At 42.5% G+C, this 72089-nt stretch overlaps 1 long non-coding RNA gene and 1 pseudogene across 1 annotated transcript; both read right to left on the bottom strand.

Moving 5' to 3' along the window:
* Nucleotides 1-6875: 6875 nt before the first annotated feature.
* LOC133386616 (uncharacterized) lies at nucleotides 6876-45657 on the bottom strand. Its single transcript, XR_009763214.1, has 3 exons — nucleotides 45594-45657; nucleotides 7320-7374; nucleotides 6876-7023 (listed from the first exon to the last, which is right to left on the bottom strand). It is a non-coding gene; the product is annotated as an uncharacterized LOC133386616 (long non-coding RNA).
* On the bottom strand, nucleotides 40072-40190 carry LOC133388261 (5S ribosomal RNA; annotated as a pseudogene).
* Nucleotides 45658-72089: the final 26432 nt, after the last annotated feature.

The following is a 72089-nucleotide window of genomic DNA, read 5'->3' on the forward strand; positions in this document are numbered from 1 at the left end:
TTTATTTCATAGAAATCCACTCCACCATTCCCTCTTAGCTATTGAGACAAATTTCACTTGAGAGTAGGGACGGGAGTAGAAATTTGGTTTTGTTTAATACAAACCTACCTAATCCACACTTTCTGAAACAAGATGTGAACCACAACAGAGCTATCCAGTGCAATTCACACTTCTCCAAATTTTGTGATGCAGTTCTCCAACCGAACAATGAGCACAGAACATGTATACTAGGGCAGGGGTGGGAAACCTTTGCTAGTAAGTGGGCCAGATCTTTATCTCCCAACCCCTGCTGGGCCAAATTTGACAGGTGGACAGGGACCAGTGTGTATATCAGACATAAAAATGTGCCTATTAGGATAAATTTGCACTAAAATGCTGATGAAGTTTCATAACTATCTTTTTTAAAAAAATGCAAATTGATACAGACGTGGAGTGAACTGGAAAAATAAGACACAGAGAGAAACCAGAATTGAGAGATTAATTCATCCCTACTTCAGGGTAATTGAAACATAACCCAAATCAACCCCCAGCCAATCTGGTATAGTTACCGTCAGTTTAGGAAGAGTCTCTACAAGTGCCGCTATGGTTAAGATAAAATATAGCTACTAATTGTTTCACCATCTTTTTACACACAGTTTTGAAAAAAGCTCCTCAACTACTAGAACTAGAGTGAGTATTTTCTTTAATACTATTTCAGCCTAAGTGAACTAGCTCCCAACCCCACACCTTTTCACATCAGATCGGCTAAGAAATAAGTAGAGTTTTATTCTTTTTTAAATGGTAATCTTGGCTTATTTTCTGAGTCAATCGGATGTTTGGAAGTCACCCTGCCTTCTCCTTGTGAACCTCTCACCCAGAACATCAACTCTGGCAGCCTCCAGTCCCCAGCAACCCTTCCCCTTTCTCTTTAATGACATGCTAGCCAGTGCTATAAGCACCATCAGGCACAAGAAAGGTAGGGAAGATAGGACAGGCCTGCCTCTTTCTCTCTCTTTGGACATTGCCACTGATTCTGCCAAGTTTTTAAAGTTTAAAGGGAAGGAGTGAGGAGACATTGGGGATTAGGGTTGCCAGGCTCAGGGCCTGAGAATGATTCTGTATCTTTAAGAGAAGAGACAATTCAGCCAAGTGCAGGTTTTCTTGCAATACTATAATGGGAAAAACCACAAGGTGAAATTCTCCCTTCCCCCTGCACAACTTTTAAAGATGCAGAATACCTCTTGGAGGCTGGGCCTGACAACCAAGAGGTCTTCTGTATCTTTAAAAGTTTGCAGGGGAAAGAGAGAATTTCACCTTGTGGTTTTTCCTTTACAATGTTGCAGGAAAACCTGCACTTGGCTGAATTGTCTCTTCTCTTAAAGATACAACATCATTCTCAGGCCCTGAGCCTGGCAACCCTATTGAATATAAGAACATAAGAGCCTGCTGGATCAGGCCAGTGGCCCATCTAGTCCAGCATCCTGTTCTCACAGTGGCCAACCAGGTGCCTGGGGGAAGCCCGCAAGCAGGATCTGAGTGCAAGAACACTCTCCCCTCCTGAGGCTTCCGGCAACTGGTTTTCAGAAGCATGCTGCCTCTGACTAGGGTGGCACAGCACAGCCATCACGGCTAGTAGCCATTGATAGCCCTGTCCTCCATGAATTTGTCGAATCTTCTTTTAAAGCCATCCAAGCTGGTGGCCATTACTACATCTTGTGGGAGCAAATTCCATAGTTTAACTATGCGCTGAGTAAAGAAGTACTTCCTTTTGTCTGTCCTGAATCTTCCAACATTCAGCTTCTTTGAATGTCCACAAGTTCTTGTATTATGAGAGAGGGAGAAGAACTTTTCTCTATCCACTTTCTCAAGGCCATGCATAATTTTATACACTTCTATCATGTCTCCTCTGACCCACCTTTTCTCTAAACTAAAAAGCCCCAAATGCTGCAACCTTTCCTCGTAAGGGAGTCGCTCCATCCCCTTGATCATTCTGGTTGCCCTCCTCTGAACCTTTTCCAACTCTATAATATCCTTTTTGAGATGAGGCGACCAGAACTGTACACAGTATTCCAAATGCGGCCGCACCATAGATTTATACAATGGCATTATGATATCAGCTGTTTTATTTTCAATACCTTTCCTAATTATCGCTAGCATGGAATTTGCCTTTTTCACAGCTGCCGCACACTGGGTCGACATTTTCATCATGCTGTCCACTACAACCCCGAGGTCTCTCTCCTGGTCGGTCACCGCCAGTTCAGACCCCATGAGCGTATATGTGAAATTAAGATTTTTTGCTCCAATATGCATAATTTTACACTTGTTTATATTGAATTGCATTTGCCATTTTTCTGCCCATTCACTCAGTTTGGAGAGGTCTTTTTGAAGCTCTTCGCAATCCCTTTTTGTTTTAACAACCCTGAACAATTTAGTGTCATCAGCAAACTTGGCCACTTCACTGCTCACTCCTAATTCTAGGTCATTAATGAACAAGTTGAAAAGTACAGGTCCCAATACCGATCCTTGAGGGACTCCACTTTCTACAGCCCTCCATTGGGAGAACTGTCCATTTATTCCTACTCTCTGCTTTCTGCTTCTTAACCAATTCCTTATCCACAAGAGGACCTCTCCTCTTATTCCATGACTGCTAAGCTTCCTCAGAAGTCTTTGGTGAGGTACCTTGTCAAACGCTTTTTGAAAGTCTAAGTACACTATGTCCACTGGATCACCTCTATCTATATGCTTGTTGACACTCTCAAAGAATTCTAGTAGGTTACTGAGACAGGACTTTCCCTTGCAGAAGCCATGCTGGCTCTGCTTCAGCAAGGCTTGTTCTTCTATGTGCTTAGTTAATCTGGCTTTAATAATACTTTCTACCAGTTTCCCAGGGACAGAAGTTAAGCTAACTGGCCTGTAATTTCCGGGATCCCCTCTGGATCCCTTTTTGAAGATTGGCGTTACATTTGCCACTTTCCAGTCCTCAGGCACGGAGGAGGACCCGAGGGACAAGTTACATATTTTAGTTAGCAGATCAGCAATTTCACATTTGAGTTCTTTGAGAACTCTCGGGTGGATGCCATCCGGGCCCGGTGATTTGTCAGTTTTTATATTGCCCATTAAGCCTAGAACTTCCTCTCTCGTTACCACTATTTGTCTCAGTTCCTCAGAATCCCTTCCTGCAAATGTTAGTTCAGGTTCAGGGATCTGCCCTATATCTTCCACTGTGAAGACAGATGCAAAGAATTCATTTAGCTTCTCTGCAATCTCCTTCTTGTTCTTTAGTACACATTTGACTCCCTTATCATCCAAGGGTCCAATCGCCTCCCTATATGGTCTCCTGCTTTGAATGTATTTATAGAATTTTTTGGTGTTGGTTTTTATGTTCTTAGCAATGTGCTCCTCAAATTCTTTTTTAGCATCCCTTATTGTCTTCTTGCATTTCTTTTGCCAGAGTTTGTGTTCTTTTTTATTTTCTTCATTCGGACAAGACTTCCATTTTCTGAAGGAAGACTTTTTGCCTCTAAGAGCTCCCTTGACTTTGCTCGTTAACCACGCTGGCATTTTCTTGGCCCTGGCGGTACCTTTTCTGATCTGCGGTATGCACTCCAGTTGAGCTTCTAATATAGTGTTTTTAAACAACTTCCAAGCATTTTCGAGTGATGTGACCCTCTGGACTTTGTTTTTCAGCTTTCTTTTTACCACTCCCCTCATTTTTGTGAAGTTTTCTCTCTTGAAGTCAAAAGTGACCATGTTGGATTTTCTTGGCAATTGGCCATTTACATGCATATTTAATTTAATAGCACTGTGGTCACTGCTCCCAATCGGTTCAACAACACTTACATCTCGCACCAGGTCCCGGTCCCCACTGAGGATTAAGTCCAGGGTTGCCATCCCTCTGGTCGGTTCCATGACCAACTGGTCTAGGGAATAGTCATTTAGAATATCTAGAAATTTTGCTTCTTTGTCATGACTGGAACACATATGCGGCCAGTCTATGTCTGGGTAGTTGAAGTCACCCATTACTACCACATTTCCTAGTTTGGATGCTTCCTCAATTTCATATCTCATCTCAAGGTCTCCCTGAGCATTTTGATCAGGGGGACGATAGATCGTTCCCAGTATTAAATCCCTCCTGGGGCATGGTATCACCACCCACAACGATTCTGTGGAGGAGTCCTTCTCTTTTGGGGTTTCGAGCTTGCTGGATTCAATGCCTTCTTTCACATATAGAGCGACACCGCCACCAATACGTCCTTCCCTGTCCTTCCAATATAGTTTATATCCAGGGATAACCATATCCCACTGGTTTCCTCCATTCCACCAGGTTTCCATTATGCTCACTATATCAATGCTCTCCTCTAAGACCAAGCACTCCAGTTCTATTGGGGATCTAGGAGGGTTAAGAGGAAAAGTGGGAGAGAAGAATTTGAGGATGCTTTGAGATTTTAATTTGAGACGGAAGAATGTAGGAGCTCATAAATTTCACCTCGTGTTGAGGTTAGTATTGTGAGCTCCAGAAGCTAGTAACTGAACCTGGGTATGGTGAGTTTCACAAGCACTCCTAGTTCCTCAGACAGAAGGTTTATTTATTTATATTTCCATTTATGTACTGCTCCCTGAAACATCTCAAAGCATGTTTTATTACCAGGTCATGATCTATATCAAAATATTCAAAGTAGATACTGTAGTGAAAGTGGGGAACCCTTCCCCGTCTGCTCTCATTGTCCCGGGTGTCAATCCCCAGCCTTGGGCAATTGATCCCAGCAAATCCTGGTTTGCCAAGGTTGTGCACACTCACACCAACCCTGCAAGGTAGTAACTGCCACCACCCTTCAGAATGGTTAGCTACTCTGGGGCGAAGGGAACTCCAGAGCCCATTTGAACACCAGAGCTTCTCAGGGCAAGAGTCTAGGAATACTCCTTGCCCCTTCTAAAGCCTCAGGTAAAACGTTTCTCTGTTACACAGTAGTTGTAGTCAAATGGCAAGGACTGAATTTAGGAACTGACCCCTCTCTCTGGAATGAACACACGTTGGTTAAAGTAATTAAAGTTTATTAAAAAGAAAATAAGAAAAGCATAAAAATATTACAAAGAACAAAGAGGTGCACAAAAGTAAGTTTTAGCAGCAAATTGAATCCTGTTACCATTCGCCCAAATGGGTAAGGTTTGGTAAGAAAACAGTAAAGTAAGTTTCTTGGCACAAATCAAAATAACAAAGCTTTCTGGCCTAAGCTATACTTACAGACCATAGGATCTCTAGATGGATAGCCTTCTCCCCTCAGGGAATTGCGAGTTAGGATGGAAACTGGAGCCACAACAGACCATCACCAACGAGACAAGGTGGTGCTCCGAAGTGAGACACTTAACCCAGAGTTCTGAGCCTCTTCTTATGGATGAAATCTCCCTCCCAGCTGGAGACAATTAACCAATTAACATTTTCATCAAAGGGATGAAAAAACTATGTTCCCACAGCACCTGGCACCTCCTCTTGGTTTCCCATAACAAAGCAAGGAGTTTTACAGCCTTGACGGAACCAGGCCCCTTCTGCTGATAAGAAGGTGCGAAGCTAACTGTAAGCTGATACAGCTGTGTTCTAAAATCACCAAGTCACAGTGATGAAGGAAAATCAAATGTTTAACTGCTTTGCTAGCAAGTTAACCAAAAAAGATGTCAAGTGGAAAAATTCCCCACCAGGCTTTGGTGTTTAGCCATTTTAAATGCAGGCCAGGGCAAGGCTGGCAAGCTGGCATGACAGATACATTGCACATTTGTACAAATATCAAACCCAGTGTCATTCCCCACAAATGAGATCACTGGTGGTAGCTGTGCTTGACGTAAAGCCAACATGCTAACAAGCATCAATACTTTAATCACAATGCCCACTCCAAGCCAAAAATTTAATGGGAGGAAGCCTTTGGGGATCTGTCTGAAATACTGAAATGCATGCATAGAGGAGGACAGCAGCCTACAGACTTAGGGCGCAATCCAACTCACCTTTTTGCTGGCTGGGGTGAGTTGGATGCCACGGAGTGCCGGCTGCACCAGGCTGTGCTAGGCTGTACTTGCACCAGCCCTCCACTGTGGTAGAGATGTGGCTCTACCAGGAGCCTGCTTGTACCGCCAGGAATCCACCAGAGACAGCTAGGCCGGCGGATGAGAGGCCAGCAGAACCCCCGAAAATGGGGCACTCTGGAAGCCTGGCAAAGGCGGAGCCACAGGAGGGACTTACACAAGATCCCTCCCCCAGGTCCCGATCCCCCTTAAAACTCCACCAGCCAAAAGGCCAGTGCAGTAAAAAAAATATTTTAAATTCCCATTGAAGCCTGTGGGGAGTGCTTATTCCTCGGGAAGCCTGTTTGTCGGAGCCAGAGCTTTCTGGCCGGCTCGTACACGCAACTCCCAATGGAACCAGCGTTCAGCTGGGCCAGTTGTGCCTGAGCAGGAGGAGGATCCCACAGAGCTTTCCTCAGCCCCCCCTCCACTGGCTTCCTGGCACTTGGATTGTTCTGCCTGCCAGGAATATCTTCAATCTGCAATCTAACAGATCTAGATAATTTATCTAAGCAAGAAGAAGTCCATGCAAAGTCAAAGACTTTTAGTAAGGTCTTTGCTACTGCAAATTACCTGGGCAGTTGCTGTTGGGTAATTATTTCACCATTCCTCCTACTAGGAGAGATAGAGGTATACCAGTGACAGCAATAATGTCTAAACTGATAATAACCACAGTGTCAACAAAGGGTATAAGTCACTGCCATAAACACTGCCTAGAAGTAGATCTTTGGTTGCTCCTGACTGTCAGTCACTTACCTTTTAGAAGTCAGTCGCTTCCTTCAAAAAACAATTTAAAAAAAGAAACTTCATGTATGTATATTTTACAGGTTGTTTTGCTCCTTTTTTTATTTAAAGCAGAAAGAAAGTATTAATTACATCCTGTCAAGATCTGGAGGGAAGAATTCAATATTGTCTTTTACTGTGCCTGAGAAATGAATCCAGGCTTGGTTCCAAGATCCAGCAGCAGCAACCGCAGTCCCCGACTTTGACATGCTGAGGAAGATAATAACTTTCATCACATACTAATTGTCTTGTTAACATGGATTGTTCAGCCAGCCAAATAAATGTCATTCAGATTCATTTATTTATTTATTTACATGAAGAAGAGCATAAATCCTGAAATCAAAAGTGCATCAGGGTTTTCCCCCTCCTTTTGTTTTTTCAACATCTACATTTTTCAGCCTAAAATAAAATTTGCATTTTTAATCCAAACAAACAAAACAACATTCTGGAGCAGAATTTCATTTCTTCCATGAGATGCCAAATGGAAGGTGAATTTAAAAACCAACCTGTCTGATTCTCTGCAACTCTGCTTGTCATTTGGCTTGCATCAGTGCACAGGACCTGTGAAATATTTAATAAAATCAAAGTGTTAACACAGTCAAGCAGCACTTGAGCAATCAAAACAAATGTGCTAGACTCCAGTGCATCCAATTGATGCAACACATAGCTTTAGAACTGTACACCTGCTGCCCTTGGAATTCTTGTTTACATCATAAATGCACTATTGCCATGACTGGCCCTACTACTAGGCAGAGGAGGTATGGCCGCCTCAGGCAGCTGATTTGGGGAGGGATGAAAAGGCAGCAAACTGTTAGTTATTAAGACTGTGTACACACCATACATTTAAAGTACATGACTTCCCCCAAAGAATTGTGGGAATTGAGTTTATCCCTCAGAGCTACCATTTCCAGCACCCTTAAGAAACTACCATTCTCAGGATTCTTTAGAGATAGTCATGATTTAAATGCATAGTGTGGTCACAGCCTTAATTTGTTGTTATTATTGCATTCTTATGGCAATCAAGATAGAAAATCACTTGTGGGAATTTCTGCCTCACGTGTCAAAATAACTTGACTACCTTGGGGTACTAGGTACCATGACTTGGAGGGGTGCCATTTGCTGCTACATCTCAGGCAGCAAAATATATTAGGGAAGTCCTGCAAAAGTCCTAGACACATAACTTTTGCTAACGCTTTCTTTACAGCCATCCATTCTGACATTACTTAAGTGGCACAGTTGCAACTTCCTATGATCATGAATCTTTCGAGAGGGTGGAGGGTACACTGTCATGTGAAGTAACTGTGTCATTGTTTCAGTCATCATGATTTCCTCTAAACAGGTATTACCAGAGCAACATGTAATGAATGAAAAGGGAAGAGGCAACCAGGCTGCTCCAGTAATGTGATACCCATCCCCAAGTAAGCCACTTTGGAGTCTTTGGCAATGGAATCCAAAGAACAATAAAAACCAAGGAGAATTATTTATATTGGAGTCCTACCACTGCCTCCCGTTGGGGGCACATGGCAATGTACCCAACTATTATCATCATTGTGAGGCCTTTCTACGCTACTACAACACCCCAGCATGCAGGCTGCTCAAATTGTCTACAGGGTCCTGGAGCAACAGCAAGCCCCTAAACACCAGTTACTGGTGAAAAACAGTGGGAGAGGGCTTATGTCCTGCTTGTTGGCTTCTCTGCAGGGGATACTGGACTAGACAGGTCCTTGGTCTGATCCAGCAGGGCTGTCCTTATGACAAGGCTGCTGGATATGTCTGTGTGAAGCATGGAAGTGCCTCACAAGCATTGTAATGCATGTATTACAGTGGATTCAGTATAGGGTTGCCAGGTCTCTGGTTTTTGCCCGGAGACTCTGACTTTTGGAGGTCCTCTCCAGGTCTCCGGGTGAGTCACCTGAATCTCTGGACTCTTCGCTTTCATTTTTTTAAAAAATTAAGTTTCTAGGTGGTCCGGTTCAAGAAATATACAGCAAAATGTCACCCAACCCCTGCAACTTCTGTTAGAAGTCGACTGCTCTGAGCCCTGCCCTTTCAAATTTTTAGCCAATAAGTGAAGTCAGGGTTGTGATTGACAAGTGATTTGCTGACCTCCAAGCAATAGCTAGAACCAATTGCAAATCCTGACAACAGTTTCCTTTTCCTGCTTGTCTGCACATCAGAGGTTGCATGAGTGTATAACATTGGGCAGCAGCAATATTGCCTTTCTACAATAGGAAATCCAGGAAATCTAGAACTGAAGATCACAACAGGATCTTAGTAGGCATACACACTAAACAATTTCAGTTATTATGATTATAATAAAACTGTACATGCAGGTTTTTTAATTACTTGCAAAAGTAGCATACTATAATTTTATTTTTCAAATAATTTCTGAACAGAAATTTGAAAAAGTGTACATGATGCATCTCAGGATGCCATTACAATATGTTATACTTTTCTAATTATAAAGAGTCAAAGAAGTTTAAATTTTACTGGGCTGTTGAAGAGGCCAGTTTATTTGTCCAATTCATAGCCTGTTTTGAAAACCTGCCCAATATGAAGCTTTAATACTATACCCACTTTTCTGGGAGTAAAGCTGTAATGTTCATCCCACCTACCTGGGAGTAAACCCCATTGAATTCAGTAGGACACTTTTGGGTAGACATGATTAGGATTGTGCTGTAAATCAATGGGAGTTTTGAGTGAACATAGCAAAGAATTGTGTTGTAAATCTTTCTCTCCCACTCCAATCCTTTTTTAACAACAGCTAGGCAGGGCTTACTTAGAATTATTACTAAAATTAGAATTTATTACACGCCCTTCACCCAAAGGCCAATGCTTTCATTCAACTAATACTGAATTTTTAAAAAAATGTTCTTCAATGACCAACAAGTTTCAACAATAAACTATTATATAGTGTGTATGTACTTTTACATCCCCAGTAGATATGGAATCTTTCCAACAACCCTGTGAGGTAGGGTTGCAAAGCAAGGCAGCTCACAAGAAATAAATCCATTTAAAATCCAATAACCATAAAACAAGTATAAAACAGTTACAAAATAGCTTAAAGTGGCTTGATTCTGCATTTTGGGTTGGGTGAGTGAAGTGATAATCACTTGTGGTTGCAGTTCTGTGCACACTTCCCTGTTTGAGTAAACTCCATTAAATAAATTGGGACTTGCTTCTGAGTAAACATGTGTAGGATTGCACTATAAATATCTTTGTAGGTTGTGTAAATAATAAACATCTTTATATGCAGGCAAAGTTTATGAAGTAATGTAGATCCATCTAATGTAGATGTAGTTTCTCCCTCTTAGTTATAGTTCCCACCACCCTTAAACTACAGTTCCCATGATTCTGTGGTGTGATTCATGTGCTTCAAAGGTGTGTTGAATGTGCTTTAAATGCCTGGTGTGGATCTGCCCCAGATATGTTGTGCATTCATTAGTGAACTGAAAACCATTTTTAAAAAAATCTTTAAATAGGGGAAGGGCTGTAGCTCCGTGGTAGGGCACATGCTTTCCATGCAAAAGGTTCAAAAAGGCTATTGCCTGGAAGCCTGGAGAGCCAATGCTAGTCCATGTCATCAGTACTGAGCTACATGGTACCAAATGGCCTTTGTTCCTAAAAGAGGAAAGAGACCCAAGGACCACAGTGACTCTGAAATTTATTTATGTATTTTGCTTACAACACTTATATACCACCTTATTGTAAAAAAAAACCTCAAAGTGGTTTACAAAAGGAATTAAAACATTAAAATTATTGGCAAAACAGTTAAAAACAGGTATTCAAAAAATTCAAAATAATAAAACCAAAGGTGAGTTAAAAACATATGAAAAGCATAATAGCTTCTACATACTTGGGTAGACTTGCCACTTGCCTAAAAAAAAAATGTTTGTAGCAGGTGTTGAAAAGAGTACAATGAAGGCACCTGCCTAATGCCAAAGGAACAGGGAGTTCCAAAGTATAGGGGCTGCCACACTAAAGGATCGATTTCTTACAAGAGCAGAACAAGTACTATGTGGCACCCGTGACACGGAAAACACAACTTTAACTTGACCTGGTAGCAAATCAACAACCAGTGCAGATTTCAGAGCAGAGGTGTTATGTGCTGATAGGGTCTCCCTCATGTCAGCAATTGTGCCGCAGCATTCTGCACTAACTGCAGCTTCAGGTTGTGCTACATGGGGATTTCTGTGACCTTGGCTGACGGCCAGTTTTTTCTGTTTTGGTTTTTGGTTAGAAATCCTGACTGGTTGTGGGATGCTGAGTTTTCTGCCTTACTCATAGGAATCTTGCTGTGGTTGATATGGTATTGCATTTAGGAAATCATCACTGTCTTTCATTTCTCTTTGTCTATTTGCATTTCATTTACCTCTGGCCTCACTCCCTTACATCCATAAAAGCAATAACAGTGGTTCCATGCACTCAGATCAACTCCCTTAAACCCAGTGATGATGCACCTTGTTTGCATTATGGTTTGCATTATGCCCAATAGTGGTAAAATAGAATTCACATACTGGGAAGTATGGCTTCAGTTGCTGTTGTTCCCAAGCTACTGCCTGTGAAGGCAGATCAAAGCATGTGTTTGCTCTCTGTCAATTATTACTCACTGGAATTGGGTTGGCTGTCAAAGTGAGTTTATAGCAGCCCACAGATTAGGCAGGAAAAGGTAGAGAATCTTCTTAACTCTTGCTCATTTCTCAAACTTCTCTCTGCTATGAAGGGTCAAGTCTGTAAAGAGGTTTGGAGCAGCCACATCAAAAGGCAGAAAGGGCATTACAGGCAAAGGGTTGCTAACCCTGCTTTGATATGGATATCTTTGCCGATGATCCCTAGTTAACCCTTACCAACAGCACAATCCAAACTTTAGCTACTCACAAGTAAGTCCTGTTGTGTTCCATGGGGCTTAGTCCCTTAGTGTGTTTAGAATTGCAGCCTTTGGGGCATCCATCTTTACCCCTGAGTGCTCCCATCTAACATCTCCACAACACTAGGCTCCCTTCTTCCTACAGTGGTCTTCTGATGACTAGCCTGGCCTGAGGACACTTAAACCCTTCTTGTCAGAAGCAAGTAGGCTAAATTAAATGTTCCCTATCTAGGCTCCCTAAACTGGTGAGAAGGAATGGTCCTGTCACTTCATCTGGATGTGAGAACACCATCTTTCTATCTTAATTTCCAATCTGAGAATTTTTTTTGTTTGACTGGTATGCTCCAAGCAACTGTGGTTGATGCTTAACATATCATGCTTAATGTTATCACTAGGGCCTCACCTCTGTGACATCATTAGGGCCTCAACCCATGATGTCACTAGGGCCCACCCCTGAAATCTCAGGGTTTGGGATGCTTCTGAACTGGCAACCCTAATTCGGCATAATATATATCTGGCTGAATCGGGGGGGGGGGTGGAGATGGGAAAGGTTTTATAGAATCTCAATGGGGATCTCATCCTGCACCCACAGAGCTGGGCTTGCAGAAAGAATTGGACTGGGCCCAGTGTAAAGAGTATCTTCTATAAGAAGATTGCAAGATGCCCTTCTCGCTGTCAAGAGAGTATGTCACTATTTACAAAGCCCCAAACAATGAGAGCATTTGTCCAAACAAAATCAATGTAAATGTTTTGCCCCTTCTGGAGCATGCCCTAGAAGAAAAGAGCTTCCTGGTATTATCTGGTGCTGCAAGGAGCTTTTGTTTCCTCATCAGTGTTTAGGAGGGTTTGGCCAAGTTCTATTTTTCATCTTTTGGCACCAGGCAATAGCTGACTACACAATCATGATTTTATTTATTTATTTGTTTCATTTGTTAGTCATCTTAATACCAAACAGTCTCTAGGTGACTTAAAACAGATTTAAAACACTAAGGGCTTGGCACCTGCTCACTTTGCTCGCCAACCATGTCTGCTGTTGCCAGTGCTACCCCTCCTCCCACGGGTTGCCAGCACTCCCATCCGTCCCCCCATGGGTCACCAGTGCTCCCTCCCTCCCCCCTCTTCCCCATGGGTCACCAGTCCTCCTTTCCCCCTCCTCCCATGGGCTGCCCTCTCACCCACCCAAGCACCAAGAGTCAAGCACAGCCAGCACAGCCACCTCCACCCCCTCACTCGCTCACCTGCACACCACCACTGGGCACCTCTTGCACTGCCACTGTCGGGTACCTCACGCTACTCACGAACACTTCTGCGCAGGCACACACCTGTGCAGAAGCGTTCAAGAGTAGTGTGATGCTTAGAAAAATATTATATGGTAAGATGCACAAATTTAAAATGAGAATCACAGATTAAAAGACAAACAATAAAAGTCATCAATATGTTAAAAGCCATACATAATAATCAATAAAAACTTTAAACCCATCAAATAACGAAAAGGAAAACTAGGACAGCACACATCAAGGCCCAAAGGCCTCAGTGAAGAGAAAGGTCTTTGCCTGGTGCCTAAAGACTGATAGAAAACATGCCAGGTGTGCCTTCCTGGGGTGAGCATTCCACAGCCCAGGGAGGAGGAACCACTAGAAAGGCCTGTTCTTGTGTTGCCACCCTCCAGGAGTGTTTGACTTCGTTTGGCTAAGTATAGAACTAGAAAGTGTGAACCTTTTGAAGATGCATTTCATTCATGCATTTGTGGAACATTCACTGGCAAAGACGACTGTGGATTAATGAAACCCCGTGCCATGTCACACTGCCTTTTTATGAAGATTGATTTCCACACTTAAAGCCTTGACCCAGGAGCATGGAAGGGTCCTTCCCACACAGACATACCCTTACAATTAATACAAAGATTGCGTCCCAGTGTTAGGAGACACAGTCTACATGTGCAGTTGCATTAGGTGATAGGTTGCTGAGATGGTAGAATGGGCTATACAATCTGTAGGTGAGGCATCATATTTTATAAAGATCCCATAAATATATAATGGTCATATATATTATATATTTAAGTAGAACATTGGAACGGAATGACATAGACTTGACTAGAATTGCAATTTACTTGCATTTATTTTTTTACGTGGGGAGCATTCAAAATGTCATCTCCACTTGCTGTCCAGAGTGGTACACAGTCTATTCTACCATCTTAGAATTTGACTATCCCATTCTCCTGCATGTATAGATAAGGTACCAGATTCTAGATGTACTGTTACATTCAAAGTATAAAGTCAGCTTTTCCCCTTGTCGTGGATTTGCTCTGCTCAGCACTAATGTTTCCTGCACTTTTGTTCTGTGCCAGCTGGTTGCTCTTTATTGATACCACATAACAAAATACCATAGCATACAGTCACTTGGCTCTCTATTGGAACTATTGGACTGTAAGGCAGTTCAAGAACAACTTTATGGAAAGACCCAATTAATACAAGCCCTGTAGTTTCAATTAACTCTTATCTGCAGCAGCATAGACTTGGAAAATACTCTTAATAGATCTCTTCCACTACAGTGCACAAATTCTATTGCAATCGCTTCACCAATTATTGAAAGTTAGTAGGGTGAGGCAGCTCTCTCACAACACTTACAGCCGTGATTTGAGGATCTGCCTGTTATTATCCAGGTGGTTCGTGTGCCGAGAGTCTAAACATGTGCAGCCATTTCTCCCCATCATCTCTCTATTTTAAGCCACTGCCTGCACTGCAGGTATTTTGGTGGATGTAGTTATGTTCCCACCCACCAGAACAACAATGTATTGTACAAAATTCTATATACATGTCTGTTCTCAGGAAGGATAGCAGAGCCATGCTGATCCTTCCAACATTACCAGAGTTTGAAGCTCTGGCTTCAAGGCAGATGTTAAATATGGTATAATAGAGCCATTGCTTTCCATGGTGTAGATTTTAGCTTCTTTTGCACAGCTGTTGTCCTTGGTCAAAAAGATTTTACAAGTTTTTGAAGCACCACAAAAACAGAGCTGGGTGAGTGTGAAAATCATGGCAACACTATGGAAACAAAGGCTCCATCATACCTTGGAATGCAACATTTAGTCAATTATAAGGTTAAAATGTTTTAGATAAATTTTAATCAACTAAAAAGGTGCCTTCAATTTTTTTAAAAAACCTGAAAATTATTTTAAATATAAGCATTTATGAAAACTTCAGGTAGAATACACCATCTTAAAAGAGGCACTCCCTCATACAATGGAGGCTGGTGGCTCCGATGTCAGTGGGGCAGTGAATCCGGTCTGGATTTTAGTCCCAACTTTCAAGGAGCTGTCCAATGTGCTGGGCAAGTTTGGACTAAAACCTGGAGCAGACTTACTGCCCCGCTGATATCATAGCCACTGTCCTTAGGTGTGAATGAAAGGAAATATGCCTTTTTTAAGGATGATGCATGCTGTGTGACACATGCAAGTATTATCTAGGGTATGTTTTCATGGCTAGAACTATTGTTTTTCTCATATGCAAATATATGCACATTTAAACAATTGATTAACTGACTAAAATAGGTACACAGGAAGCTGCCTTATTACATCAGGTCAAACTAGTTATTCGTCTATTATTGCCTACTCTTAAGTGGCAACGCCTCAATGGAAGGACTGTAGTTGAGTGAACAGTCACATGCTTTGCATGCAGAAGGTCCCAGTTCAATTCCCGGCATCTTCAGGTGAGGCCTGAAATCCTGGAAAGTTGCTGTCAGCCAGTATTAAAAATACTGGGCTAGATACACCAATTGTCTGTTGGTATAAGGCAGCTTCCCATGTTCTCCATCACCTGCAAGCTGGTCATTTTAACTACAGGTGCCAGAGATTGCATCCTAGAATTTCTGCATGCAATATATGTGCTCTACCACTGTCCTGTGATTCCTTCCCATTTAAAAGGTTAAATTAAGCAACATTTCTTCATTCAAGTTCTGGCCTTAATCATATAACTTGCAATTATTTTTTTAAAATATACTGTAATTCATCTCCAGCCTGTGTTGTTTTAATGGAGAACAAAGATCTAGCCTAATGCTTGCTGAACACTGTCCTGGGAAGCCATGTTCCTTTGAGATAATTTCTCATTTACCTAAATATGAATTCCTGGTCTGGCCATGGGTCTTGTTTGATGATTTATGAAGGAAGATATCTGGAAAAGACACCTGCCTGATTTATGTGTTTAAATTACAGTGAGTTCAATTTTGACACTTTTTCATACAAAGGTTTCATATGAGCAAAATTAGGGCATTGAAAAGGAAAGCAGACTATGTCTTCAGTAATAATATTCAGTTCTCCCTTCTCTGATCAATGTAAAATTCAAAGCAGCTTCTTGTAGGCTCAATTTTCTTGAAGGAGACAACTTTTTCTTTGCAACTTCCTCTAATAATCTGCTTATTTAAGAACTTAGAGGGAGACAAAGAATTTGAGGACCAAATAAACCAGCACAGACAGTTTTTGTTCTTGAGGCTAGCCCCCAATCCCAAAATATCTGAATATGTAATAAAGTAATTAAACCAATTCACAGATTTTGAAGCTTTCCAAATTCAATTGAATAAACTAAAACCAAAAATACTCAAAATTCTCATTTTATTAACTTACCAGCCAGGGATCTTCCTTACTAGGTGGGAAAGAGGGCCCACACCCCTCTCCTAACCCACACTTATCTCTTATTTCAATTTTTATTTCACCCTTCATTTTTTTAAATGATGCAAGATGATTTACCATCAGATGAGCAAAGACTGGTATATAAATCTAATTAGCAAATATATAACACCTCCCCATACAAACACCAAAGCCTTTTTCTTTTAGAAAAGGACAGGGAGGGGCCCTCCGTCCCATGTCACTTTTCTGCTCCCTTGGTGTTCCCTTTCCCCACCCCCAGCCATCACTGAGGGATCCACAAGTTTGGAACACTTATGGGAAACGTAGCTTAGAATAAGTTTTAGCAGGAAAATACCAGGTGCAGAAGCATCAAGTAAACCCTTCACTTTTCTGCTGAAAATCATCCTTTTTTATGGCTCCTCCCTAGAAGAAGTACAAATTTAAAATATGTGTTTAAATACACATTTTTGAATGTAATGTGCAGTTTGACCAGAAATTATTACTTGAATGGAAACTCATGTTTCTAAAGATGCAATTTCAAATCAAAGTACTAAATTACAAATTGTGGATACAATTCTATGCATGCTTACTCAAAAATCCCACTCTGATTAATGGGACTTACTCTCAGGTGTTGGAGGAGAACTTTGCGCATACCATGAATTGCGAAAAAGACAAATAATTGGTTGCTAGAACAAATTAAACCAGAACTGTCACTAGAAGCTAAAAAGATGAAACTGAGGTTATCATACTTTGGACACATAATGAGAAGACATGATTCACAAGAAAAGACAATAATGCTGGGGAAAACAGAAGGGAGTAGAAAAAGAGGAAGGCCAAACAAGAGATGGATTGATTCCATAAAGGAAGCCACAGACCTGAACTTAAAAGATCTGAACAGGGTGGTTCATGACAGATGCTCTTGGAGGTCACTGATTCATTGGGTCGCCATAAGTCATAATCGACTTGAAGGCACATAACAACAAACTCTCAGATAAATGGACACAGGATTGAAGCAAACAGTAGTCTGCTCTTGACCATGCCTACCTTTTTCAGAATGGAGCTTACAGACAGACTGTCCATCTTTTTTTAGGATGGGTCTGTTGTGGGGCAAGAGGGGCTCTCTAAAGCCGAGAGCTTTTCCACATGGTCTGGCCAGTGGCTGAGCATTTGGGTTTTACTGGAGGACAATTTTCTTTTACATGAATCCAATTCTACCCAAGGAATAACACCAGCCCAAGCTACTGGCAGAGGAGTCTCTGTTCACCAAGGCCATAATTATCCACTTTGCAAACAGGACTGAAGAGATCATTGTGCAGATAATACCAATCTCAAGCATATTCTTTATTCCTAGGTGCAGAGGACAAATGTGAGGGAATTCAGGCAGTTAAGGCTTTTGGTTCCTTATGGTTGGAAAAAGTGAGGTTTAGGATGTGACATGTCCCTGCATTGCATTCTGCTGGTGGAGAAGAGGGTGCTCTGCTGCCAGGACTTTGTTAATTTTGGTTCTCTCAGTTTTTCATTTTCCAATCTTAAATTCAGTTCTCCAAATTTCTGCAGCAATTTGCATTTTTTTAAAAAAAATCCTCATGAAAATTCTCCAGCATTTTAGTGTGAATTTCTGCTAACATACATATTTTGGTAGGGAGTTTTGACTAATGTAGACATTTTGCAAGCAATTTCTTGTCATATAATGCATCTTTGTATGTTATTTTTGCTTATATTCATTTTATGCACATTTTATTTTTTATTATTATTTTATTTATTTATTTATTTTTATTATTTTCCTCTAACATATGCATTCTTGTAAATACTGTTTGGTTGACAAACTGCATTGCACAATTGGAATAAGTGCACATTTTGAAGTATGGCTATGTTTCGGTTCTCATGTCATTTTGGAAAGTGCAAATTTGATAGATTTGGCTTGAAATGCAAACTGAATCAAATTTCTCACCCATTCCTATTCAGAAGAATACTGCCTCCAACTGTGGAGGCAGAGCACAGCTATCATGGCTAATAGCCTTTGATCGCCTTATCCTCCATGAATCTGGCTAATCCTCTTTTACATCCATCCAAGTTGGTGGCCATCACTGGCTCCTGTGGGAGTGAATGCCATAGTTTAACTATATGCTGTTAAACTTCACCCACTGAAAGTGTGACAGAGTGCATGTTACCACCTGCAATAGCCATCATAAGGCCCTGAAATGGAGAATTTGTAGGGGGAAGAACAGGATTGGTGATGGATCTACTGGACCCAAACCTGGCCAGTTTCCTGGTAAGGTGCCCCTCCTCTGTATCAGCCTGGAGCTGACACAGCAAAAACTTGAGATTTACTGCCCGCCCCCAACCTTCTATTCTGGGCGGAGTGAGTGGCAGTGCTGCAGATGCAGTGGTGGCTTCATTGCTGTATTCCACCCCACTGTTCCCCAGGCACAATTAGAACTGTTCTTAAAGCTTCTTTCTTTCTGTATACACATTAAAGCTGAAACAGAACCCGGCAAAACTTCAGAATTAATTAGCCACCTTCAGGGTTCCTTTGTAACTGAAAACAGGGTAAGAAGTGTAAGGTTTTTTTTAATGTTTTTAATGCTGTTTTGTTTTAATGTATTTTAAGACCTGTTGTTATTATGTTTTAAAGTGTTTTTAGCGCTTTGTTTGCCGCCCTGGGCTCCTGTTGGGAGGAAAGGCGGGATACAAATTAAATAATGAATAAATAAAATAAATCAATAAATGCCTACATAAAATTTGGATTTGGATGTTAAAATGAGGAAATTCACCAGTGTTTCTTAATTAAGTGAATGAAATAAAAGTAACATTTACCAAATTCTACTGCATGTCACCTATCGGTCTTTCAAATGGTGACTCTGCTGCATGGCAGATACTGCCAAATACTGACTGCTACTGCATGTAAGTTCTGAAATCTTGACAGATATTTGCTGCTATCTGTGACATGCAGCCAGAAACCGGATGCTGCTTTGTAGCTGCCAGACAATGCCAAATGTTACAAAAATATCTGCATGGCACATGTGGATAGTACACAGTTAATATTAAAGGGATGTTCCCTCAACCAGATAATATTCAGAGTATATACATCATTCATCAGTGTATCTGTATATGCACATATGTTCCTCTTGACTCTATCATTTCAAAACAGCGTTCAGTAATGGCTGTTCTCTAATTCCCATTCCAGACCAAGTATCTTCTTTCCTCCAAGTGAGTTAAATTACTGAACAGTAGAAAGATAAAATTCTGAGTGTTGTTGTTGTTCCTTTCTAGTTTGATGGAACTAAATTTGCCTAAATGACTGCAATGAATACTCTGCAATAACAAAAAGCTTTTCTAGAAGGGTAAATTACTTAGCTATAGTGCCAATGGGAGAGATGCTGGTTTATCACATCAGATGTAATCATCTGGCAATGGGGGGGGGAATGCTTTCATTTTTTTTTCTTTTGTTGTCATCCACTGCTATGGTGGCATGTCCAATTACACTACTTTCATTTCTTATCTTATGGATGAAACTAGGAGCAGAGAACAGCAGCTGTGGTGGATTGTATGGGGTCTCTTGAGCTCTGGAGACAATAGCAACAGAACTATGCCCTCTTTGACAACAAACTGTCTCACCACCTCCATCTGCCATTAGGTGCTTCCCAGCATGTCCAAAGGGGTCCTCCCAAACCCCAGGAATTTTTGTTTATGAACAATTGCCATCACCTGTTTAGTTTGACATTGTGCAGCTGTTTCATGTGGGATTTGCACAATACAAATAATAAAGAGAGAAAATAAATATTTAACAAGCTCCAACAGCTAACTAACTGCTGCATACACAAAAACAAACAACTAGACATGGCCCCTTTCTGTAAACATCCAGCCAAAAAGTAGGTTAGAAAAAGGATGTGTGAAAGTGTTGCTGTAGTATCTGATATAGCCATCCATATGTTTGTAGACTACAACTCTCATCATCTCTGAACATTGGCCATGGTGGCTGGGGCTGATGGGAGTTGGAGTACAGTAAACATCTGAAGATCACCACATTGCTATGACTATGTCAGGATTGTTGTTTTTATTTAACAGCAGGTACAAGAAGCACTTTTTGTCACAACCCTACAGGCTGCTATTGGCCTTAGGGGAAAAAAGCTCCTAAGTGCATCAACTAGACTAGAGCTTTTGAGGAGGGGATACCTTTGCACCTGTTAGTATACTTTTTAAAAACCTGACATGTTTTCCATTTACATCTACATTGGCCCATAAGGTTAGCTGACCAAACTTTAAAAATCCAGCTAGGAAGAACAGACGAGAATAATGCTGTGCTGAGCTTCACAATTTCAACCATTTGATGGGATGGGGGCAAAGCAAAAGTGCCTCCAAAAAGAGGGTTAAGGCTTCATTAGAAATGTCATAGGACAGGGTGGGGTGGGTCAGGTTTATTTTATGTACTTAACAGGGTAGCCAAGGGGTCATTTTTCAACTCAGAAATTTTAGGAAAGCCCCACAATTGCTCACAGAAGCAACTCTTTACAGATAGACTTTCAGGCCAACAGCACTTCCTGGAATGACCATGATACTGTGATACTAGAAACCACCTGTAAAGAGTCCTGTACATCGGCGAGTACAAAGAGTTTTAAAATCTTAAAATCTAGACTTTAAAGCAAAAAATGTTTAAGAACTACTATTGGTTATCCTAGGATATGCTTTATATGTTTATATTTATGTGCTATTTGAAGTAATATGTTTATTAATAAAAGAAAGATCAAAGGGGAGATATCTTAGCATTCTTGTGATCCTTGCAAGTATGCATTCAATTTTAGGAATGCAATTGCCATACTACTAGCAGAAACCAGCAATGATTTGAAATGAATGCTGATGAAAGTTAAAGAGGAAAGCACAAAAGCAGGACTACAGCTCAACGTCAAAAAAACTAAAGTAATGACAACAGAAGATTTATGTAACCTTACAGTTGACAATGAGGACATTGAACTTGTCAAGGATTATCAATACCTCGGCACAGTCATTAACCAAAATGGAGACAATAGTCAAGAAATCAGAAGGCGGCTAGGACTAGGGAGGGCAGCTGTGAGAGAACTAGAAAAGGTCCTCAAATGCAAAGATGTATCACTGAACACTAAAGTCAGGATCATTCAGAGCATGGTATTTCCGATCTCTATGTACAGATGTGAAAGTTGGACAGTGAAAAAAGCGGATAAGAGAAAAATCAACTCATTTGAAATGTGGTGTTGGAGGAGAGCTTTGCGCATACCATGGACTGTGAAAAAGACAAATAATTGGGTGTTAGAACAAATTAAACAACTGTCACTAGAAGCTAAAATGAAGAAACAGAGGTTATCATACTTGGACACATCATGAGAAGACATGATTCATTAGAAAAGACAATAATGCTGGGAAAAACAGAAGGGAGTAGAAAAAGAGGAAGCCCAAACAAGAGATGGATTGATTCCATAAAGGAAGCCACAGACCTGAACTTAAAAGATCTGAACAGGGTGGTTCTCGACAGATGCTGTTGGAGGTCGCTGATTCATTGGGTCGCCGTAAGTCGTAGTCGACTGGAAGGCACATAACGGCAACAACAATTATTTCCAAAGGTGGGTCTATACATATAAATTAGTGTATGCAATTTGTATGCCAGTCTGTGTCCTCTTTTGTTCTCTACTTTTTTGGTGATGCATAAATAGCCTATCCCCCCTCTCCTTCCCTCTGCCCATTTATCCAAATGTTTGCAGTTTAAAAGTTTCATCCCAGCACTAATTCTATGTTAGTATTTTTACATTCTATGTTAGTATTTTATGTTAGTATTTACAGTTAGTATACGTTAGTATAAATCTATGTTATTAGATTTATATCCCGCCCTTTCTTCCAGTAGGAGCCCAGGACGGCATTGTTAAAATGTTTTAACAATAAATACATGCATAGGAAGAATCCACCAAGTCATATGAGTCTGATTTAGAAAACTAGTAGACCTCCACTCCCATCCATCACAGCCACAAGCACTCATTTAGAGGCATTATGAGTGTGAATTAATGTCTTTGTGTGGAAGCTGAGTATACTATGGTTGTGATTTGCACAATCACAGCAGCCACCACCTTTCTACCAGAACACCCATGTTGGTTTACAATTTAAAATTCTAAAAAAAAAAAATAAACCGCATTCAAAAAAAGGTTTCTTTTTTAAAGCAGAGTCACAATGTTGGCAGTCTCTTCAAGAGCTGATGTTTTTGGCTTCTTGGTCTGGATGTTATTTCTTCTGCAATTCCTCTAAACACATAGGCCTTAGTCATGGAGGAGGTAGGGGGAAGGTTGCCCTAGTGCTCCTCTCAGGCTGTTGATAGCTCCTTCAGGAGTGATCACTACAGTTCCCAGGCTGAGCTGCTTCTCTTCTGTTTTAATTAGGAACATAGGGACCTGCCTTATCCTGACTCAGACCACTGGTTCATTGGACGCTACGGGCTGAACATAGAACCTTTTGCATTCAAAGTCGATGCTCTGTCACTGAGCTATGACCCTTCTCCTGAATTAGACCCAGGGATGGTGGGGGAGAGGGCACCCCAACAGCTCTTGTGGGTCGTTTGTAATTTTAAAGATATTGTTAGGGTTGGGAAAAGTTCCGAAAAGGGCAATGAAAATGATCAAGGGGGTGAAGCAAATCCCCTATGAGGAAAGGTTGCAGTATTTGGGGCTTTTCTGTTGTTTAGAGAAAATGCAAGTAAAAGGTAACATGATAGAGATATATAAAATTATTCATGACCTGGAGAAAGTGGATAGACAAAAGTTTTTCTCCCTCTTCCATAACAAGAGGGTGAGTGACAGAAAATTCAGGACAGACAAAAGAAAGTACTTCTTCACACAGGGTAGAGTTAAACTGTGGAATTCATTTCCTCAAGAGGCAATGATGGCCACCAACTTGGATGGCTTTAAAAGAAGATTAGATAAATTCATGGAAGATAAAGATAGCGATGGCTACTAACCCTAATGGCTGTGTTCTACCTATAGTGTTTGAAGGCAGGATGCTTCTGAATACCAGTTGCTGGAAAATACAAGACGGGAGAGTGTTCTTGTGCTCAGGTTCTGCTTGCAGGCCTCCCGTGGGCATGTAGTCAGCTACTGTGAGAACAGGATGCTGAACTAGATAGGGCATTGGCTTGATCCAGCAGGTTCTTCTTATGTTCTACCACTTATGGCACTTCAGAAGGTGATGATGACAGTTCTTTATCTGTAGCAAACCTCTGTGTGTCCAGTGTGCTCAGTTATCATTATCAGCTTAGAACACTAGTAATAATAATAATCAGTTTTATATTTCTGAGTTACAAAAGATTGGAAAACTTGTCCCTCACATTGCCAGAGTATCGCCTCCTAGTACCTCTGTCTCTTAGCCCCTCTATGCTATGATTATAAATGGAAAATTCTTTCCTTTAGCATTTAACTTACTAGGAGAATTTGTGTGACAGCTATACCTACACTAGAGAGCTTCTCCTGGAGATAAATTTGTATGACAAGTCATTTCTGGATTGGCGGGTTATTAATGAAGAGCCAGCATGGGTCAGATAACTGAAGACTGCTGTAATTTGCAATTATTTATTGCATTTGAGCGTGCCCATGAAAACTGTAGCATCATCAAGGTTTGGGAGGACGGACTGATGCATATCATCGGACTGGAATTGTATAGAAGACAATTACTGTAAAGACATAGGGTATTAAATGATAAAGTTTGCTGGTCAGGAACCTGGTGTAAATTATTTATCCCCTTGCTTTGCAGCTTTATGTATTTACTGATTTGCATCTAATGCTGCTGAATAAGGATCCAAGCTAGGCAGGAAGCAGACAGCATAAAATGGCACAAAGAAATAAATGTTCTGTAGCTATGACTTGAATAGAAAGCATTCTGCCAAACATGGCCCTCCAAGAAATTCCTGACTTGTGTTGGAGATAACTTTCACCTACAGAAAGTAGAGGAAGCAACTACATGATCAGCCATCCTTGACTTGATTCTAACCAACAGAGAGGACTTGGTAGATGAGTGGCAGTTATGGGAACTCGGGGGGGAAATGACCACGCTATACTTGAGTTCTTGATTTTAAAGGAAGCAAAAGCAATACATGCACCCTGGACTTCAGGAAAGCTGATTTTAATAAACTCAGAACCATGGTAAATAAGGTTCCATGGTAAGCAATCCTAATGAGAAAAGGAGTCCAAGATGGGTGGGAGTTTCTAAAAAAGGAAATTCTAAAGGCACAATGGCAAACAATTCCATCAAAGAAAAAAAGGGGGAAGACAGCTGAAGCAGCCAATGTGGCTTCACAGAAAGCTTAGAGATGACCTGAAAACAAAAAAGGACACATACAGGAAGTGGAAGGAAGGCCAGACCACAAGGGAAGAGTACAGAGAGGTAGCACAGAATTGCAGGGATGGCGTCAGGAAGGCTAAAGCTGAGAATAAGCTGAGGTTAGCGAGAGATGCCAAAAGCAACAAAAAAGCTTCCTTTTGGTACATCCATAGTAAAAGGCAGACAAAAGAAATGTTGGTACAGCTAAGTGAGGATGGCAAAATGATAACAGATGACAAAGAAAAGGCAGAAGTGCTCAATTCCAACTTTGTCTCAGTCTTCTCTCAAAAGAGGGTCTATGGCCCTCCTGCAAAATGTGAAGTTGACAGGGCAGGATTGCAGCTTGAAACTGATACACAAATGGTCAAAGAACATTTAAACACTTTGAATGAGTTCAAATCCACAGGGCATGGTGAACTGCGTCCTAGAGTATTGAAGGGACTGGCTGAAGAACTCTCAGAACCACTGTCTATTACCTTTGCAAAATCATGAAGGATGGGTGAAGTGCCGGACAATTTGAGGAGAGCTAATGTTGTCCCAGTCTTCAAAAAGGGCAAAAAGGAGGAACCTGGGAACTACAGACCAGGCAACAAGTCTTTTAAGTTGAGCCCTTATTCAAGTCAGCGTCTGTGTTGGATTTGATTTTAATATGTTTTTAAACCTTTAAAAAAACCAAAAAAAACAGTATGTTTTTAACCTTTTTTTTAAGGATGTCTTGAAACCTTTTAAAAATGTTTTTAAAGATGTTTTGTTTTAATGTATTTTAAAGTCTGTTTTTATGATGTTTTAAAGTGTTTTAGTGCTTTTGTTTGCCACCCTGGCCTCCTGCTGGAAGGGCGGGATATAATCAAATAATAAACAAATAAATAAAATCCCTAGCAAAATTCTGGAGCAGATTATAATGTCTGTAAGCACATTAAAAACAATGCAGTGATTACTAAAAGCAAACACGGCTTTATTAAGAACAAATCCTGCCAAATGAATCTTATCTCATTTTTTGATCGGGTAACCTCCCTGGATAGACTATGGGAATCCTGTGGACATAATATATGCATGGGCGGCTCTTCTAGGTCAGGGCCGGCAGTGGCATTACTGTTTTAAGGCTGGGATGCTATAGAAGGGTGAGAGGTCAAATGAGGCAGGAGAGTTGGAGGAAGGAGGGGAAGGGCAGACTGAGGGTATGGGAGGGGGAGGGGCTGCTGGATTTGGGGGCACCTTTCTTTTCCACCTGGTGTGGGGTGATGCAGGATCTCATCAGGTGAACAATGTTACAATCACCTGAAACTCAAGAGTATTATCCAAGGACGGTACTGCTTTTTAAGATGTTTTTAAGCTTTTTTAAAAATATGTTTTCTTTTAATATGTCTTTAAAGATATTTTGTTTTAATATATTTTAAAGTCTGTTTTTAAGATGCTTTGGAGTGTTTTTTAGCATGTTTTTTTGTCACCCCGGACTTGTATCATTACATCTATACAAAACCTTACAAGTACGAAACTTCTTAAAGAGGAAACTGCTGGTCTCCTTGTTAATCCAAATCCCACCCCTGGAAGGTTTTACATGCTGCCTAAAATCCACAAAGCCAACAATCCTGGTCGCTCAATTGTCTCAGGTAACAACACAGCTACTGAAAGGATTTCTCTGTACATTGACTTAAATTTACAAAACATGGTGCAAAACCTCCCATCATATATCAAAGACACCAAGGACTTCTTGCTTAAAATTGAGTCTTTAAACAAGCAGTATCAATTCCACAACAATACTATACTAGCTACTTTAGATGTCACATCTCTTTACACCAATATACCACATAATTATGGGATTCAGGCTTTAAATGAGTTCCTTAACACCAGAGATATGAACAATCCTCCAACAGGTTCTCACAACTGTAGCTACGCTAGTCCTGACTTGTAACAACTTTACATTCAATGGAGAACACTACCTGCAACTACAAGGCACAGCTATGGGGACTCGCATGGCTCCATCATATGTGAATCTCTTTATGGGTAAACTTGAACAGGAGATCCTCAAAAAGGCCATCAACAAACCACTTATATGGTGGCGATACACTGACAACATCTTTATGGTCTGGACGAATGGTAAAGAGAGTTTGGAACAATTTAAAAATTACATCAACTCTATCCATCCCTCTATTAAGTTTACATTTAATAGTACAAATGACAATACGCACATCCCTTTTCTGGATGTCCTTCTTACCATTGAAAACCACAAAATAGCCACTGATCTCTACAGCAAACCCACTGATGCCAACCTCCTAATTTGCGCAGACTGTTGGTGAGAGCTGTGCTTAAGCCACCTATCACCAATCCAGGGTCTCATCCTTGTCACTCCAAACGCTGTATCACCTGTGTGTACCTCAGGGAGACAGCCACTTTTACAAGCACTAGGACAGGCAGGACATATTACATCAAACAGAACATCACCTGCAGGTCCTGCAATATAGGTTACATCATCGAGTGCAAAAGACCAGGATGTCATATCCAATACGTAGGAAAGACCACAACTGACCTATGCACGTGCTTCAGGAACCACAAGTCGGCAATTTTGACAAAAAAAGTGGAGCAACCAGTTGCAAAGTATTTTAACATCGAGGGTCACAGCCTGTTGGACTTTTCCATTGCAGCGATAGAGATGCCAGCAGATCCAGCAGCATTGACCAAAAGGGAGAACTTTTGGATTTACTCTCTGGACACATTGGCACCACATGGCCTGAACCTGGAGGACAGTACCACCACTACTTAGCTTCTGCAAATGAAGCCCCTCTGAGCATTCCATCCTCAAAGCTCTATAACTGCCACCTTGGTAACAGCATTTGTATGTTGGCAGCTGATGAAGGCGGAAGCTGAAGCTTTTGACAAAGTGCCCCATGATATTCTGATTGGCAAGCTAGCTAAATGTGGGCTGGATGGAACAACTATCAGGTGGATCCACAGTTGGCTACAGAATCGTACTCAGAGAGTGCTTATCAATGGTTCCTTCTCAAACTGGGGGGAGTTAACGAGTGGGGTACTGCAGGGCTCAGTCCTGGGCCCAGTGCTCTTCAACATTTTTATGAATGACTTGTATGAAGAGGTGCAGGGAATGCTTATCAAATCTGCAGATGATACAAAATTGGGAGGGATAGCTAATACCCTGGAAGACAGAAACAAAATTCAAAGGGATCTTGATAGGCTGGAGCATTAGGATGAAGACAACAAAATGAAATTTAACAGGAATAAGTGCAAAATTCTACACCTAGGAAAAACACACCAAATGCACAGTTATAAGATGGGGACTACTTGGCTCAACGTTACTTACGAGAAGAATCTTGGGATTTATTTATTTATTTATTTATTTTAATTTATATACCGCCCTAAGCCCGAAGGCTCTCTGGGATTGTAGTTGACCACAAGATAAATATGAGCCAACAGTGCAATTTCAAAATTGTTGCTTATGGTTATTTTTCATACTCCTCATAATACCCCCCAAAAATGAAAAGAACCAGTATGTCCTGTTGTTAAAGTGTTGCCCAAGGCTGGGGAGGTCCAGGTTCCAATCCCCACTGAGTCATGAAGCTCACTGAGTAACCATGGGCCAGTTGCTCTCTTAACTTAACCCACCTCACAAGGTTGGTGTGAATATAAAATGGTGGGGAAGAACCATGTATATTGCCTTTAGCTTCTTGGGAGGACAGGGGGAATATGAACATCATAAATAAAATGCAAGCTGCCACCCTCTTTTCTCCACAGAAGTACAATTTCTACCTGTCACCATTTTGTCTTTAGATCAATTCAATTATTATGATTATTATCATTAAATTTATATCCCACCCTTCCTCCAAAAAGAGCCCATTTACTGTATAAGGGTGATCTAGTGCAGAGGAAAGATATGCAAAACCTCACATAGATACAAAGGAACTTTGGAAGCTGCTTTATATCAAGTCAGGGCATTGATCCATTTCGCTCAGTATTGTCTATACTGACTGGTAGTGGATTTTCAGGATTACAAAAAAGGGAGCATTCCAAGCCCTACCTGGTGATGTTGGGGACTGACGCTTCCACATGCCAAGAAGATACTCCACCACTGAATTATAGCCCTGCCCCAACTGGTCAATGTGCATTCAATGAACAGTCAGGGGAGGAGGGGGAAGCACCACTCCTGCCTCCACACAATCATTTGAACATCAGAACACATCCCCCCACATGCAAAGCTTAATGCACAAAGGTTCTATTTAGGCATCCAGTGAATGTGCATTTGCTACGGAGGCAGAGCCTGCTGCCATGATCCGACCCCATTTGATCCAACCCTACAACCAGGTTGTTGTGTGGAGCACCTGGATACACACATATTGGACACGTGCTCAGGGAATGGCACTGGTTGCTGATCAGCTACCAGGCCATGTTCAGGGTCTGGTTACTAGCATATGAAGAAGCCCTCAACAACTTGGGACCAGGTTACCTGAAAGACCATCTGCATCTGCATAGCTCTGTAAAATCACATCTGGGGGACTTTCTGCACTTACCTTTCATAGTGGTGCAGTTGTTGGGGGTGGGTTCTAGATTTTTTGGCATGCTTCCACATGATGTGATTAGTCAGCTACTGTTCTGCAATAATGTACTAAAAAAGGTTTTTTCTTCTAAACCGTCATTGAGAAAGATCTGGAAGGGATCCTCAATATTTTCATTTGTGTGCAAATTGTAAGAGCACCATCCCACTTTCTGTGTGGAGCAGATGGGTATTGGTGAATGTGGTTTGGCAGACATGTTTTCTGTCAGGCTCAACATCAGAATGAGAAACCACAGTCTCCTTCTCAGATGGGCATAAAGAAGAAGATAATGAGTCAACATATTGCCCTTGACAGCAATTAGTAGTTGCATACAACATTTCATCACAATAACCAGGTTCACCATAACTCAGAAAGACACACATAGTTCCTTTCACCTAGCCTCTTCCATACCCCCAGAAGGCTAGACTTCCAAAATACTACATGTTATATACCCCCCCCAAAAAAATCTGTGAAAGGGCTAACGGTGTGCACATGCTCATAATTCAGACATTTACTGGCTGGAGGAACACAGTTCGTGCACAACCCACCATTAGTGTGGAAAGGAAAAACCACACTCACTCTCTAATAACAGCAACATGTGAACAAAGATGGAGATAACCAGCTCCTAATTCATTCTTAAAAATGTCAGATCATATAGTAACTATACCACCATAAAAGATGTGTGGAAAGATCCTGGGAAATTTTTTACTCATGGCGCTATACCCTATAGAATATCACAGAGTGGCGACCCCAAAATGGGCATTTTCTGTCATTACCCCTGCACTGTGGGAACCCTTTCCTCTGCCATATGTGAAGTTGCTCCAGACATCTTGTGAAGACACAACCTTTTGCCCAGCTTTCCCTCACCAATAATATTGGATCCTGTTGTTCCTGAATTCCTTTTAAATCTGTTTCAATAATGCTCTTTTTCTTACTTTTTATGTATTTTTGCATCCTGCTTAGAGATTTTTAAATATTACAGAGTTTAGAACTTATATAATATATAGTAATATTGTATATATAATAAAATTCATTTAATGTTCCTTGAATGACTGAACAGGGCTAATATTGCCAGGGATTTTATCATATTTGCAAGCCTCTTTCCCCAAAACAGTAACAAATTTATTCTGTCATTTTGGTAAATGCAGCTACTTTATAGACTACAACCATCTTCCCCACAGCAAAAGCTTAATCTGAAAATGTTTGAACCAATTACACCCCATTTTAAGAAACCTGACAAAACAATTATTTCTAAATCAGACAATACAATAAATCTCTGAACAGACAATATAATAAATAATGGGCTAAATCTTCAATCTCTGCTAAGCCACAAAAGCACATTTTCTGGGCCTGCAGGATACCTATTGCTCTTCCCTCTGTTATTGTGGATTTTGTAGTCTGAAAATGTAATAAGGAAAAAAATCTCCAGGTTGCAGGATCTCCATGTTCCATCAGATAATGCTCGTGCCTTATATAAAAAGCTTTTCAGCACCAGGTGAAGACTTTCCTGTTTGCTCAGACATTTTAGATTGTAGCTCATTTTTGGAACCATGTTCTGTTCCATTTTTAGGATTTCATTTTTGACATTTCTCTGATTCAGGAAGGCTGAAGCATGGAATGGAGCTCTTGCTTCAGGAATGAAATAGCTTAAACAGGAGCTGAAGGCTCCACCCCTTTCTTATTCTCAGCCAAGCTCTGATTCAGGCAAGTGATTCCATGCAAGTTGTTTCACATGCATCTAGTCAGGCACTCCTGCCTGGCTTCTGGTTTCCTCTACTCCTGGGGCCCTGGGGGAAATGAGGGTAGGGGGTCAGAGTCAGCCAGGAACCCAGGCAACTGATGTGGGAATCTCTAGCACTGGGACAGACATGTCTGAATCTAACTGGGCACTGGTAGTGTGGCGATCTGCTGGAGAATCCTGCTCTTTTAATACTTCTGGGTCCAGGAAGGTCTTCTTAAGACGGGGATACACCACCATTTCCTTCAAGGCAGATGGTACCTCACCCTCCTCCACTTAAGTATTACTCACTCCCTGGACCCACCAACTCTAGTCATTACTCTAGGTTTATCTTTACTAATAACAAGTAGTTCATGCATGCAGAAAACACCTAACCGTTTAACCCATCTTGGGAGTTGGACATTCAAATCATACTGCCTGCATAGAGCATAAGGAGAATTTTATGTGGCATGACAGAAGGGGGAAAGAAACAGAACCCTTGTAAGTCAATTACTATACTATTACAGCAGGCTCGTGTTGAGTTTAATGGAATTTACTCCTAAGTAAGTGCATTTAGGATCGCATCCTAAATGTCTCACAATGAAATCAGTAAGATCTTAATGTTCTTAACTTTGGGTACATTGTGCTCCTAATATATTTGTTGCACTGTAGCCCCACCGGACAGCAATAATGTGGTAGCACTGGGGAAGCATCACATAAACGAACACAAAATAAATCCACCACTAATGCCCTATTACTGTGCCAAGAATATGTTGCAGAATATCTATAAGATGATTCTGCTGGATCAGGCCAATGGCCCATCCAGTCCAGCATCCCATTCTCACAGTGGCCAACAAGATGCCTATGGGAAGCCCGCAAGCAAGACCTAAGCACAAGAGCACTCTCCCCTCATGCAGTTTCCAGCAACTGGTATTCAGAAGCATACTGCCTCTGACCATGGAGAGCACAGCCGTCATGGCTAGTAGTACTTCTATGAATTTCTGTAATCCTTTTTAAAAGCCATTCATACAGTCATCACTGCCTCCCATGGGAGCAAGTTCCATAGTCGAACTATGTGTTGCATGAAGAAGTACTTTCTTCTGTCTGTCCTGAATCTTCCAACATTCAACTTCATTGGATATCCACAAGTTCTAGTGCCATGAGGGAGAAAAGCTTTTATCTCTCCATTTTCTCCATGTCATGCATAATTCCATACACTACTGTCATGTCATCTCTTACTTGTCTTTCTTAGTTTAGAGCAGTGATTCTCAAACGGTGAGCCCAGGCACACTGGTGCGCCCTAAGAGGTGGCTAGGTGTGCCTCAAATATTATGAAAGTATATTTTAAAAATGAGAAGAAACCCATTTGTATAGGGTAAGTAACAGTTTTCTATAGTTTATTTTTATTCATAGTTTAAAATACATTAATATATTTTTAATTTTGTACACAAAGTGCACCAGAAAATTTTTATGTTTTACAGTGCGCCACAAACCAAAAAAGTTTGAGAACCACTGGTTTAGAGAAAGGCCCCAAATGCTGCAACCTTTCCAGCAATAAAACAGCAGCCTGGAGGGGCCCTGAGATATAAAGTAACTTGGTTCCATATTTTAGGCTTGCCAGATTATTTTATGGCTAGGAACCCAAACGTTTGGACTATTCATTGATTGACTGGTTATTCACAATATTTGTTTCAATATAGACCTCTTCACAGGTTGAGTGAGAAAAAAATATGTGATGCAAAAGAAGCATTTGAGGAGTGGAGGCTGTGAGAGCGGTTCCCCATGATATAGCTAGGTACTACTAATTAATCTTTGTTCAGTGCCAACAGGGTGCTGGGCTATAGCATAAAAAGCTGAAAGGGAAATCAGATCAGTTTGAGAGTGGGGGTGGGAGGGCCATAACAACCAGAATTAGTGCTAATTACATAGGCCTTAGAATTGGCACTCCTGAACCATTTAACCTGAAAGTGCTCTGTAAAGATTTTGAACTATAAAATGATGATTGCAGAGTAGACAAGGGGCTCTTTGGGGGGTGGAGGTGGGGATGATTTTATATATATATTTCAGACAACCCAGCAGCCCTGCAATGATGGCAACTTATGCAAAGCAACCCATTGTCCACAAACAAATCTGCACAGCTATGGTGTCTTGGCATCATATGTAGCTGTTGATAGCAAAGCATTCAAGCAAGCAAACAGCAACAAGAACAACAAAAAGATGTGCCACCTGCCTATCATGAATAGTATATGAGAAACTGCAAAACAGAAAAACGGAGGGCGGGAAAACAAAATGAAGAGGGAGAATGGCCCCTTCATCACTCCCTCCTCTACCGCACTGTGGGGACTGTAGGGTTTGGGGTTCTCCCCCCAAAATAGCTGCACTTGCCATTCCTGCATGGTGAGAAGAACTTGACTTCTGGGATGTGGGGAACTGTGAGTAACAGAGCCTGTTCCTTCAAACTGAATATGTCTTTGCCTCCTCTGTGCGTGCAAGAGATGGCCTTTAACTGTTTAGTAAGAAGAATAGTCTAGCCACTTTCCAGTTTCCCTATATGCAGGGCCTAGGGGAAATCTCTCTCTGGTACTTGAATGCTCTATCTGTATGCCTTGAGATGCTTAATGGAGGATGGCTACAAGGTGTTCAGGAATCTTACTGTCAGACATGGTCTCCCCATACCTGGTGGGAACTTTTCCATTTCTTACTTGTGTGAGGTGCTTTTTCCTTGCATCTCAAATTGCCGAAGTCGAATTGGGATCTTCAGTAGATGTTTGTGCTAGGAGGGCTCTGAGAAGAGAAGTTATTCATCTGCCATTGTTATTCTGTGTTATCCTTGGCTTTTGGGTGTCTGCTCTTTGACCAAAGTCCGCCTTCGGCCCCCCCAGCAACGTGATTCTTTCATGAGCTCCTATAGTTCCCTTGATACAAGGCCAAAAATGTAGTCCATGCAATAAATCTTGATATGTAATCTATATCACTTTGCTGGAGCTTACACACTCCCAGTGCCGTGTTGCGATTGGCTCCTGGGATAGTCAGAATGCTGTCCCCTGCTGTAGAGATCACTGTCTGGGGCAATCCATTAGACCAACAGGAGCATTTAAACGTTATGCCATCCCTTCTGTCACTGCAATGTTACACCAGTGCAGAAGGAAGCAAGGCCTGAGGAGCAAGCATAGGATTAAAACTAAAGCCTTCTCTTGCCACACCCCAACTCTGCCTGTGCAAGGAGGACAACCAAGCAGTGTGTCACTGTATAAGAGCTTCACCAACAGTCACCTACTCCCAGCACAAGGTATCATCACCTTACTGATGGAAATCCACCTCTCCCGTGTATCATTGCCTTCTGTTGGTTCAAGGGGATTTTGTAGCTATCTTGCCTCACCTAATGGGTGCAGTTCCAGAATTAGTTGGTTCTTTAGGATCCATTCCACACTTCCCCTCTGTATGATGATATGCTGTGCTGATGACCCCACACCAGCAGCATCCCCATCAAATCCCACACCACAAGTCAGAAGATCACATAGATCCCCTGTCTGGGGGAGGGGAGGGGATGAGTGAGCAATCAGCAGCTCCCAGCCATGATAAGGAGGCCTATGCAGCCTGTTGCAAGAGCTCAGAAAAGGTATGTGCATAGATAGCAACCGGTCATGGTCATGACACCCCTGGCCAGCATCCAGGCTCCCCTTGAGCAAATGCAGTTGTAATCACTGCTATTGATCCTACAAGCTCCATCTGCCTCCGAATTCAAGAAGCTGCATGCCCTGATAAAGAGAAGGATTCAATCTTTTCAGCCTCTTGACAGCCCCAGGGCTTTCACATTTGCCTGCCCTGGATCTGTAGCACTGAAAAAGAGGATTAGCTCAGCAATATTACTGCAACCCTGCTGCTAACTACAGGGCATTAAGCTATATACAAATAATGAGAGCACTGGGAAGAGAAAAGCAGGCAAGAGATTGTTAGATAATAAATTATCAGTGCATCAAAACTGCTCAGTACTATTTTTCCCCTTCTCCCACATTGCTTTCTCTAAGGTCTCAGGAATGTGACAATAACACAAATCAAAGAGGTTACGTTTATTGAAGTCCCTTGGTTCTTTCTTTTTTAATGTTTGTTTTGGGAAAAAAAAGAAATATATCTGATTTCAGGAGGGTCACAGAATAAGCTATTCAGCTGAAATGGAGTGAGCACCCACACAAAATCCCTGGTAACTCTACTGATACCCACCAACCAAGATATCACTTGGTATTTATAGTTCTACATTTGTTGTTGTTATGTGCCTTCAAGTTGATTACGACTTATGGCGACCCTATGAATCAGCGACCTCCAATAGCATCTGTCATAAACCACCCTGTTCATCTCTTGTAAGTTCAGGTTTGTTGCTTCCTTTATGGAATCAATCCATCTCGTTTGGCCTTCTTCTTTTTCTACTCCCTTCTGTTTTTCCCAACATTATTGTCTTTTCTAGTGAATCATGTCTTCTCATGATGTGTCCAAAGTATGATAACTTCAGTTTCATCATTTTAGCTTCTAGTCATAGTTCTGGTTTAATTTGTTCTAACACCCAAGTATTTGTCTTTTTCGTGGTCCATGGTGTCCTCAAAGCTCTCCTCCATCACCATATTTCAAATGAGTTGATTTTTCTCCTATCCGCTTTTTTCACTGTCCAACTTTCACATCCATCCATAGAGATCAGGAATACCATGGTCTGAATGATCCTGACTTCTGTGTTCAGTGATACATCTTTGCATTTGCCCCACGTTACAGATGCACAAAACCCACCAGTCAATGTATAGTGATGGCATCAACATCATGAAAACACACCCACCCCAGTATGTAGGGCACATACATTGCACAAATTGGATGAGTTCACAGTGTCTTGCCCAGTGCAGATTAGCCTGATGCAGCAAGCAGGACCACAATAGCCCCAAGTGACACCTTATAGCCACAAATACTTAAATTCCTCACAAACAGGGGTTCAGTTTCTCCTGCCAGCACAAGCCCATATAGCTTCCAAACAAATACCCTTTTGTCAGGCAATAGGCAAGCAAAATAAAGGGAGTCCATCTAAGTCACTACATAGCCCATCTCATTGCTCGGTACTGAGAGGGTGAGGCAGCAAGAATCTCAGTGTGGTGCGGGCACAGAGTTGGGAGCAGCACATTGGCTCCGCTGCTGTGCCACACCGTGCTGAGCTTCCTACTGTCTTGCCCCTCCCCCTCTCATTAACTGTCAGGAACACATGATGTTAGGGAGCCAGGAGAACAACACAGCCTCACCCATGCAGCCCTGCCAGCCGCTACTGGAAATTGGTATGGATGAAATATGCCCCTTCTTTTTTCTTAAAAGTAACCATGGGGGGGGGAATCTGTATCATAACCTGTAATGTTGCAGGGTGCTACCCCTTTTGCCAGGGGTGACTGCCAGTTCATTGGTTGGAGGCAATTAGTTTATGAACCCCAATTAGAACATTACGAACACCAAGAGGTAAGGAGTCTAGTAGTGTTTATTGGTGAACATTCACATAGAAATAAGCATAAAATATCTTATGTTTCTTGACAGCAGTTTTTAGGCGATCCCCTGGGGGCAGCTGTTTGCCACTCACAGCCTGGGTAGAATGCTGTAGCTATGCAGGGTGATGTCTCTCCCTCTCTCTGGTCACTCCTGGGCCTTGGCCACTATGCCTCTCTGCTGTTCTGTTCTGATCCCTGCTATCTCTCTGTCTGTGTCTTTGACCAGGTGTCTCTCTGAGTTTATCCACATGGGAGCCTAATTTCATACTAAAGAAGCTGCATTTACCATCCCAATAGCTTTTCAAGGTCAACACTTCTTGCTCAATGGTAGCTTCCAATCTGCTGTTTTCCTTTCACACAAATAGGCGTTTCTCTGGAAAGGTTTAGTATCACTGTTTCCTTGTGGCCCCGCCCCCCCAATTTTACATGTTTACTCCCTCCAGAGTATCTATATTGCTAATGGAGAAGGGGAGGGTTTTTTTTGTCAGTTTCATTGTTTCTTGTCAGTTGCATGGCTCTCCTAGCTAAAGCCTGGAGAGCATTGGGGTGCAATTGATACAAAACTATATGAAACTGATTAGAGGGGGGAGTGAGTGAAAGGTAAAGTAGGCATTGGCCACGGCAGCTTTTGTGAGTGGCAGGGAGAGAGGGAGAGGGTGATGGGACATAAGAGAGCCCACCCACTAAAAAACATCAAAGCAAAGCACCTACACGGAGGAGTACAGTGAAGCTGAGACAGTTTTGCCTTTCCTTTTTGCATTATAATTGGATTGGGTTGATACGGATTTAAAGGGGGAAATTGTGTTATAGCTTCTGCTTGCCTGCAACGTCATGTGAACCATGCAAATTACAAAGGGATGCAAGTAGCACCAGTTGTTGTTATGTGCCCCCAAGTCGACTACGACTTATGGTAACCCTATGAATCAGTGACCTCCAAGAGCATCTGTCATGAACCACCTTGTTCAGATCTAAGTTCAGGTCTGTGGCTTCCTTTATGGAATCAATCCATCTCTTGTTTGGCCTTCCTCTTTTTCTACTCCCTTCTGTTTTCCCCAGCATTATTGTCTTTTCTTGTGAATCATGTCTTCTCATGATGTGTCCAAAGTATGATAACCTCAGTTTCATCATTTTAGCTTCTAGTGACAGTTCTGGTTTAATTTGTTCTAACACCCAATTATTTGTCTTTTTCACAGTCCATGGTATGCGCAAAGCTCTCCTCCAACACCACATTTCAAATGAGTTGATTTTTTTCTTACCCGCTTTTTTCACTGTCCAAGTTTCACATCCATGCATAGAGATCAGAAATACCATGGTCTGAATGATCCTGACTTTTGTGTTCAGTGATACATCTTTGCATTTGAGGACCTTTTCTAGTTCTCTCACAGCTGCCCTACCCAGTCCTAGACGTCTTCTGATTTCTTGACTATTGTCTCTGTTTTGTTAATGACTGTGCCAAGGTATTGATAATCCTTGACAAGTTCAATGTCCTCATTGTCAACTGTAAAGTTACATAAATCCTCTGTTGTCATTACTTTAGTCTTTTTGACATTCAGCTGTAGTCCTGCTTTGTGCTTTCCTCTAACTTTCATCAGCATTCGTTTCAAATCACTACTGGTTTCTACTAGTAGTACGGTATCATCTGCATATCTTAAATTATTGATATTTCTCCCTCCAGTTTTCACACCTCCTTCATCTTGGTCCAATCCTGCTTTCCGTATGGTATGTTCTGTGTATAGATTAAATAAATAGGTTGATAAAATGCACCCATCTCACACACTTTCCAATGTGGAACCAATTGGTTTCTCCATATTCTGTCCATACAGTAGCCTCTGTATAGGTTCCACATCAGGACAATCAGATGCTGTGGCACCCTCATTTCTTTTAAAACATTCCATTTTTTCCATGATCTACACAATCAAAGGCTTTGTTGTAATCTATAAAGCACAGGGTGATTTTCTTCTGAAATCTCTTGCTCTGCTCCATTATCCAACGTATGTTTGCAATATGATCTCTGGTGCCTCTTCCCTTTCTAAATCCAGCTTGAACGTCTGGCATTTTTTGCTCCATATATGGTAAGAGCCCTTGTTGTAGAATCTTGAGCATTACTTTACTTGCATGGGATATGTGCAGTTTGAAAAATCTAAAGGTCACAGTATTGCCTGTTTGCCTAAATACTGCTTGTATCTGTCTGTTTGCTTAAAAGCTTAAGGCTTGTATTTTAAATAAGCATGGTCAGTGGACTGTGACCCACTGTTTAACATACGCTTGCAAAAGTAAGGATTAACCGTTTGAACTTAGGAAAGAGTAACTATACTATTGATTAAGCAGAGCATAATAAACGATGGGTGTAAAATTAACCAGCTTGTTTTGTAAAGGGTATAAAAATCCCTGTTTTGTGGGGCTCGGGGCTCTCTCGTGCCTCACCCCTTGTGTGAAGTGTATGGTTTGCCTTTACTGCAGTAAATAAATAAGGAGCCTTGAACTCGATTTTACCTGCGTGTGTGTTATTATTCTCCACCTGGGAGAACTTGTAGCATTTTTGCTACAACAGGATATTAAGGCAATAGTTCAATAATTACTGCATTCCCTGGGATCCCCTTTCTTTGGAATTGGGATGTATATGGAACGCTTCCGGTCTGTGGGCCATTGTTTAGTTTTCCATATTTCTTGACAGATTTTTGTCAAACTTTGGACAGATTCAGTCTCAGTAGCTTGTAGCAACTCTATTTGTATTCCATCTATCCTGGTGATTTGTTTCTTCCAAGTATTTTAAGAGCAGGTTTCATCTCACATTCCAAAATTTTTGGTTCTTCATCATATGGTTCCTCCATGAATGAATCTGTCATCCTGGCATCTCTTTTATAGAATTCTTCAATGTATTGCTTCCATCTTCCTTTTATTTCATCTCGGTCAGCCAGTGATATTCAACATCCCTACTCTTGGTTTACATTTTCCTTTCATTTCTCTAATCTTTTGGAACAGGGCTCTTGTTCTACCCTTCTCCTCTTCTATTTATATACAGTAACTATTGTAATAGTTCTCTTTGTCCCTACGTACTAGTCGCTGTATTGTTGCATTTAGGGTTCTGACTGAGCCCTCCTTCCCTATCTGCTTAACTGCTACACAGATATACACTGCTGCTAGTCTACCTGCCTCTCCCTTAGTGCAGACAACAGAAGTGTGCCTGCTAGGCTCCCGCTAGGCTTGTGCACAGGAGACATGCCTAGGCTTGTCCTCCCTATGCACAATGATCTAATATAGAAAGAATGACTTTTTGTTAGAGAGTTCACGGCTTTCTACTACAGGTACAGCATTCATTCACTTAACTAAGCCCATCCTCTTATGCAGCATGGATGGACTTTAACATTAGAAGTTCCTCCACAGACCCTAAATATAGCATTTGAGAGATATAATCTGTGAATGCCACCTACACCTCCTTGTCTATACAACACTCTTTGTCAATTCATAACCATATTGTGCAGGGAGGGGAAGTTTAATCTTTCTCTTGCCAGCTCCAAACTAACCTCCAAAACACCCCCAGCACAGCAGTTGTTGTTACATGCCTTCAAGCTGATTATGACTTATGGTGACCCTATGACTCTTTTTTGAATATATTCTTGGGGTTTTCATGGTAAGAGGTATTCAGAGAGGTGGTTTACCATTGCCTTCCTCTAAGCCTACAGCACCTGGTATTCCCAGGCAGTCTCCCATCCAAGTACTAACCAGGCCTGACCCTGCTTAGCTTCTGAGATCAGACAAGATTGGGTGTGTTCAGAGTAGTATGGCCGTAGAGCACAGCAGTTAGTATAGTAAAAAAAAATTAAAGCTCCCATTGACACCACTGTAGTTGCCTAAAAATATATCACTAACTGGCACACAGGGGGGAGGTTTTTTTTGGAGGGGGATTACAATTTAGGAATGGAAGGTTTAAACCTCCCCTCTCCAATCACTGCACTTCTAATCTGGATCAGAGGGAGGCTGTGCTCATTTCTGAGTAAAAGGACTTGTGTAGCTGCAGGCCATGTACTAAGCATCCTTCTCAAAAGGAGGTTGCCCAAATTACATTTGCCAGAGCAGCCAGGGATTTATAATTGGGGTAATAAATGCACAACTGCTTCCACACATTATGGCTTATCCTTGAAAGTTCACCTTTAGTATGGGCAAACAGCAAAATTGTTATGTACTACTGTTTTCTATCCTGCCTTTCCTTTCCTTGGGGAAAGAACGTAAAGAAGAGTCTATAGGATTTATCCAGGTACTGTTAGTATTCAGGCCTACTTAGCTTCAAGCAGTGTCAGAGCATTCTTTGAGCTTAGGCAGGTAATTTATTTATTTTATTTATTTATTTTATTACATTTTTAGACCGCCCTATAGCAATAAGCTCCCAGGGCGGTGTACAGCATAATAAAACAGGTTAAAATACAAGTGGATGTAAATACAATACACAATAAAACATAATTAAAAATTTTCAATTTTAAATTCAAATTTTAAAATTTTTTAAATGCCTGGGCGAAGAGGTAGGTCTTTACCTGGCGCCGAAAAGATAACAAAGAAGGCGCCAGGCGTATCTCATCAGGGAGGGCGTTCCATAGTTCGGGGGCCACCACTGAGAAGGCCCTAGCTCTAGTTATCGTTCTCCATGCCTCCCTATGCGTTGGGACATGGAGAAGGGCCTTCGACATCGAGCGCAGCGACCGGGTAGGTACATAGCGGGAGAGGCGTTCCGCCAGGTATTGCGGTCTGATGCCGTTAAGGGCTTTATAGGTAAGAACCAACACTTTGAATCTGGCCCGGAAACATATTGGTAGCCAGTGCAGCTGGTCCAGGACAGGTGTTATATGATCAAATTTTTTGTCCCAGTAAGAACTCTGGCCGCAGCATTCTGCACCAGCTGAAGTTTCCGAACCGTCTTCAGAGGTAACCCTACGTAGAGTGCATTACAGTAGTCCAATCTAGAGGTTACCAGAGCATGGATAACTGTGGCAAGGTTCTCCCTATCCAGATAGGGTCGTAGTTGGGCTACCAGCCGAAGCTGGTAGAACGCATTCCGTGCCACCGAGGCTACTTGAGCCTCCAGTGACAGGAGCGGATCTAATAAGACCCCCAAACTACGCACCTGCTCCTTTAGGGGGAGTGTAACCCCATCTAGGGCAGGTCGGACATCAACCATCTGGGCAGAGAGCCCCCCCACCAACAGCATCTCAGTCTTGTCAGGATTGAGTCTCAGTTTATTAGCTCTCATCCAGTCCATTATCACGGCCAGGCAGTGGTTTAGTACATTAACAGCCTCACCTGAAGAAGATGAAAAGGAGAAGTAGAGCTGCGTATCATCAGCATATTGCTGGAAACGCACTCCAAATCTCCTAATGACCTCACCCAGCGGCTTCATATAGATATTAAAGAGCATGGGGGACAGAACTGAACCATGTGGGACCCCATATTGGAGTATCCAGGGACTCGAGTAATGCTCCCCAAGCACCAACTTCTGGAGACGATTCTTGAGGTAGGAGCACAGCCACCGCCAAGCAGTGCCTCCAACTCCTAAGTCCGCAAGACGTCCCAGAAGGATACCATGGTCGATGGTATCAAAAGCCGCTGAGAGATCAAGGAGAACCAACAGAGTTACACTCCCTCTGTCTTTCTCCCGACAGAGGTCATCATACAGGGCAACCAAGGCTGTTTCTGTACCAAACCCCGGCCAAAAGCCCGATTGACATGGATCCAGATAATCAGTTTCATCCAAGAGAGCCTGGGGCTGGTGAGCGACCACATGCTCTAAAACCTTGCCCAGGAACGGAACATTTGCTACCGGTCTATAGTTGTCAAGATTTTCAGGGTCCAAGGAGGGTTTCTTTAGGAGCGGTCTCACCACCGCCTGTTTCAGGCAGGGTGGTACCACTCCCTCTCGTAAAGAGGCATTGATCACCTCCTTGGCCCATCCGGCTGTTCCGTTCCTGCTAGCTTTTATTAGCCATGAGGGGCAAGGATCCAGAGCAGAAGTGGTCGCCCGCACCTGTCCAAGCACCTTGTCCACGTCCTCGAGCTGAACCAACTGAAATTCATCCAATAAAACAGGACAGGACTGTGCTCCGGACACCTCATTAGGCTCAACTGCTACAATATTGGAGTCAAGGTCCCGGCGGATGTTTGTGATCTTATCTTGGAAGTGTCTCGCAAACTCATTACAGCGGGCTATTGATGGTATTATTGCGTTCTGAGGACCAGAGTGCAAAAGTCCCCGAACAACCTTATAAAGTTCCGCTGGGCGGTTAGAAGATGACTGAATGGAGGCAGCAAAGTACTGCTTCTTCGCTGCCCTCACCGCCTTCACATAGAGCTTGGTAGAGATCTTCACAAGTGCAAGACCACAGCCGTCGGGAGTTCGTCTCCATTTGCACTCAAGCCGTCTCCTTTCTTGCTTCATCACTCTTAGCTCCGGGGTAAACCACGGAGCCAATTGAGCTCTGCAGAGGAGAGGGCGCACTGGGGCGATCGTGTCAACTGCCCAGGTCATTTCCGTATTCCACAGATTGACCAGGGTTTTGACAGGAGCGTCAGTTTTATCAGCCGTAAAGCTCCCCAGAGCCTTCTGAAAACCCTCAGGATCCATCAGTCTCCGGGGGCGGACCATCTTAATTGGTCCTCCACCCTTGCAGAGGGGAGAAAACATTGTGAGCCTACACCTCAATAGGTGATGATCTGTCCATGACAGAGGAATAGATGTAAAATCCCTCACTCCCAGATCACCATCCCCTGCTCCAGTAGCAAAAATTAAGTCTAGAGTGTGCCCCGAAATATGCGTAGGGCCAGTAACAAATTGAGACAGCCCCATGGCTGTCATGGAGGCCATGAAGTCCTGAGCCGCCCCAGACAAAGCGGTCTCGGCATGAATGTTGAGATCCCCCAATACCATAAATTTGGGGGATCGCAACACCAAACCCGAGACCACCTCCGTCAGCTCAGTTAGGGAGGCTGTTGGGCAGCAGGGTGGATGGTACACCAACAGTATTCCCAGTCTGTCTCGCTGACCCAACGTAATATGGAGACACTCCAGACCATTAGCTACCTGGATAGGGTGCCTAATGAGAGGGATGGAACTTCTATAGACCACAGCGATTCCCCCTCCCCGACCCTCGGATCTACCCAGATGCTGAACCGAGTACCCAGGTGGGCACAGCTGGGAGAGATTAATGCCTCCCAGATCGCTCACCCATGTCTCAGTAATAAACGCCAGATCGGCTGCCTCATCCACAATTAAATCATGGATGAGGGAAGCTTTATTATTTACCGATCTGGCATTAAGAAGCAGCAACTGGAGATCCGAGAGTTGGCTGATAGAACTACCAGCAATCCTGTGGATGTGGGGAGGACCGGAACACGGTACAGCCACCAATTGTCTGGGCCGAGTTCCCCTCAACCGGCATGTCCTCCTCACAACGCCATACCTCCCATTACCCGTCACTACGCTAACAGGGGCCCCCTCTGGTCCCCCCTCCCAATACCCTATCGTCCCACCCAGGCACATAATAAAATAAAATTAAAATAAAATAAAAATACACACACACTCACAACATACAGTCATACAAACATCCACTCATTCCATTCAGGTCTACACAACAACCACAGTCCCGTGCTCCATGCGCACCAATGCAGCTCTCAAACCGTTCTTCTTCCCGGGAAAAGCGCCACCTGGGGCTTGGTCCTGCAAGGTGCCCACGTGCAGAGCAGGAGCCCAAGAAGGAGAGAGCAGAGATGTTGGCCAAGCAGCAGCAGCAGCAAAGCAGGCAGATGGCTCTCCCTCCCTGGGCGGTGATGGTCCTCTTCCCTTGCAGGGAACCAAGTGTTCCCTTGATGGGAATGAAATGGACTTTAATGGAAAAGAGGAAAGGTGGAGCTGAGCTAATACATGAGAAGTCCACACTGCTGGCCACTGCTGCTGCCACTATTAGATCCAGCACAGTGCAGGAAATAAGAAACTGAAAACCATGTCCAGTTCTACAGCCTGATTGGAAAGCCTACATTGAGAAGACTTGCAGTTGAGCTGTCCTTGAGGGAAGGCAATTCTCAGCTACCTGGTCTGTCCCAGACAGTGGTCCTAACTGGGGCACAGTGTCCTAGCCCCGATGGGAGCTTGACCTAGGCACAGGGATGCCAACAGGATTTCCTAGACCTGGTACACGCTATGTAGATTGCCCCCCACATCCTCCCCATAATCTGTTAGTAAGAACTGGTGCTTATGTACATATATTACCAACATGAACAGTTATTTTGAATCCACAGTCTTGGTTTAAGAATTTGTTTAACAATTTTTTAACCTGCCTTTCATTGTTCCTGCCCTCGCAAGGCATTTTGCTATAATCATGTAACTATTAAATAACATTTAAAACATTAAAGTAACATTAAAAATGTAGGAGCAGCTAAAAAAAAACTTGTGTAGCTTGACTGAACCAACTCTCAGCCTAACCTGTCTCACAGGGTTGTTGGTAGGATAAAAGGTGGGAAGGGCCCAGGAAGAAGAGCAAGGTGCAAATACAGTATGTTATATTCACAAACCATGCAGTGAAAGGGAAAAACATACACAAAGGCAGCCCGCCCATTGCTTTAACTGCAACATTCCACAGTTCTGATATTTTACAGCAAAATACCAAAAACCCACAAAACATGTCAACACACAAATACTTTAAGCATGAGGAAGTGAACAGGCAGGCACACATGGCTGCTGCTGAATATTATAAACATACTTAACTTATGTGATGTGCAGACAAGCAGGAGAAGGCAGCTATTTTCAGGACTTGTATGGGGTTCTAGTTATTGCCTGGAGATAACAAATTCCTTATCAATCAAAACTCTGATTTCACTTATTGGCTAAAAACCTCAAAGGACAGGGATTGGAGCAGCCAGCTACCAACTCATTTAACAGAAGTTGTGGGAGCAGCAGCTGACATTTTGGTGTACATCTCTTGATCTAGAGCACTTGGGAACTAATTTTTTTAATGAAAGCTAAGTCTGGGGCACCTGGCAGCCTTGGGCAAAACAAACCCTTTCTACCCATCTATCAGCAACCCTGCCTAAGCACAGAGCCAAAGAACACCAGGTCATGTATTGCTTGTCCCAGTTCCAAGTCAGGTTTCAACAAGGCAAGGTCAGGCAAAGCAAAGGTCAAAGTCCTAAAGGCCAAAAAAAAATAGGGTAGTACCCTGAATAGATCTGAGCAGACTCTAGACAGCCTGACAAGTTTGAATGCTTTTCCAACAAGCAGCAATCCCAGAGTGAGCCTTAAATTGGGACTGCAGCATCCTCTGAGCTGCTAGCTCCACCCCTGATGAATAGTATTTCTAATCTTAAAGGGGCCCAGTCTGTTTTAGGAGCCATGGCCTCTGGCAACATGGAGAAAGCTGTGGTTCTCCGACCTTGAGTCCTCAAAACCAAAGATGGAAATGTGCAGTTTCTTCAGGGCTCCTCTGGTGTTATTGTTGTTGTTGTAGAATGTATCAGGTTCTTTCAAGAAGCTGGAGAATGAAATTTCCTATACAGGAGCTCAAGTGGTGGCTGGTACCCATTAGGACTGGTAGGGCTGAAGACAGAGAAGCCAACAGTAGATGGAGCTAGAGCCAATGACAGGCAGAGCCAACTAATTTTAATTTTGTCCCCATCCTCCTCCCTACAAGGGCAATACTGAAATTAAAAAAGAGGAAGCTAACAGCCATTACCAACTTCTGGACAGGTTGTAAGTATGGAGACAGATACATGGGAAGTAGCTGATGCCTTACAACAGACTGAGGTTGGTGGGGCAGTGCCCCTTTCACTCTAATGAACCAGTCTCCAGTGTGGAACTCTAGATATAAATGAAAATATATCAAGAAATTTAAAATGCCCAGCTGTTCTAGACAGTTAGAGTAGACTATCTTTAAGGAATCGTCCATAATGTGTCACTGAATCTAATTTATTTTACTTTTATTTCACACAAACCGTTGCTTATTTTATCATACGCCCTTTTTAAAAAATAACATATGTGCACATGGGGTGATTTATTTTAAACACAAAACAGGTCTGGAAGCAAAGCTCTAATGATTACCAGTATAATGTCTGGTGTTGTTTTAATTGGGCACTTTGCAAAGCCCTGCTTGTGACTCACAGGAGCAGTTTTATCAACTGGTGGTACCATATGTGTTATAATCATAATATGATGCACTAGAATTGGAGACAGAAGCTAGAATGGTTGCAAAGGGCACATATTTTGGACAACTGCCAACTTCTTCAGAGAACTAAAACATCAACAAAGAAAAAAAGTCCATAAGGCCTCCAATGTTTGGGCTTTTGCGAGGTTGGATGTTTCCTAAGGTGCCCTGCTCAAGAAGTGTTAAGAATACTATGGCAATTAAAAATTGGATAATATAAATGAGGAAGTTAGTGAACTGTATATCGTTAGAAATAGAATTTTAACCACTGGAGAGAAGGTAATTTGCATGTACCAGGCCCTGCCTCCTATGTTAACTTTGGATACATCAATCAAAGTACTAAAACAAAAGCCATATAACCCATGCCAGTTCCAGGTTTTAGGGGGTCCTAAGGCAAATTGCACTAGGCACATAAAGCCAGCTCCCTGCTGAAGCTAAGAAGGGTCAGGTGTAGTCAGTGCCTGGATGGGAGACTGCCTGGGAACCATAAGTAAGCCGCCTTAGGTTTCTATCATGGAAAGAAAGGCGGGGTATAAATGTAATAAATAAATAATAAATCCATTCTTCTTCTATGACCAATCTCCATGGCTGGGCCAGAGGGAGAGGGCAAAGAGAGCAGAGGCTGCTGTCCCTTCTTACTGCGCTTGCTCATTAAGGACCCATCCACACTATACATTTAGAGCAGTATCATACCTCTTTAAACAGTAGTTTAAACAAATTGCAGTTTGTTAAGGGTGCTGAGAGCTGTTGTTGTTGTTATGTGCCTTCAAGTTGATTACGACTTATGGCGACCCTATGAATCAGTGACCTCCAAGAGCATCTGTCATGAACCACCCTGTTCAGATCTTGTAAGTTCAGGTCTGTGGCTTCCTTTATGGAATCAATCCATCTCTTGTTTGGCCTTCCTCTTTTTCTACTCCCTTCTATTTTCCCAGCATTATTGTCTTTTCTAGTGAATCATGTCTTCTTATGATGTGTCCAAAGTATGATAACCTCAGTTTCATCATTTTAGCATCTAGTGACAGTTCTGGTTTAATTTGTTCTAACACCCAATTATTTGTCTTTTTCGCAGTCCATGGAATGCGCAAAGCTCTCCTCCAGCACCACATTTCAAATGAGTTGATTTTTCTCTTATCCGCTTTTTTCACTGTCCAACTTTGACATCCATACGTAGAGATCAGAAATACCATGGTCTGAATGACCCTGACTTTAGTGTTCAGTGATACATCTTTGCAGCATTTGAGGACCTTTTCTAGTTCTCTCACAGCTGCCCTCCCTAGTCCCAGCCTTCTTCTGATTTCTTGACTATTGTCTCCATTTTGGTCAATGACTGTGCCAAGGTACTGATAATCCTTGACAAGTTCAATGTCCTCATTGTCAACTTTAAAGCTACATAAATCTTCTGTTGTCATTACTTTAGTCTTTTTGACATTCAGCTGTAGTCTTGCTTTTGTGCTTTCCTCTTTAACTTTCATCAGCATTTGTTTCAAATCATTACTGATTTCTGCTAAGAGTATTGTATCGTCTGCATATCTTAAATTATTGATGTTTCTCCCTCCAATTTTCACACCTCCTTCATCTTGGTCCAATCCCACTTTCCATATGATATGTTCTGTGTATAGATTAAACAAATAGGATGATAAAATACACCCTTGTCTCACACCCTTTTCTATTGGGAACCAATCTGTTTCTCCATATTCTGTCCTTACAGTCGCCTCTTGTCCAGAGCTACAATTACCAGGTGGTTTAACAATCAATCCCTTTTCCCAGGGAACTCTGGGAATTGTAATTTTGTGAGCGGAAATAGGAGTCAGCTAACAATTCCCATTACCCTTAACAAAATACAGTTCTCAAGATGCTTAGGGGGAAGCCATGCCTGTTCAAAGTGGTGTGATACTGCTTTAAACGTGTAGTGCTGATAGCACCAAAGAGAGGGCACGTGACCAGGCAGCAACTGTAAGACAGAGTAGCTGCAGGAACAGAGAGTGATTAGGAATTAGGACAGGAGTTGCCAACATGGGCTGCATTCAGGCAGCAGCATATTCCATTTTACTGAAGCTTCCTCACCTGATATTTTCTGCATTTTATTTGATCTTTGACGCAATGTAGAAGTCACTTCTGGAAAACTAGTGGAAGTGTAGTGCTGATTCCTGTGTTAATTGCTTCTGGAAAAAATCTGTTTGCAACCCCGGCTGCTTTCACACTGCACTTTATTCTGTTATTCTGACAATTTCTTACCTGGTAATCTGCACGTTATATTTGATATTTCACACGATGTGCAAGCTAGCTCTGGAATTCAAGATTAGCACAATTTTCCGTGATAAATCCTACCAGAAATAATCATAGAATCATAGAGTTGGAAGGGGCCTTGTAGGAGCCTTGCTCACAGCAGGAAATCCACAGCTAGAGCATCTCCCGCAGATAGCTGTCCAGCCTCTGCTTGAAGACATCCAGCGAAGGGGATCCCACCACCTCCCTAGGCAGTCGGTTCCATTGCCGAACTGCCCTTACTGTCAAGAAGTTCCTTCTAATATCCAATCTGAATCTACGCTCCTGCAACTTAAAACCATTAGACCTAGTCCTACCCTCTGGGGCAGCAGAGAACAAATCTGTACCCTCCTCTATGTGACAGCCCTTCAGGTACTTAAAGAGTGCAATCATGTCACCCCTCAGCCTTCTCTTCACCAGACTGAACATGCCAAGTTTATTATTAATTTATTATTTATTTATTAATTCAATTTATATACCGCCCCATAGCCGAAGCTCTCTGAGCAGTTCACAACAAATAAAACATCTGATACACAATTAAAACCACATATCAACCAATTTAAACATACACTAATGATATCAAAAATTAAAGCATATGTATACACATACAAATGCATATTAAATATTAAAAGCTGAAATACTAAAATATTAAGATGCTAAAAGCTAAAAAACTAAAATGCCTGGGAGAAGAGGAAGGTTTTTACCTGACGCCAAAAAGATAGTAATGTTGGCGCCAGGCGTACCTCATCAGGAAGAATATTCCATAGTTCGGGGGCCACCACTGAGAAGGCCCTTTTTCTTGTTGTCACCTTCCGGGCTTCTCTCTGAGTAGGCACCCGGCGGAGGGCCTTCGATGTTGAGCGCAGTGTACAGGTAGGTTCGTATCGGGAGAGACATTCCATCAGGTATTGTGGCCCCGTGCCATGCAAGGCTTTATAGGTTAAGACCAGCACCTTGAATCGAGCCCGGAAACATATAGGCAACCAGTGCAAGCGGGCCAGAATTGGTGTTATATGTTCGGACCGCCTGGTCCCAGTTATCAGTCTGGCCGCTGCATTCTGCACGAGCTGCAGTTTCCGAACCATCTTCAAGGGCAGCCTTGAAGTTCCTTCAACCTTTCCTCATAAGACTTGTTCTCCATACTGGCTATCATCCTCATCGCCCTCTTCTGAACCCGCTCTAACTTGTCTATATCTTTCTTAAAATGAGGTGCCCAGAACTGAACGCAGTATTCCAGATGAGGCCTGACTAATGCAGAATATAGTGGGACTATTACTTCCCTCAACCTGGAAACTATAGCTCTGTTTATGCAGCCCAAAACCGTGTTTGCCTTTTTTGCTGCAGCATCACACTGCTGGGTCATGTTCAACTTGCGATCCACTACAATTCCAAGGTCCTTCTCACACGCACTACTGCTAAGCCGGGTATTTCCCATCCTGTACCCGTGCATTTTGTTTTTGTGGCCTAAATGCAGAATCTTGCATTTGTCTTTATCGAATTTCATTTTATTAATTTCAGCCCAATTTTCTAGTCTATCCAGGTCCCTTTGGATTTTATTCCTGTCTTCAATTGTGTTAGCTATCCCTCCCAGTTTCGTATCATCTGCAAACTTCATAAGGCTTCCCTCCACCCCATCATCTAAGTCATTGATAAAAATGTTGAAGAGTATCGGCCCCAGGACAGAACCCTGTGGCACTCCATTCAAAACCTCCTTCCAGTCCGAAGCAGAGCCACCGACGACCACTCTTTGAGTACGGTTTTCCAACCAGTTGTGAATCCACCTGACAGTATTTCCATCTAGTCCGCATTTGACCAGTTTGCTAATCAAAAGGTCGTGGGGGACTTTGTCAAACGCTTTGCTGAAATCTAGATAGATGACATCTACAGCATTTCCACCATCTACTAAGCTAGTGACCCAATCAAAAAAAGAGATGAGATTAGTTTGACAGGATTTTTTCTTGACAAACCTATGCTGGCTCCTACTAATCACAGCATTGTCATCTAGATAGTTGCCAACGGACTCTTTATTATCTGTTCTAATATCTTTCCCGGTATTGAAGTCAGACGGACCGGCCTGTAATTCCCCGGATCTTCTTTTTTACCCTTTTTAAAGAGCGGGACGACATTTGCCCGTCTCCAATCCTCCGGCACCTCTCCCGTTCTCCAGGATTTCTCAAAGATGATGGCAAGAGGTTCCGAGAGTACATCAGCAAGTTCCTTCAATACTTGGGGATGCAGTTCATCAGGCCCTGGAGATTTGAACTCATTCAGGTTAACTAGGTATTTCCTGACTATCTCCTTATCAATCTCGAACTGCAATCCCGACCCCTTACTGAGATTGCTACCGATGCAAGGTTGCACACTGTTCCCTTTTTGGGAGAAAATGGAAGCAAAATAGGCGTTGAGCAGTTCTGCCTTTTCCTTGTTATCTGTCAACATTTTGCCATCCTCATTGAGCAGCAGTCCCACCGTTTCCTTGGTCTTTCTCTTGTTTCGAACATATCTGAAAAACCCCTTTTTGTTGTTCCTCGCTTCCCTCACCAGCCTCAGCTCATTCTGGGTTTTAGCTTTCCTTACGCTATTCCTGCAAGCCCAAGCCGCTCGTCGGTACTCTTCCTTGGTGATACGTCCTTCCTTCCATTCTTTATACATGCCCTTTTTTATTTTTACCTCCTCCACCAGTCTTCTGTGTAGCCACATTGGCTTTTTCCGATGTCTTCCATTTTTCTTCCTCTTTGGAATTGTTTGCGATTGCACTTTTTGTAATACTTTCTTCATGAACTCCCACGCTTCTTGGGCTCCTTTTTTCTTTAGTCTATCTAGCCACGGGATCCTACCCATCATTTCCCTGTGCTTGCTAAAATCGGCTTTCCTGAAATCCAAGGTCCATATTTGACTATATTCTTCTTTGGCTTTTCCCAGAATCACGAATCCCAGCATTACGTGGTCACTTTCCCCCAAGGTACCGACCGCTTTAATTCCGGTGACCAATTCGTCCGTGTTAGTTAAGATCAGGTCCAGGATTGCCGATCCCCTTGTTCCTTCTTCTACTTTTTGAAAGAGGAAATTATCAGCAAGGCCCATCAGGAATTTGTTGGAGGCTTTGTGCTTCGCAGAGTTTGTCTCCTAGCAGATATCCGGGTAGTTGAAGTCCCCCATCACTACTACTTCTTGCCTCCTTGAGATTTCAGAGATTTGTTTGAGAAAGGCCTCATCTTGGCCAGGGGGTCTGTAGTAGACACCTACTACCATGTCGGTTTTATTTGTTTCTCCATTTATTTTTACCCAAATGGTCTCTATCGGACCACTTTGTTCGCTCTCTTGGATTTCCATAGAGGTGTATTTGTCTTTGACGTATAACGCTACTCCCCCTCCTTTTCTGTTGCTTCTATTCCTTCTGTAGAGTTTATATCCTTGAATGACTATATTCCTATCATGGGAGTCATCCCACCAATTCTCTGTTATCCCATGAAGTCATATTTGCCTTGATGCACTAAGACTTCAAGCTCCTCTTGCTTGTTTCCCAAGCTCCGCACGTTGGTATATAGACACCAGAAGTCTCTTTTGTCCTGATTAGATTCCCCCATTAATATACCGTGAGCTTTGCCGTGCATCCCTTTCTCTCTCCCAGTGTTTCCTGTACCCTTCAAATGTTGGTGTGTGCGGTAATTTGCGTGTTAGCGCGTTACTACTGAAGAGCAAGACATCCAGAAATCCACAGACAAAGAACTTGGTTTAAGAATCTTTTACTTCAGACATTAAGGCTTACAGCATGCAAGCGGTTTCACTTTCCCCCACGACACCTCCTAAAAAGAACCTCTCCACTCTGAAAAAAAAACCCCACAGAAGGCTGGCAGAACTTCCCAGCCTATATCTCTGTCAGTTGCCGTGACAGCAGGTGCTGGCCTTGACAGGCCGTGCCAAGGCTCTCTGCAAGGCCTTGCAAGCAGCTTAACCCCTGCTTTGCACTTCCTTGCTTCCAGGCTTGATGGAAAACTACTAGTGACAGTCCTGACTAAGGGTCAACAGTTCCCACCTTTCCATCAAGACTGCACATCAATACATTACAACTTTTACATTTCAGGTTCCAGTGATGTTTACACTTCAGTTACATTTCTATATATATCATTACAGACATTACATCTCAGTTGCATGTTTTATTTACATTTTACATTGGTTCCTTTAAACTTTATTAATCGAACTTCGGCTGTACACAGGTCAGATATAATGTTTCTGCATCCATTTCAACTTCTTTGCACACACCCGGGCCGCTGACTATATCCACTGTGAATCTGTCAGGCGGCTTCCCAATGTTAGCCCTCTCAGAGCACCTCAAGGGAACTGGAGCTTCCACTGCACCATTACCAGCCGCACTTGTACCTGGCATGGCTTCAGGTGATGTCAGATCGTCAGCCTTTCTTTTCTTTGTTTTACGTTTGCCCCAAATCAGTTCATTTAAAGCATCTTTTAGTGGAATTTGTGTGTCTTCTGTTTTCACCCCTTGTGTAGGTGCATTGTCTGACCCATTGAGCATAACTGTCTGGTTCTGGTCCCAAGGCTTGTCTGAAACTTTGATGCTCCTGCTCAGCACAACCTGTTGTGTCTTGGAAACCCACACCCTATAATAAGCATTCTGAAAACCCAGCACAAATCCTTCCTGTGCTCTGGGTGCCATTTTGCCACGTCTTTTCCCCTGTGGAATGTGAACCCAGCAGCGAGCTCCAAATCTCTCAATGTGTTGCACCCTCGGCTTTTTGCCTGTGAGTTTTTCATAGGGAGACATCCCAAGTGCACTGTGTAACACCCTGTTGTGTATGTAATTCGCATACAAAATACACTCTCTCCAGAAAGAGTTTCCTAAGCTGGAATCCCCCAACATGGCTCTCAATGCTTCCTGAAGCACCCTGTTTTTTCTCTCCGCAATCCCGTTACTGTACGGAGAAAATGGAGCTGTGAAATTCTGCTCTATTCCTTTGTTTTCCAGGAATTCATGTAACGCTTTGCTTGTGAATTCCCCCCCTTGGTCTGAGCGGATGCGCCTCACAGTAATGTTATGCTGTGTTTCAATCTTCTTTATAAACAAACGTAGCTTCTGTTCTGCCTCATCCTTTCTCTTGAGCAAATAAACATGACAGAACCTCGTAAAGTCATCGACCACGACCATAAAATACTTCGCACCCCCTCGTGAACTCTGTATTGGCCCTGATAGATCAACATGTATTAGCTGGTAGGGAGCGGTTGTGGTACTTTCCCCCTCCTTGTTTATGGGTGCAATTGTAGCCTTCGCTTCACGACAGGCATCACAATCCATCAACTGCCCACAATCTGTCAATTTCATGTTTTCACTATGTCTCGGGGTGTTTTTAATTGTGTCATAGTTAGCATGCCCCAGCCTTCTGCGCCACTCATGCACACAGCCTTTATGTGTCTGCGCCTCAGCACTCAACGCAGCACACCCTGCCTGATCGCTCTGTATAATGAACTGTGAATCTTTCAGGCTCCCTTGCATGCATACCTCACCCCCTTTTTGTACAATACATTTGTATTTTTCAAACACCACTGTAAATCCAATATTCACTAATTTCCTGACAGACAGAATATTATTGGCTAAGTCAGGTACATACAAAACATCAGTGAGAATGCCAATCTTATGTAATTTCACCGTTCCTCGTGCCATTACGGCTCTTCTGGAACCATCCGCTAATATCACAGAGTCCTGCACTGCTTTCGATGTGTGAAATAAACTGCGGTCTTTTAGGAGACAATGGGATGCTCCACTGTCACACACCCAATCCATCTCAATAGTTCGAGGCTTCTCTGCGCTGACAAAGTTCACACTCGATTGCCTCCAGCCTCCGTCTCTGTCTTTCTGCTTGCCTGCACAGTTCCTCTGGATATGCCCACGCGCTCCACAAAAATAACACGTTTAAGACCCTGCTGCTCCTTGAAGCTTGCCTGCTTGCTTCTGACAGCTTCTCTCAGCTCAGTCTTTTTCTTCTCTTGTCGTCTCTGCCATTCCTGGTTAAGTTTTTCTTCAACAAAGTCCAAATTTAAGCCCCCATCGGGCATCGCCTCCATGGACATCACAAGATTATTCCACGTCTCATCAAGTGAAGCCAACACTAAGTAGACTTTCTGAAGATTACTATGCTCCATCTCTCTGTCTTCCAATTCAGCAAATAAACGCCTGAACTCCGTGAGATGCTCAGCCATGGTGCTTTCCTCCATTAAACGCATCTGGTACAGCTTTCTTGCCAGACACAGTTTGCTCCCCACTGTCGTTTGAACATGAACATTCTGTAACACGTCCCACATACCTCTTGCTGTGGTTTCGTCTCTGACATAGAGCAATTGAGAGTCAGAGAGTGCCAAAGTAATAAACGCCTGTGCCTTTTCATCTTTGCGCGTCCAAGCCGCCTGCGGGACCGCCGGTGGGGTGGTGTCGATTACTTCAAATAAATCCTCTTTGATCAGGAAAGTTCTCATCCTCAGCTTCCAGCTGGCGTAATTAGTCCCTGTAAGCCTTTCCATCGGCATGCCTCCAGATATATTAACAGCTATCTCTCCTCACCTCTTCCAGGCACAATCAAGCAGCCTTCCGGAGCTCTGGCTCAGTCCTGAACAGACTTTACTCTGTTGTAGAGTGCGCTGGATCTGGGCCCATAACCCTGTTGGCGTGTGCGGTAATTTGTGTGTTAGCGCGTTACTACTGAAGAGCAAGACGTCCAGAAATCCACAGACAAAGAACTTGGTTTAAGAATCTTTTACTTCAGACATTAAGGCTTACAGCATGCAAGCGGTTTCACTTTCCCCCACGACACCTCCTAAAAAAAACCTCTCCACTCTGAAAAAAAAAACCCCACAGAAGGCTGGCAGAACTTCCCAGCCTATATCTCTGTCAGTTGCCTTGACAGCAGGAGCTGGCCTTGACAGGCCGTGCCAAGGCTCTCTGCAAGGCCTTGCAAGCAGCTTAACCCCTGCTTTGCACCTCCTTGCTTCCAGGCTTGATGGAAAACTACTAGTGACAGTCCTGCCTAAGGGTCCTTGCGTTTACAACCCACTGTCTTTGGATCGGTATTTAAGCTATCATCTCCATCCCCCAGAGGCTTTAGTTTAAAGCCCTCTTGATGAGTTTTGCCATACTTCTGCCAAAGAGATTCTTCCCAGTCCTCGTGAGGTGCAGCCCATCTCTTGCCAACAGTCCCCCCTCCAAGAAGCTTAGACTATGGTCCCAGAATCCAAACCTCTCCCGTCGACACCATGTGCATAACCAGTCGTTGACCTGCAGTATCTTCCTTTCCCTTTGTAGTCCTCTATCCTTCATGGGAACAATTGACAAGAAGACCACCTGCACCCCCAAATCCTTGACCTTCCTACCCAGAGCCTCATAATCTGAGGTGATCTGTTCCAAGGTGTTTCTGACCATGTTGTTTGTGCCCACATGAATGAGGAGAAAGGGGTACCTATCTTGGTTCCCAAAGAGCCTCATCAGGTTGTCAGTGATGTCCCGGATGCGTGCCCCAGGGAGACAACAGACTTCCCGATTCATTTTGTCCGGCTGGCATACCGGTGCCTCTACCTCCCTGAGCAACGAGTCTCCAACCACCAGCACCCTCCTCTTTTTGCCGCGAGCAGTGGTTGCATCAGCTTCCTTCTTCTGGGTTGTGGAGTCTTCCTTTGCAGCCAGTGGCTCTTGATGCAGGTGAGTTTGTTGAGGCTCTTCAGAGGTGCTGTCTGCCGAGAGACGCTGAAAGCGATTTGTTAGTTGCAGCAGTTCTGAATCCCTCCTGTTTTTCCTTGCCCTGACAGTGACAGTCCTCCATGGGGATTTGTTGCTGTTGCAGTCCTCTTCTTCCTTGTCGCTTTCTTCCTGTACTTCACGTCGTTCCCTTAATTCCTCTTGTGTTCTATCGAGGAAGTCCTCATCTTCTCTGATAAGTTGCAGGGTATCGATGCGTTGCTGCAGCCCTCTGACCTTTTCTTCTAGGAGCGCCACCAATCTGCACTTGCTGCAACTGTAATCTTGGATAGTTTCTGTCAAGAAGATGAACATAGCGCACACTTTGCAGGTGACAACAACTGATTGATCCCCCTCCATTTTCTGTTTGTTGTTTACTATTCCTGTTGTCAGTGGCAGTCTTGATATTCCTGTTGTCAGTGCCAGGAATTAGTTGAACGGATTGTAGTTTGTGTGTGTGTCTGTGTGTTTAATTCGCACGCCGTTAGGTGCGCGCCGCCAAGCCTGGTGGAAAAGAAAGTATGCAGATGAGCTGCTTACCTCACCAGAGCTCCTCCTCCTCTCTTGGTCAGCTGCCTCCCAAGTCTTTCAGGGTCAGGAATCCCGAGTCCCTTCTCCTCGCAGTGAGTGCCACTGAGCCTCACCAGAGCTCCTCCTCCTCTCCACTAGCAAGGGTGGGAACCCTGAAGATCACAGGAGTTTTTTGCTAGCTGCAGCCGCTCTTGAGACAAGCATCCCAGCATGCAGTGCATTCCCACCTTTTAGTTGCACAAGGGTTTTTTGCCTGAGAAAAATTGTACCGGTATTCCGGCATCAGCACAGATAGCAGCAGCATTTCCCACACACACCCCTGTGTTGATACAACTAAAATAATTTAAAAAGTCTAATCCTAAAGGGAGAGAGCTTGCATGGCCATGGGACACAGTGGTTAACAGTGTGCATGTGTATAATGGGTGAGGGATGAAAACATGCTGTGTGAAAGACAATTGTGTGAAATGCCAGTATACGGGCTGAAAAAGCTGCTGTTCCTTAATGCAAAAGGTACTGCAATGTGAAAGGGATTTTAGAAATCGGGACAGAAGCACTACCTTTTTAATCCATTAAACTAGTGCAATCAGCCCCATGTGTGAAAGCATCCCCCATTAACCCAGAAAATTGCAAAAGTAAAGTGATGAAATTTGGGGCTGTATACCGGCATACAGTTCTTTCCCGCTATTTTCATGGGAGAATTATGGGGGAACAGAAGTGCACATGTGCAGAAAGGATGGGGGAGTAGTGACATCTCCAAATGACATTTCCTGTTGTGTCACATCACACCCACTGGTGTGAATGAAATTTAGCACAACATGGCGGTATATCAGTCAAAAAGCCATAATTTCATAGAGCTAGTACCCTGAACATGCCCAATCTCGTCTGATCTCATAAGCTAAGCAGGGTGAGCCCTGGTTAGTACTTGGATGGGAGACCACCTGGGAATACCGGGTGCCATAGGCTTAGAGGAAGGCAATGGTCAACCACCTCTGAATATCTTTTACCATGAAAACCCTATGAATATATCCAAAAAGATTCATAGGGTCGCCATAAGTCGTAATCGACTTGAAGGCATATAACACAACAAAGTACTGCAGTGTGAAAGGTATGTTAGAAATCAGGACAGAAGCACTACCATTATAATCAGTAAAACTAATGTAATAAATCCCATATCTGAATGCAGCCATGGTGTCCATGGCTTGAGGTCTTCCCCTGCTGTTTGCAAAGCCACTTGCCCACCCCAGCCCCACTCCCTGCCCCCTTGGTCATGAAGTAGTGAGAGTAGTTACTTCTTTCTCCCTTGAGAAGGGCATAGAGTTTAAGAAGGAATTTGGAAAACTGATACTTTCCCCCACATACTGTTTTAGGTCTATGGGTTTTTCAGGGTTCAGATTAATTCTGCTGAATTCAACTTGTACCCAGTTTGCTTGGAAAAGTGAAGTTTCTTTGTCTGTGGGTGGGGGAAGTACTTCAGTATTAAATTTGTATCCCACCCTTTTTTCCCCCAAAGGAGCCCAGGGCAGCAAACATCAAAATGTTAAAATGATACAAATTAAGATAAAATAATTTAAAACAATTAAAAACATTGAAAAGCATTTATAACTTCTAAAAACTTGTAAAAGCAATCACATACACTAGCAGTTACTAATTTCAAGGTTGCCACGACCAATATCTTATCAGCTATCAAACGCTTGGGTCAACAGGAACGTCTTTGAATTTTTCCTGATAGCCAGTGATGAGGGAGATAATAATAATAATAATAAAATTTTATTTATGAGTCGCCTATCTGGCCGAATTAACGGCCACTCTAGGCGACGTACATTGATACAATAAAATACAATATAAAACCAGTAAAACCACAATCAATAATTAACCAAACACCACTCTACCAGTTAATCAATCAGTCAATCAACAGCATTAAAACTAACCCACCCCAGAGATCCCATAGGCCTGTCTAAACAGCCAGGTCTTCAGGGCTCGGCGGAAACTTATCAGGGAGGGGGCATGACGAAGATCGAAAGGAAGGGGATTCCAGAGGGTGGGGGCCACAATCGAAAATGCCCTCTCTCTAGTCCGAACCAGCCTAGCTGTTTTAACTGGTGGGACTGAGAGAAGGTCTTGTGTGGCTGACCTTGTCAGGTGGCATAATTGGTGATGCTGGAGGCGCTCCTTCAGATAAACTGGGCCAAAACCATATAGGGCTTTAAAGGTCAACACCAGCACCTTGAAGATAGACACACCTCGGCAGGGAGGGCATTTGGAATCATAGCCATGATGCAACCAGAAGGGGCAGCTCCCACAGCACTCATTCAACAATCCATATGTACCCATTGGCCTAAAAAGGTTGACAACCCCTGGCTTAGGAACATAGAAAGCTGTCCCCTCTAGCTCAGAACAATGACTGGCAGTAGCTTTTCAGGTTCAGAGCAGGGATGGATAAATCTATCAATACTGGTTTCTTTCACTTTCTCATTTTTCCAGTCTGAAGTTCAGTTCACCACATTTCCCACAGCAATTTGTGCTTTTGTTTTTAAATGCCCTCAAGAAACCTCATCAGCATTTTAGTGCACATTTCTCCTAATGAAGATACACATTTTGGTATGCAATCTTCCCTAATACACACATTCTTGAACGCAATTTCCATTAACATTATCCATTTTGCTGTGTTATTTTAACTAATATATGCATTTTAATACACATTTTCCTCCCAATATACACATTTTAATACACATTTTTGGTCAGAAAACTGCATCAGAACATTCGAAGAAGGGCAGATTTTGAAAAATAGCTGTGTTTCAGTTTGTACATTTTTTCAGGAACTGGGAATTAGGTAACTGAATTTCTTCCCCATCCTATCTCAGACAGAAGCCTTTTCCAGCCCACCTGGAAGCTTTCTGCATGCCTACCACTGAGCTGCACCCCATCCTTTAGAGGCCCACTGCTAGGGCATAGATCTCTGCACTTGCCCAATGATTCCAACCCATGGTGCTGACCTTACAGATGACATTGTCAGGCATGGGGTTTATTATTTTTAGTGGTGTTAAAAATGGTGCTGAAAAGCCCATTGCTCACCACGCCCCCTCGCTCTATGGGTTGGAATCAATCAAGAATCCAGAGAAGAATGAGTGGAACTCCACTCATGCTGTGGGACTTGCATGGCTCCTGTACCCACTACAGTCCCCTGCATCCTCCCAAGCTGCTTCTGAGGGTCATCAGACCCTCTGAAATGGTATAGGATGAGGTATGGGGGAGCTGCAGCAGGATGGGGAAACTGGAGACATTTCCACTTGCACAAGAGATCTCTGGATCACAGGCAACATACATGAAAACTCTGCCAGCTGTGGAATGGTTCACACACTTCCATGGCTTGGTATACCCTGGTGAAAGTACTCCCAGTTAATACTGTTGTTTTCTTTTTACATCTTTCTCAACAGTAAAGCTTGCCTGGGTTCTCCCTGGTCTCCCTCAAAAGAGCCTGTCTTCAGCAGAGATTACCGGTTTGCCAAGGAGACCGTGTAAATCAAAGAGGGCTAATATTCAACCCTATTATACACAATCCCAATTATGTATCAGTTCAAAAGCTACAGAACTAATCATCTCTGCCATTATACCATCTGCACTAATATATTAATAATGGCTTTCAAATGTTACTGTGCATTCTATAGTGGCTTCTTTTTATTACTACCATAGCTGTGCTTTGATGCATAGTTTATTATATATAGGTTTGAAAAGAGCAGTGCAGTCCGGAAAGAAAGCAGGTAACCCTCCCAAGTGTAACATATAAACACTCCTAGAGGCTCAGAAGTTATTGATTCTGCTCTTAAAATGGGGACAGTTGAAATACAAGAAGGTCCTATGCATGCTCAGAGATTTAGCTGACTTCACAGTTACAGAATTCCAATGCTGGAAATGACCTGAAAGGCCTTAGCACAGCCAACTGTAAACATTTCTAACATGAACAAGGAACAACAACAGGACACAATAACAGGAAGGCCACAGGAGCTATAACCTAGCTCAACCTTTTCCAATCCAGTGCCCTCCAGATGTTTTGGACTATATCTTCCATTAGCCCAGAAAGCACAACTATGCTTGCCAGGGCTGATGGAAGTTGTAATCCACAACATTTATTTATTTATTTTTATTTATTTAGTTTAATTTATATACCGCCCTAAGCCCGAAGGCTCTCTGGGCGGTGTACAAAAAGATAAAAACAAGCATAATATATAAATACAATAAATACAATAAATCAAGAAACAAAACAAACAAACAATAAAAGAACCAAACAGCGTCTAAAATACAGAAATGCTGTTAAAAACATCTGGATTATCAGGTTGGGAAAGGCTGATGTCACTTGTAACTCTGCGGAAAAGAGGGCTGCTATGAAGAACATGAGATGTGCATTTAACTCCAACTGCTATGAGACTGTAATGTGCTTTCTTTATGATAAGGACCCTTTCACCAAAGTTCCTGTAGCATTACTTGCATGTCCATATTAGTTCTCTAGTCATTGAGAGATTGATGTAGCTACATGAGATATGTGTTGCCTGGCTGGGACTTTTGTATACCTGATGTAGTGCCATGACTTCCAGATTGGATGACTGCAATGAGCTCTACATGGGGCTGCCTGTGAAGATGACTCAGAAACTTTAGGAGGTCCAAAATGCAACAGCCAGATTACTGGCTGGAGTTTCTTTTAGATCTCATATAACCCCTGTTTTCAAACAGCTACATTGGTTGCCAGTTCATTTCAGGGCCTAATTTAAGGTGCTTTCACTAGTGTTCAAACCCATAAATAACTTAGCTCCCAAATATCTGAAAGACCTCTTCCTTCCCTACAGACCCTCTTGGGCATTGAGACGAGCAGAGGAGGGGCTTTTGGTAGTTCCACCATCCTCAGAAGCTTGGGAGTTGGCCCAGGACAGGACATTATATGTGGTGGTCCCTATGTTGTGGAAGTTACTCCACACAGAGGTTTGCCTGGCAACTTCATTGTTCAGTTTTAGGCGAATCCTGAAGACGCACCTCTCTACCCTGGCCTTTGACATCTGAGACGTATATTTTTAGGGTGAAGGTGAGTAATAAATGTTCATAACAATAACAACTGACTGATTAACTCTTCCTTAATTAGAAGCTTATCCTCTGGCATGGTGAAAAGGGGTTCTGGCAGCTGGCCTCTCCACTGACTAGCCAGGAATGATTAGCCAGGTGCAGAGGGAAAGGATGATCCCTGAAGGAAGACAGGATTCTGAATACGCTCTATTCATCCCCCTGGCTCACCAATGCCAGTCCTCCCCCAGAATGGTTTCTGGAGGATCACATACTGCCTGTGCAGTGCTCTTAGTATGCCAGTATAATGTTGTGTGAAGCAGCTTGCCAGGTGGGGCGGAGCTGCTATGCAAGGTGCTCACTCAGCAGGTGGGTCACTGTTGTTTACCAGGAGGTGGAGGTGAGGTGGAGAGAAGGTCAATGGGATGCAAAACCACTGGTGAGCCAATCCAACACTCTTGCCAGAGGGTTTGGACCATGCTGACCTTCCCGACACTTCATTCCTCCCGCTCTCACTCACACCCAGTGGGAAGCTAATGTAGCAGCTCCATGCTAGATAGAGAGCTGTTTCTCTGTTATGCTGACTTAAAGTTGTTGTTTTTTTAATTTAGCAGTGATGCAGTTATCTCAATTAGAAGGCATAACTCAAGGAAAGGCTAGTTTTGTTTATACCATTATATTATACCGGTTCCTTGGGACTCTCAGTTTCTCATTTTTCCAATCTCAAATTCAGTTCTCCACATTTCTGCAGCAATTCTGTGATTTAAAAAAAAATTTTTTTCCCAGCATTTTATTATGAATTTCCTGTAATAAACACATTTTTGTATGCAGTTTTGACTAATGTACACCTTTTTGAAAACAATTTTCTCCTAACATAATGCATTCTTGTATGCTATTTTCACAAATATATAAATTTTTATGTACACTTCATTGTAATATATGCATTTTTGTAAACATTATTTGGCTGGAGAAATGCAGTGCAAAATTTGGATAAGTGTGAATTTCAAAGGAGGGCTGTGTTTCAATTGTCATATTGTTTTGGAAAGTGTGGATTTAATCAATTCAGCTTTAAATGAGAAATGTAAAATTTCTCCCACACTCTGCCAGTTCCTTCTAATACAAGCTGCTGCCATGCCAAAACATCATCCGAGTTTTCTGAAAAACAGAGGTTGCTGACTAATATAACATTAATCTGTATTATATAGTGATATATATCAATCATTTGGCACACTGATTTAAACACATATATAAGTAACATGTTGATTCTTCTTGTAAGATTTGCGTTTTTTTTAAAAAAATGAAAAAGTGAACAACATACCTTTTTTCATAGTTCTGTTCCCAGTTCAGCTGTTGACTTATTGACTGCTGTTTTTGTCACAGGTAGAATGTTCTGGAGGTATAAATTCTGCTTGACACATGTAAAGGGAAGTCATCCAAAAAACATTATCAGGCAGCTGGGAGTGGGTAGCAGCAAGCATTATAAATATCAAGAGCTAATTCATCTCCCAGTTTTCAAAGGGGAAAATTAAATCACTTAAGAATGCCAAAACCTTCAAAGAATTGGACCTGCTTGTGTGACTACAGAGTTTCCTTTGCAGTTAGCGACAATACACAGATAAATTAGCTCAGATTGGTTTTGACTTGCATTTCAGATAGCACTTACCAAATTTAATAAAACCCAGAACTTGCATTTAAGGTTGCCCCCTTTTAAACCTGGCAAATGGACCATTTGGCCATTCACCTCATCAATGGGGCAAAAAAGTAGGGCATGAAAGGATTCATGGTAACCACAGTGTGATCACAAGTAACTGGTCTTGTTTTGTTTTTAAATAATATATACTTATTAAATCCATAATTAGAAAACAGCTCATTAAAGTCTAATGGTCATTGTAGTACCTTTTTATCCTACACAGCAATTTGAATTCTCAGTGGGCATGGCAAACAAAAGAACACTGTGTATTGTATTTCTCTAAAGCAACTTGGCTTTATTCGTTTTTTTCTTTTGAAAACATACTTGCTGCTACTCTTAGCTGCCTCTAGAAGCTCTATTCCCCCCCCACACACACACACACACACATTTCCTGTACTCAAACACATTCTGAACCTTAAGCCGGGACTCACTGGAATATAGGAATCTGCCTTATATTGAGTCAACACTGACTGGTAGCAGCTCTCCAAGGTTTCAGACAGGGAACATTCACAACCCCATGTGGAAATGATGGGGACTGAGTCTGGGGCTTTCTGCATGATGTTCTACCACTGAGATACAGGCCTTTCCCACTGCCTGCAATTCTGACTTCACCAAAAATATAGGCAAACTTGACCAATAACAAGTTTTCTATTTATTATGCTCCCAAAATGGATAAAACTTCCAACAATTCTGAAGGCATCCCTACACATAACTTTTTGAATGATCTCCCTGAACAAAAGATGCATTGCGTCCAAAACTAGCTAGTTACAAAAGCATCCAAAAATGGGTCAAACAGCATAATGTTTCAAGTTTCTAGAATTAGAAATGGGCTTGAATCTTTCAGACCACAGGCCTGCAGAGATGCTACTTCAACTTTGGTATACAGTATGGGAATATCTAAATGCTCTGAGACCGCTGTGGCCTGCATGGCTCATATACAGTAACTGCAAGAATGGCAAGGATGGGGGAAGGTACAAACCACCTTGTGCATCTGCCAAGCTCTCAGATGTATGGTAGGGCATAATGGGACCATCCACATTCAGAAGCTTCTTATGAAGAGCAGTCCAATGTGAAAGGGAACCTGAGTTAGATGGAGACAGCATGTACCAAGGAACAAGAATAATTCTGCCACAAAAGTGTGAGTGTTCAGAGCAATCCTGAAACAAGAAATTTATTTCACGTGCAGAAGGTCTGATGCTTACATGTTTCCAAAAGGCAAAATAGCTTCATCATTCATTTCAGTGGAGAGAGTTGATATGTGTGCATGTTCCAATGCATATATGGAACTCTCAGCTGAAATAAACAGAGACCTCCATGCATGCAAGGAGTCTACATGGGTATGTGAGCATCTACAAATCTTTGGGTCAGAGTAGGGATTTTGGAGGAATCCACTAAAATTATTACTATCATGCAGATTTCCTTCCATCGGCCCATCCAATTCGATTCCTATCACAGCACATACTCTTGCTATGAATGCTTTTCACCTTTATTCTCTACAACAATTTTAACATGCACACATACATAAGTAGATGCACAAATGTCTCAGCGGATAAGCAGGTGTTCTTGCTTACAGTACTGCATATTTAACTGAGTTCAGCTGTGAGAACTAACTATCTCATGGCCTCTCAGACGCCCTAATTCAGGCAAGATGTCCCTGCCACAATTCCTTGCCACAGTCAGAACCATTTTAGAATCCAGGCATTCTTGACAGCACCTACCCTTTCAAATTCCCTCCCCTTACATATTAGACAGGCACCATCACTGTTATCCTTTCAGTGCCTACTGAAGCCCTTCCTCTTTCAACAAGAGTTTTAAGTAGAGACCTTATCCCAGTCTACATCTGTGTTGGAATTGCTTTTAAATATTTTTTTTAAGCTTTCCTAAGAAAGATGTTTTTAAAGATGTTTTGTTTTAATATATTTTAAAGTCTGTTTTATGATGTTTTAGAGTGTCTTTAGTGTTTTTGTTTGCTTCCCTGGGCTTCTACTGGGAGGAAGGTCAGGAGATATATAAAATAAATAAAGCAGCTCACAACACAAAAGAAAAAAATGCATATAACACTACAACAGTCCAATATCCTTTCAAACACAACACAACAATCCAAACAAATAATTCATCTTAATAATATAAATGTCACAACATTTAATATAGTTTATAAAATTATTATAATATATATATATATAATGGCAAATCTATCACATTCAATTTATTCTTTAAGAAATAGAAGTTAACATGAGAATCACAAAGTTTTGAAAAGTTTGACGACATTGATTTCACATGAGCATTTGCAGCCAGCTTCACATGCTCACTAAAGAAAACGGTGGTGATTAAACCATGAATTTCAAAATACCTGCTACCACTGGATATAAACTGAAAGCAAATATTGACTTTAAGGGTGTGGCCATGCCACCCGGCACAGGTAGGATGCTTTCAGTTATGTCTGTACAAAGGGCAGGTTGGTGTAGTCTTCAGTCTCAGTATCAGCAGTTCATCAGAAGATAAATTTTAATCTGCAACCAATCTTTTAAAATGTGTCCCATTGTGTTCAGTGGGGTTTATTCCTTAGGAAGTGCATTTAGGATTGCAGCTTGAAACATGCAGGTCTAGCCCTGCACCTTATAGTTTTAAGTTCTATTACTTGACTAGGGAAACATTGCTTGTTTCACTCACCAATTCCCCCCCAAACACACACACCCCAGGCACCCCCAAATACACACACACAGCAGGTAGCAGGCCCAGCACAAATGGACTGCCAGGTTGAGCACTGGCTGAAGGCCCCGGGCACTGAGAGGGACCCCCGCTGCTGTGGCTGGATGGGTGTAGCTTCCGCTCCACAATCTTCATTAGCATAAGGTTCTAGAGCATGTACCCCACAAGATGGTTGCAGGGGCCTCAACATTCCCATCTGCCATCTTCGGTGATGGTAGGTGTGTGCATGTAGCACACTAATACATGATGTGACCAGGCCTATATAAGCCCCTGGCAGTGGCAGTAGTACTGCTACCACCATGGGCCCTTGCAGGCTTGTGTCCAAGAGCCCCGGCAGGCTGGTGCTGGCCCTGCCAGGCAACCTCAAACACACACTTACACAGGGACTCCAAAACTCACACTAGTAAATGTGCCCCCAGGCAATCATATGTGCCCCCCAGATGCCCCCCAGGCACCCCACTCTCCTTGCCAACCCCTCCTCCCAGTTCCCCCCAGTGTCTCCAGGTGTTGGCGTGTGCCAACCACCATGGGCCTGCTAACACTCCTTGCATGTTCCTACACTGTGTTACTGCCCCCACTGCTGCCCTGCACCTCTGCTTCCCCCTTGACAGACTGCACTGCTGTGCAGCTCCACACAACGCATCTAGGCCACCTCTCCACCTAGGGGTTTACCTGCCTTCCGTCCAGGCTGCCATAGCTGCTGCCACTTGCCCCCGGGCTACTTGTCTCCCCCCCAGCCCCTTGCCTGCTTGCTCAACCCCCACCCACTTGCCTCATTTGCTCGCCTGCCCACCCCACAGCCATCCACTCACCTTGCTCGCCCTACACCTGACCACTCTGCCCGCTCATCCACCCACCTCCACAAGCCATCCTTGTTTCCCTCACTTCGCCTGCTGCCCTGTCCCCATGTCATGCTGCATGACAGTGTGACAGCTTAGGAAAATACACAGTTAGAAATGGCTCTAAGTAAAGATTATATTCACCAAGGTGCCATAAAGTCTGAAAAAATAAAAAGTAGCTAGAACAGGTTTTAGGAACATTGCAAAGCTGCTTGTGTGAATATGGGTTTTAGCAGTGGTTTACACTTGATAATCAGACTTTAATCTCATTAAGCTTTGTTGAAGTTAGTTTGCTAGGGCTGGGGGCTAAAATCAATCTTAAAAGGTTGTGATGCTGTACAGTTGCAGTTCAATAAATTATTATTCCGTAACTGTGGATCTTAATCAAATTGAAGAGCGTATCTAACGTTTATTACCATTGACATGTATTTTTTTTTATTTGCAAAGAGATGCCAGTGCTCCCAAAAGAGGACCAAGCCTGCCAAGCTAGCTGGCTAAGACCCCAAGATCCTTTTTTCCCAGCAGGCATAAGAGCAGTAGTTTCTTTAATGGTTTTTATTCTTCATTGGAAATAAACAGCTAAAGCAGGCAAATAATGTTCCTTCTCTAGGTCTTCCTTGCAGTAAAGAACATACCTCAGATAGGCCTGCCAAATTTCCAGGAAGCAACTACCAGTAGAACCTCCCATCACAGCAGGTGACTTGGATGGGGCTGTGGCGGGGAAAGTTAGCAGTGAGGTCAGGATTATGTGGATGCACCGGTGGAGCCAATCTGGTGCTCCTGCCTGTGCATCCATGCAGCCCCAAACTCACTGCTATCCTGCCACACCTCAGTGCCACTCAGGTAAGTGGCAGTGACAACAGCGACAGGAGGGCAGCTCTACAGCACCATCCAACCACACTGGTTGCTACTGGCAACAACCTTCATCTCAGCTGAATCACTGCCTTTTCTCTGTTACACAGTTCCATAGAGGAACTCTAGTGGTTCTCTAGGCTTGGACTGTTCTCTGGACCCCAATAAGACTTGAAGATTACATCAACCCCCAAAACAATGGAAATTTGTTTTTGCAGGTTTCTGCTCTATGAGCTGTCATTTGCCAATACAGAATTGGGTTTGAGTAAGAAGAAGTGAGGGAAGGCAGAAAATGTGTGCAAGGCAATGGAGATCAAAAAGAGACTGCACCTCAGTGGCAGGTTCAGTACGTTTTCCCCCTTCTTTACTTGCTCACACCTAGTCTCCGAATCGCATCTCCCTTCCAAAGCTATTTGGGAAAGTTGGTTGGCTCTTTTCCACCACTTAAAAACACATTGGTTTGTGAACCAAAATAACAGCTAACTGTGAAAAGCCATAACCGATCTGCATGAAGTGATCATGGGAATATGCTGCAATTTCCACATTTTCTTTGTTTCAAAAATTACTCATTGCTAATTAGACTGCTTCTTGCCCAAAATAATGCATGAGCCTACAGCCCCTCTCTACTTTATGAAAAGCTGCTCACTTGTAGGGTGGAAAACGAAGAATGCTTAGCCCAAATGCTAACTCTGCAGGTCCCTGCTCTCACCATTACATTCTGTCTCCACCTCTCCTGTTTATGCCTCTGCACTTTGCATTATTACTGAAAATTTATATTCCCTTTGACGTATCATTTGCCTCAGTCGGCATCCTCAAAATTGTCATGTCACTTTCCTTACTGTAGGAGCTTCAGATATAAATCAGTAGGCTGCCTTCAATATCAGCTCCAAATAGGTAATATTCTCTCATGCCATTTCTGTATTGTAAAATATCCCAGCACTTCCATACCACCTAATGGGGCACTTGCAGTCAACATATATTATTCATATCAAACAACAGAAGGCACCTCTCTTGAGAGCTTTAGGTACCATTGACAAACACTTAAAATTACAATACAGAAACAGAAGTGCTGATGGGGCAAAAAATGAATAAGGTCCGTCTAGATTATAGTAGCGTTGCCTTCTAATTTAGATGGCTATTAGTGATACGCAGCACAAATGCACCAGGCTGCACAAAAATAAGCCAACCCTCTCCCTTATCTTGCAAGCAGTAAGGTTCCTTCACTAAACAGCGTTGTTATGGAGTTCAGCCTCACTGCCGTTTTAAACTTCTCCCTAAACACCTAGACTCTAATAAGCTTAGGGAACCAGGAGAAGAGGAAACCAACACTGCACACTGGTGGGTTTTCTCCTTCAGAAGGTCCTCTAGAGCACTCTTCATGCTTTACTCTAAGTGAAAGCATATCGAAGGGGGCTTAGGGCTAGGCATTTAGCCCCACCCCCAAAGTCACAAGGCTCCTCCTGTCTCCATGCTTGCCATAGTTGTGTTGAGACTAATGGGTGGAATTCAATTTATGTCTCTCATTTCATCAGTGCAAGGATATTTCTTTGCACAATGGGACTTTCTCCCCCTTCCTCCCCCCATGCACCCCCTATATCTCTTATAGGGGTTCCCCCAACCCTCTGGAACAGTTTTATAGAGCGAGTGGGGCATGCACAAGGGCAGGAGAGGAGGAAAGTCCCATTGCACAAGTGGAAATCCTCGTACTGACAGGATGTGGTAGTTGACCACCACCCAATGCCTTTATTAAGTTAAAGGTAGGGAGAAAAATTGTTATATGTTAATGGCTGGAGATAAACACACTACATATAGAATTTAACACAGAAAATGTAGTTACTTGTGCCACAGATAAAGCCACCATTAAGAGCTACTATGTGTATTGTTATTTAACTTTTGCAGATTGTATTTTGTATTGTTTTATTGATACATTCTTATATTGTATTTTATATTTGTGTTTTTTGTATGCCACCTTGAGGGCCTTTGGGCAAAAGGCGGGGTATAAATAAACTAATAATAATATAAGATGTTTCTGTTTGCCTGAGAAGCTCTATGAATTAGACAACATTTCATTGTATAACATGGGGTCCAGTGTGCTGGGGACCACCAATGCTAAAATGTACCTCAATATTGTTTCTATTTCAATATTTTTGTGATGACCAATGCATTTTAGCAAATAAATTTGACTGACCAACTAACAGAGCAATCCTAACTATAGAAAGCTGGCACTATTTATGCCGGTGTAAATTACACTGGCATAAATTACCATTTTTCCAAACTACATTCAGTAGGGATTTGGAAGAATTTTATTTACACCACCCTTTTTGCTAGCCTATTCCTGCTGGGTTGCTAGGTCACGTGACTGAGCTGAAAGGGGTTTGAAATAGATGTAAATTCCTTCTTGCCCCATCCTGCCTCCACCATACCCCTGGAATGCCCCATTTAGGGGATTTATACCAGTATAAATTACTCCCAATTAAGTTCTGCTGGCTGAGCCAGAGTGACACTGCTGTATCTCTGGTTCAGCCAGGATGAGTGTAGCCCCACCCAAGATTTGCCAAATCCAAACTTTCCCATCCCAGTGGATCTTGGGTTTGGATTGCAATGTAAGTTAAAGGCAGCCTTATTTTATTTTTATTTTGAAAATCCTTTACTGTTCTCCAGCACCCTAAAGACAGTTTCCCTGCCACCTGCATTTCCTGAAATGCCCATGAAAGGATGTAATGAGATAACATCTTCCATGTCTACTCCTGGAAGTGCAGGGTGCCGAGGAGCACTAAAGAAAAGTGTAAAAAAATTTTTAAATAAAATAAAATACTGATGTGTGTTCAAGGACAAGTGATAACAATGCAAAGACTGAAATTAGTGAACTTGAAAAAATCTTTTCTTAACACAGGTAAAGTTACCCAATTGTGATATTTAAACTGTACTAATCATGATCACACTATCAGTTTTCTCACTATGGGTACCACTTGCTCTTGTGAATCAAATGTATATCCAATACTGGAAGATAACTCAAGAATATACTGGAAGAACGGCCATTGTCCTCTTTTGAAATCAGATCTGGATATCATAGAAACTGACTTTAGACATTCTGAAAATTATGGCACTCGTTGGATTCAATTAAATCATAATGATTCAACAAAAAAAGGTTTGTTTTGTCACCTTTGACATTTGGCACAGAAAACAACTACCAATTATTGTACAGGCAATAAAAACACATATGGTTGCCTTATGCCAAGTCAGACCATTGAGACATCCAACTTTGCAGTGCCTATATTGACTGACAGTAGCTTTCCAATTTCTCAGACAGTGGTCACATACAGCCCTGCCTACAAATTCCATTCTAAACATTCTTTACAAGTACATAGATATATCTATCTAAACATAGTTTCTCAAATGGGAGAGGTACAATATGAAGTTGTCTTGTTTTTGCAATCCATTCCATAGTACAAAATCCCCAAGATCTATTTGTCTGCAGTTTGGCAGGTTTGTTACCCAAGGGCACCTCTCTTTGCAATTTTCAGACTAAGTGTCCACAAAACATTAGGGGAGATTACGTGATTTCTTTTTCTAAACGAATTATACTGTAACAGCTGCCTTTACAAGAAAACCACTGCAGCAATACTGAAATTTGATGGCGTTCATGCCCTCAGAAAGGTGGCCATGGTTGCAAATTTCATCCAATTTTCCCCAAAATTAAAATGAGACATTTCCATTTTATAAAAAAAGGTCCAGCTCAAAAATCCTTATTTGTCTTAATTTGTCAGATTTAAACCAATCTGAAGGGGCTGCCATGCCTGCAAATTTCATCCACTTCTGTCAAAAAGACTATTTCCCATTG

The sequence above is a fragment of the Rhineura floridana genome, chromosome 6 (assembly GCF_030035675.1).
Source record: "Rhineura floridana isolate rRhiFlo1 chromosome 6, rRhiFlo1.hap2, whole genome shotgun sequence".
Lineage (NCBI taxonomy): Eukaryota > Metazoa > Chordata > Lepidosauria > Squamata > Rhineuridae > Rhineura > Rhineura floridana.